Source organism: Schistocerca nitens, chromosome 9 (genome assembly GCF_023898315.1).
Source record: "Schistocerca nitens isolate TAMUIC-IGC-003100 chromosome 9, iqSchNite1.1, whole genome shotgun sequence".
Lineage (NCBI taxonomy): Eukaryota > Metazoa > Arthropoda > Insecta > Orthoptera > Acrididae > Schistocerca > Schistocerca nitens.
Window position 1 is genome coordinate 244669177 of NC_064622.1, and position 72089 is coordinate 244741265.

The following is a 72089-nucleotide window of genomic DNA, read 5'->3' on the forward strand; positions in this document are numbered from 1 at the left end:
GGGTCCGACGTATACTAACGCACCGCGGCCGATTAAAAGGCTACCACCTAGCAAGTGTGGTGTCTGGCGGTGACACCACAGTTAGTTACTTAAAGACGTTACGTAGACTAACGCATTCACAAAATGTCAATATTCTATACTAATTATTTTTTGTTGTTATAGTTTTTGTCGTCAGTATATGTCAAGCAAATTAGCAAAGTCTCGCAAGGTAGTTTTTTACACGCAAGCGCAAATTGTGAAAGTAAAGGTGTTGAACAATGTATCGTTCGTCTCGGTCTTTTTTAAAGACTATTTCAAGCATTTCCCCAAGTGCTCGATGTTCTGCGCGTGAACCGACATCTCTTCAGAAGAAGCGAATTCCACTGAATGGTTCACAAATTTGTGGTCAAATTCTTCTTTCTTCAAACTATTGTACGACTTCCAGTCGTCGGTAGTTACTTTGCTTCCAGGTAATATGAAGTGTTTAACAAAAGGTACTGAAGTTCGTTTAGCCCTCGAATACACTATGACTATGATACTCTTTCGACAATTCCTTTCTATACCACTAAGCAACCACATCTGTTCCATTTCGTTCTTCAAAAGTCGTCCTTTCCGGAATTTTCGAGTCGTAATGTGACACTCATTTATTTCAACAGTCTTGTTTTCCCCGCCTATAGGAGCACTATCATTAGTCACAATTACTTAACGTACAGTACCTCTCGGCAGAAACGGTAGTAACCGCAAATAGAATTAGTGGATAATGCAGCTAATGAAACTGTATTTTCCAGCGTATGTATCTTAACTCAGCAAGAAACCAGCGTGATACTCTGCCGAATCGTTGATTTACATGAATCGAACCACACGTTTTTGATTATCGCAGTTGTTTTGAGACGTTTGGTACAAGATAACTGGTGTGGGAATTCAACATCGCTCGATTTTTTACTGCCCGACACACGTTTCCCCAATACAATCGACGCAGTTTCTAATGTCATCTGTTGGCAGCAGATGGTATTCTCAACAGAATCATATTTTGCACAGTGCTCAATCTTGGAATTAACTCATTCCTTGTGAGAGTAGTGTAAGTCAAGACGGTATCGGCTTAAAACATCTCTATAAGATTACTGAAATTAGATGTTCAGTTGTCAACAAAAGTCTATGAAAAACAACCACACAACTTTTTTTTTTCAATGGCAATGCTGCCAAGCGGCTGGCATGTGTAAACAAATTCGATATCTGGCTGTGCGAGAATTGCGTGTTCGATATATTTCACTTGCAAGTGATCTTGGAAATTACCACATTTACAAATATAGCAAAGTACGTTTTGAACATCTACATTTTGAGGCATACACTCTTAAATCTGTCGTGAAGTTGAAATTATTTCATAAACACGAGTACTGTTATACTGCTCGATACGCGAGTGCGTGGTGAAAAGTAACGCCACTGAATTTTTTATGTGCAAATTCTTAAAGATTTTTAAATAAAACATACGTTATATATTCTTCATATCTACGTCTTTGCAGCAATGTGCCGATACAGGGGTCTTAATTATAGCGTGTAAAATGGCGAATTGTAATGTAACTATGTCGGTGTGTGCGAAACAGTGTGCTGTAATTAAGTTTCGAATTCGAAGAGTTCGTCCACGCATGAAGCACTCTCTCCTTCAGCATGACACCCCGCTTAGCCCCATCCGATTTTAATCTCTTTACAAAACTTAAAGGACACCTTCAAGGACTTAACTTCGATAGTGATGAAGCGGCGCATACAGAAGTGAGGCTGTGGCTCCGTCAACAAAATCGAACATTCTACAATGACGTCTCTCGTTGAGAAAAATGTGTTCGTCGTCAGTGTGACTATGCTGAGAAATAAATACGTACAAATGCATAATAAAGATGTAGAATGTTAATAAAGATTTTTATTTTAAAAAGTTTGAAAGTTTTCACATAAAAATTTGGAGACATTTTTCAGTACGCCCTCCTGAATCGATATAGAACTACTTGTTTGTATTAAAAGTATTTAATTCAGCTATTCTGTTAAGTTCAAATTCCAATATTTCATTTACATTTTTGTGTCTTCTTGTGCTGCGAACTTGTCTATGGGATCATATGAACGCCTGATTGAATGGCAGAGAGTTGGCACAGTGCAAACCGATAAGTAGTTATAAAGGTTCGCAGGAGAGCTTCTGTAAAGTTTGGAAGGTAGGAGACGAGATACTGGCAGAAGTAAAGCTGTGGGTACCGGGCGTGAGTCGTGCTTCGGTAGCTCAGATGGTAGAGCACTTGCCCGCGAATTGCAAAGGTCCCGAGTTCGAGTCTCGGTCGGGCACACAGTTTTAATCTGCCAGGAAGTTTCATATCAGCGCACACTCCGCTGCAGAGTGAAAATCTCATTCTAGTTATAAAGGTACATTTGCATGCCGTGCGTGAGTTTCCTCGGAAACGCGAAATCTTAATCTCTGACAAATAAATAAAGCCTATGGCACAGAACTGCAGCGCTATTCCGCTGATAAAATAAAATACAATTATGACACTCTTATGTTTCATTAAGAAGAAGCAGGTCGAGAAGAATAGCTGAGGCTGGAAGCACGTATATTTTATTAACCGGCACACCGCCATTTTTGGTGTTATATAAGAACACTGGGAGTTGCAATCTTACTAGGCACTCGATACTGTAAAGAATCTATATTTATGAAAGTAAGTTGAATTATTTAACTGTAGGCTTATTCGTTGAATATATCTGATTTAACTAACTGTGTAAACTTTTTTTATGTTTAGTAGACAGTCACCTCTGTACGACGTATTGACATGGCTGGCAAATTATTCTAATATTGAGATTTAGATTTTGAGTCCGCACCTACCGCAGCAGTCTTTGGAAAAGATTTAAATACGAAGTCCGATTATTTGAGTCTTATTTCACGGTCAACTACGAATAACATTGCATTTACGAAAATGCCATTGTCAAGCGTCTGATACCAAATAATTAAACGTCCACGTTCCAGATAAGCAAATATTAATTACAACCAATCACTATCATACATAATTAATATTTAATATTTTATTTTATTTATTTATTTATTTATTTTATATAGTGACCAAGGCTCGAGCAATCCTTTAAAAAATTGGCTCTGCTTTTTTCATAGAGCTTACACTGAAAAATGATGTGATTTACATAAACAATTGTTAAAACGGTTCAAATGGCTCTGACCACTATGGGACTTAACATCTGAGGTCATCAGTCCCTTAGAACTTAGAACTACTTAAACCTAACTAACCTAAGGACACCACACACATCCATGCCCGAGGCGGGATCGAACCTTCGACCGTAGCGGTCGCGTGGTTCCAGACTGTAGCGCCTAGAACCGCTCGGCCACACCAACCAGCTAACCAATTGTTACATCATCATGTTGACAATAGGGTGTGTGTAGTACGCCGAGATTAACCAAGAGCGTGCGGGAAGATCCACGACTGAGTCACATTCTCATAGTGGACGTTGTTATTTTTCCTGAGTTCCTGGACTTCGCAAAACATGGATGTCTTGCTACGCTGACTGATCAGAATTATCCGCGTACCTATTTACTGGCATTAATATGAAACATGTCCACCCTTCGCCTTTATAATGACTTGAACTCTGCTGGGAACACTTTCGATGAGGTGTCCATATGTCTATGGAGGAAAAGTAGCCCAATCTTCCTCAAGAGCCGAAACCAGAGAAGATGCTAGATGCTGGAGCTTGGAGCGAAGTCGACGATCTAACTCATCCAATAGGTGCTCCACTAGTTTCGACCGGAAAGATCAATACCCGAATTTTACACCGTGACAGGAGCTGCGTCTCGTTGTTCGTGCCGCGCGGGGTAGCCAAACAGTCTGAGGCGCTTGCCTCGGTTCGCAGGGCTCCCCCCGTCGGAGGTTTGAAGAGTGCTCCCTCGAGCATGGGTGTGTGTGTTGTCCTTAGCGTGAGTTAGTTTAAGTTAGATTAAGTAGTGTGTGAGCCTAGAGACCGATGACATCAGCAATTTGGTCCCACAGGAACTTACCACCACCAATTTCCAATTTTCATTGTTCGTGATCTAGCCCTACAGGATACCTGGAAGGTACGGCGCACCATCGGCCCGGGATTTACGTTTCACACGAGCTGTTCGGCTAGTAGGTTAGATTGTATTTATGTCTCCCGTAGGCTGGCTAATGCGCTGCTTGATGTAGAGCGCTGGACTTTGGTGTTCTCTGCCCACTGTGCGTACATATGTACGTTGCTCCTTCCCCGCCAGGAGGTTTGCAGGAGTCGAGCACCGTGGAAACTTAACACTCAGCATCTAGAGGATCCTGATTGTCGCCGCAGAGCACTGTTTGAAAAATCGAACTAGGGTTCCAACCGGACCTGGTGGTTTATTTGTTTTTAGATCTTTTAGTTGTTTCTTTATGCCAGGTATGCTTATTTCTACGTCGATCTTACAAGAGTCTGCCCGATTGTCTAATGAGGGTATGTTTTTGTGAATGATTTTTGGAAAGTAAAATTTAAAACTTCGACTTTCGTTTTGCTGTCTACAATTGCCACACCAGACTGGTCAACAAGAGACTGAATGGAAGCCTTAGACCCGCTTAGCGATTGTACGTACGACCAGAAGTTTCCCGGGTTCTCTGCCAGATCTTTTGATAAGTATGACGGTGGTAATTGTATGCTTCGCACATACATCTTTTCACATACGCTCGAATCCCTACTAACCTTCGCTTGTCGTCATTTGTGCTTTCTCAGCATTCCCCAAACATCGTTATTAAACCATGGTGGGTCTTTTCCATCCTTTATCCACATACTAGGAACGTTACTCTCCAGACCACGATTTACAAACTTCTTACACTTCATGTGCGCTGCACAGGTATTCTGCCACTCGAGTAGTTGTTTCCTTTGTGCAGTGCACCTCTGACCTATCAAGGGGAGCCCTACAAATGCCCAGTCGATAACGCAGGTCCAGAAATCTGCATTCAAGACCGTCGCAGAGTCGTCGAAGCCTTTGCTTGAGACCCTTCACTTAGCTTCAAACCAAAAGCCCCCGATCAACTGAGAACGATGCTGCAAATTGCGAGCTCTGCTTGCAACCTGTGCGCGAGGCCAGCAGTCTTCACCACCTCCGCCAGACGTCTGTACGAATTAAGGATCGCCACAGAACGCATGCGACAGGCGTCGTTGGTGACGACGTGAGCCACAGCTTGCAGACGTCTGCACACTGCACGTTCGATAGCCACTGGCAAGGCGGCCTCCACATCTCGGATGACCCCCACCCTCCCCTGCAGACACACCAAGTGCACATCGGCCTTTTCTCCAGCCATGAAAGCTTTCTGCTTAAGGGGTCCATAACGCGCGTAACACTGGAGCTCCCAATAACCAGTAAACCCCACCCCCCGTGTGCCTGCTCGTACCTGTTGAATGAGCGGCCACCTGTCCACTAACAGGGTGAATGGGCGAAGGCAGGCGGCCAGTCCCCACATTGGCCCTCGGCCTCGAGCGTTGCGAACGCCACACATCCTTCTGTGAGGGCTGATCCACAGCGTCAGGTGCACTAGGAGGTGCCTCGGAAGCAGAGCCCGTGGGCAAAAGAAATGACACCTGAAGTATCCCATGCGACGCGCTAGATTCGCCTTGAGCAGCCGCTGGTGAAGTATCAGTGCAGCAGCAGTGCAGTAGCGAGTCTAATATTTAGCTTTCATATTTGTTTTGTAGTTTGATTCTTAATTTCTTTCCGAGTGTTTGTGCGCTTGCTTATTTAATCACATAAAATCCTTGCGTATTCTCGTATTTCAGAGGGGTAATATTGCTTATTGATAGCTGTAGAGTATAAATTCGCGGAGTCGTTAGATATTAGCAGTAGGATGGATAGGGTGTGTGCGTGCTGTGTGCGAGCGCAGGAGGAGCTGGCTGCGGTTCGCGAGCAGCTGAGCGTGCTGTTGGCCACGGTCAGCCGCCTTCAGGCTGCTGCCTCGAGGTGCAGCGACGGCGGAGGGTCTGGCGCGTCGCTTGAGACACCCCAGGTGTCGCTTGCTGCGTCCGCTGACTCAGCCGCCGAGGCACCTTCTAGCGTAACCGGCGCGTTGGGGCCGCCCTCACCTCAGGGTGAGTGGCGGACTGCAACGCGTTCGCGTCGCTCGAGGCAGAGGGTCAATGTGGAGGCTGTTCGGCTGGCCTCGCCCGTCCGTCCTGTCAGTGGGCAGGTGGCCGCTCCTTCAGCAGGGCCCGAGCAGGCACACGGGGGCAAAGGCTTGCTGGTTATTATGAGCTCCAACGTTAGGTGGCTGATGGAGCCCCTTAGCGAAATAGTGTACAGGGCTGGAAAGAAATCCAACGTGCACTCGGTTTGTCTGCCGGGGGTCTCATCCAAGATGTGGAGGCGGCCTTGCCTGCGGATATCAAGCGTACGGGCGGGGGGGGGAGGGGGGGGGGTGCAGTCGTCTGCAAGTAGTTGCTCACCTCGGCACCAATGATGCCTGTCGCTTGGGTTCTGAGGCGATCCTCAGTTCGTACAGGCGGCTGGCGGATTTGGTGAAGACCGCTGGCCTCGCATTCGGTGTGCAAGCAGAGCTCTCTATTTTCAGCATCGTTCCCAGAGTGCATCGGGGTCCTTTGGTTTGGAGCCGAGTGGAGGGTCTCAACCAGAGGCTTCGTCGACTCTGTGACGGTCTTGGCTGCAAATTTCTTGACTTGCTCTATTGGGTGGGGAATTCTAGGACGCTCCTAGCAGAGTACTTGTGGCGTGCACATTGGGGATTTTTAGGCTAGGCAGTAGGGCGAGGTGTCCTGATGAACACTCGCCAGTCGACGTGCAGGCAGAGGAATCAGGACGCGCTCAGTGTAAAGACACTTCAGATATTAGCAGTAAATTTTCAGTGTTCGGATAAAGTTCCTGAATTTACTGCCCTCCAGGAAGCGTGTGGCGCGCAAATTATTCTCAGGACTGAGACCTGGCTGAACCCTGAGATAGGAAGTTGTGAAATATTTAGTGAGGGTTGGAACGTGTATCGGAAAGACAGATTAGACACCATAGGAGGTGGTGTCTTCATTGCAGTTGACAAAAATATTGTGTCTACTGAGGTCGAAGTGGAGTGTGATTGTGAAGTTATCTGGACACGTTTAACAGGGCAAGGGAAAATAAAGTTAATTGTGGGGTGTTATTACTGGCCATCAGGTTCCACCGTGACAGTTGTAGAATCATTCAAATGGAGTCTACATTCTGTATCACAGAAGTACCCGGATCATGCTATACTAGTCGGAGGCGACTTCAACCAACCTAGTATAGACTGGGATGTCTATGGATTCATTACTGGTGGTACAGACAAGCCGTCGTGTGAATTACTTTTGAACACATTATCCGAAAACTGTCTTGAGCAGCTAAATCGACAGCCAACGCGTAATAGAAATATTTTAGATCTGGTAGCCACGAACAGACCAGACCTCATCGACGGTGTCAGTGTTGAGACAGGGATTAGTGATCTTGATGTTGTCATTACAACTCTGGTTACGAAAGTTAAAAAGTTGGTCAAGAAGGCTAGGAGAGTATTCTTACTAGAAAGAGCAGATAAGCTGTTGTTAGCATCCCACTTAGTAAATGAATCGATTTCATTTACTTCCGGTACGATGGACGTGGAAGAATTATGGGCAAATTTTAAACACATTGTAAATCACGCATTGGACAAGTATGTGCCGAAAAAGTGGGTTACGAACGGAAAAGTCCCACCGTGGTTTAACAGCGCAATTCGGAGAATGCTCAGGAAGCAAAGGCAGTTGCACTCGCGGTACAAGGAAGATCGGGAGAATGAGGACAGGCAAAAGTTAGTAGAGATTCGTGCTGCTGTAAAAAGAGCGATGCGCGAAGCATTCAACCACTACCACCGTCATACCTTAGCAAAAGGTCTTGCTGAAAACCCAAGGAAATTCTGGTCTTACGTAAAATCGCTAAGCGGGTCGAAGGCTTCCATCCAGTCACTCACTGATCAGTCTGGCTTGGCAACGAAAGACAGCAAAACTAAAGCTCAAATTTTAAATTTAGCATTTCAGAAATCTTTCACGCAGGAGGATCGTACAAACATACCGCCGTTTGAGTCTCGTACAGATTCCCGTATGGAGGACATAGTGATAGACATCCCTGGGGTTGTGAAGCAGCTGAATGGGTTGAAAATAAATAAATCACCAGGTCCTGATGGGATTCCAATTCGGTTCTACAGAGAGTACTCTACTGCATTGGCTCCTTACTTAGCTTGCATTTATCGCGAATGTCTTGCCCAACGTAAAGTCCCCAGGGACTGGAAAAAAGCGCAGGTGACGCCTGTATATAAGAAGGGTAGAAGGACGGATCCTCAAAATTACAGACCAATATCCTTAACATCGGTTCGTTGCAGGATTCTCGAACATATTCTCAGTTCGAATATAATGAATTTCCTTGGAACAGAGAAGTTGCTGTCCATGCATCAGCACGGCTTTAGAAAGCATCTCTCCTGCGAAGCGCAACTCGCCCTTTTTTCTCATGATATCTTGCGAACCATGCATGAAGGGTATCGGACGGATGCCATATTCCTTGACTTCCGGAAAGCGTTTGACTCGATGCCCCACTGCAGACCCCTAACTAAGGTACGAGCATATGGGATTGGTTCCCAAGTATGTGAGTGGCTCGAAGACTTCTTAAGTAATAGAATCCAGTTGTCCTCGATGGTGAGTGTTCATCGGAGGTGAGGGTATCATCTGGAGTGCCCCAGGGAAGTTTGGTTGTTTCTATCTACATAAATGATTTGTTGGATAGGGTGGATAGCAAAGTGCGGCTGTTTGCTGATGATGGTGTGGTGTACGGGAAGGTGTCGTCGTTGAGTGACTGTAGGAGGATACAAGATGACTTGGACAGGATTTGTCATTGTGTAAAGAATGGCAGCTAACTCTAAATATAGATAAATTTAAATTAATGCAGATGAATAGAAAAAAGAATCCTGTAATGTTTGAATACTCCATTAGTAGTGTAGCGCTTGACACAGTCACGTCGATTAAATATTTGGGCGTAACATAGCAGAGCGATATGAAGTGGGACAAGCATGTAATGGCAGTTGTGGAGAAGGCGGATAGTCGTCTTCGGTTCATTGGTAGAATTTTGGGAAGATGTGGTTCATCTGTAAAGGAGACCGCTTATAAAACACTAATACGACATATTCTTGAGTACTGCTCGAGCGTTTGGGATCCCTATCAGGTCGGATTGAGGGAGGACATAGAAGCAATTCAGAGGCGGGCTGCTAGATTTGTTACTGGTAGGTTTGATCATCACGCGAGTGTTACGGAAATGCTTCAGGAACTCGGGTGGGAGTCTCTAGAGGAAAGGAGGCGTTCTTTTCGAGAATCGCTACTGAGTAAATTTAGAGAACCAGCATTTGAGGCTGACTGCAGTACAATTTTACTGCCGCCAACTTACATTTCGCGGAAAAACCACAAAGATAAGATAAGAGATATTAGGGCTCGTACAGAGACATATAGGCAGTCATTTTTCCCTTGTTCTGTTTGGGATTGGAAGAGGGGGAGAAGATGTTAGTTGTGGTACGAGGTACCCTCCGCCACGCACCGTATGGTGGATCGCGGAGTATGTATGTAGATGTAGATGTAGGTTCTCCGCCACCGCTACACCGCGAAGCAGCAGCCTGAAGGTGACTGCCCGTAGCCAACAGCACGTTCAGCTGTTAGCGAACTGCGGCCAGTTCCTCCTGCGTACATACACAGCATGCACTCATCCTGGTTCATCCTAGCAAAACTAACTGAAGAAGTGAACTATAAAAGTAGAAGATCCTAGATACGTCACTTGGTATCCTCCTGATGTGTCATCAGTGGACATATGCGTTAAAGAGCTGTTCAGTGAGCAACTGTTGTGCTAAAAACTGAATGAATTTACACTTACAAAAACGCGAGATTAACCCTCTTAAACAGAGAACCACGTACGAAATTTAATAGATATACTACGTGGAAAACACAGAAGAGGAGGAACATTTAACTTGCCGCTCTGCAGACGCATTCGTCTCACAGCCGAGAGCTGAGTATCTAGGAATATGGTTGAAGCTGTGACTTTGTTAAAAACCTCTCTTTTTTCTTCATTGTTCTTATGGTAGGAAACAGATAGCGCCGAGTGATGTTGTAGCAATGATTTTAGAAAGTAAACTTGGAGTTTCCTGGACACTGAACATGTGACTCCCTATAATTAAGAGAGACAAATTTGGAGGGACTTCTGATTGAGCTTAAGAACGAAACACATTGTAAATCAACGTATTGAAAGACTGATATTAACTCTGCGTTACGATGTAGAAAGTCATTCTACAAGAAGCCCAATGTGGCCGAGTATAGTGTAACAATTCTTGAGGACATTATCTGAGATTTTGAGCTCATACTTAACACACGCACACACACACACACATACACACACACACACACACAATCTGTAAGGTGTGATTACATCATCTGTATTATCTTTCCTCGATGTCATATTTCGTACATAACGACTCTCGTCAGCGTAAGTTCCAGGGACGTGTGAAGGATCTGACGCGTTAGTTGAATCCTGCTCCACCATCCATGCCATTCTGCTTGAATTTATAAGTAACGTAACTGCATGTCATGGTACAACATAATTAATACCCGCTCAACCTCCACTCAGTGCTTCGTAAAGGCACAGATACAAGGACTCTTTGTTTCGTTATTAAGACGCAGCAAATAAAATCCAAAGTAATGGCTTCACTAACTAGTAATGTTAGCGCAATTTCAGTCTTTAAGCAGTGTACATGTGCAGTACTGGTTAATGCAGTCTCCTCAGTGAAGCAATATTCGATAAATGTAGAATCTACAGAAAGACATTTAGTGGGACTTCTTGATATGTAGGTAACACGTAAAATTATTCTGACTTATTAAGCAGTACTGCACTGTTTTATTCTAATTGCCGCGTTTCATTTAGAGAGACAAAATATTCTCGGTCATTCTCTGTGAATTCGTTCATAATACAACAATACCATTCCATAAGCTTAAAAGCTTTATTGATCCACAATCTATGTGTAACGATGTCACAACAGAAAAAGAATATACCATCCCTCTCGTAGCATCTACCACAGGAGTAACACCGACTAAATGATCGTGTACACTAGATCTCTCATTAATGTAAGCTGGTAAAGATCCCACGATGACGAGCAATTCTAAAAAATCAGTCAATAAAATGCTTTGGCAGCCACTCCTTCTTTCATAGATGAATTACACTTCCACATTTAGTAATTCTTCTCCATGTCTGTCTGTCTGGATAGGCACTCCTACGTATTATATGGTCATTACTGCTTCAACCACTAGCGCAATCGAACAGTAAGGGACCTTTTCACCTACTTACGTGTGATAGCTACATTTACTTGCGTCCATGACCCTGCAGCATTTATCCATCCTACGTAATTCGCTATAACCTTCCGGCGTTGCTGTCTTCTTATGGACTGCCGCATCTACAATCTTGCACAATAAAACGATACATACTCGAAACATCAGTCTATCTGCAATGTTTCTAATGATTGTGATCTCACATAGAGGTATCATTGACTGACTGGTAAAGCTTTCCGCTGGCTCCGTGGAGAGGCACACCGCTACCTAATCCACGCTTTCACTCAGTTACGTGATGTCACGTACCTCCTATATTTCTGCATAATCTTATTTGACATAGTTTATTTGCATATTTTATTTGACCCATGCGCTATGTAGTTTGATGTATAACATCGAAATCTTTGTCTTTCCTCTATTGCAGTGTACATATGTCATATCATCTCCCTCTTATAAATAATGTATATTTTAAAGCTCCACAACCTCTGATCAGATTCCGATTACTAGGCCACCATCTATAAAGGAGAGCCAGGCAAAGTGGGTATGGGTGAGCAAAGTGACCATTGGGGTCCTCTGCTAGCATGGCGCGGGAAATGCTTTAACTTATTCTCTCTCGAGGACCCAGGCACCCCGTGAAGTCTAACCTGTTTGGTGTGCCAGTTCTCATTGTTGTAATATTTTTTGTGGATTTTAGTTATCTAGGCGTATGGTAAGTGGTCAGTTTCTGTATTTATTGTGGAGAGCGGAAGTCACTTACGTCTTTTTAATGAAATTGCGTTGAGAGTCTCATATCTTGACTCCATAATCCTATTTTAGTTATTGAAATGTCGGTCATGCTATTCAGGATATTCAGCTTTTGTGTAATGGCGTCAAAGAGGGCAAAGTGGTTATCTGGGTGGTGGCTTATAGAGATTTTGTGCAGAAGGAAAACAAAACCAGCGGCCGAAAGAAGGGCGATACTTACAGCAAGTCCTTATAACAGTGACGCAGAAGCGGCAAATATAGAAAGAGGAGAAAAAGAAAGTAAAAAGAAGGGAAAACGGAAATCAGATGAAGAGAAAATGGCACTAAAAGGAAAAGCTCTTTTTTGACGACGACGATAAAGACAGACAGTGCATGTAGGGCAAAGAAAAGTTCTCGAATCCAAGGGTAGAAGAGCACTAGATTAAGTGCCAAATGTGCTCCACGTGACTCCACGAACTCTGTACTGGAGTTGCAGAACACAGTTTGACATTTACTTGTGGAAAGCGTAAGTTAGTTTTTTGCCAAAAACAGTTTTTATCTCTTCTTTTCGCGTTTAAATCTAAGCCCACTCATACTGAACAAAGTGGCCATTTTCCCAATTTCTGAAAATTGAGTTATTTACTTAATGTGATCCTAAGGTAAATAATATATTTCAGTATAATATATTTCAGTATAATCACTCATTTCTATGCATTTCCGACTGTTGTTCCTGAAATTGGAAAATAGAATAACTTAGCCTGGTCACTTCGCCCAGCTTTCCCCTACTCGAATGTTCTGTCTTTCCTCTATTAAAGAGCACATACGTGGCGTCATCTCCCTCTTATTAATAATGTTTATTTTAAAACTCCACAGCTTATGCCCTAATTACAATTACATCCTTTGTGTACCACTCTTGCTAGTACATCTATAAATCCATGTCATACTATTAAAGTAATACAATATATGGATGTAGCCAACGGCTTATAAATGCAGTGTTGTGGATGGTAAAGGATACAAACATTTTTCCATGTAGTACGCCCTGGTGCATTCACTGCTAGCCAAACACAGTTTACGATTTGCCTCTGGGCGTGTATTCCCAACATTGCAAAGCACCCTTGTCGACGGATGACACGAAGCTGTGGTACAGGTCAGTGTTTACGAAGAGCGTGTGAACACCATCTGGAATCTAACCTTCATATTAAGAGTTGACCTGTGTTGATCTGTGCATTACTTGTCTGAATGCAGAATGTTGATGTCTCATTTTAACAAAAAATATCTGCATGCTACGAATATACACTCCTGGAAATTGAAATAAGAACACCGTGAATTCATTGTCCCAGGAAGGGGAAACTTTATTGACACATTCCTGGGGTCAGATACATCACATGATCACACTGACAGAACCACAGGCACATAGACACAGGCAACAGAGCATGCACAATGTCGGCACTAGTACAGTGTATATTCACCTTTCGCAGCAATGCAGGCTGCTATTCTCCCATGGAGACGATCGTAGAGATGCTGGATGTAGTCCTGTGGAACGGCTTACCATGCCATTTCCACCTGGCGCCTCAGTTGGACCAGCGTTCGTGCTGGACGTGCAGACCGCGTGAGACGACGCTTCATCCAGTCCCAAACATGCTCAATGGGGACAGATCCGGAGATCTTGCTGGCCAGGGTAGTTGACTTACACCTTCTAGAGCACGTTGGGTAGCACGGGATACATGCGGACGTGCATTGTCCTGTTGGAACAGCAAGTTCCCTTGCCGGTCTAGGAATGGTAGAACGATGGGTTCGATGACGGTTTGGATGTACCGTGCACTATTCAGTGTCCCCTCGACGATCACCAGTGGTGTACGGCCAGTGTAGGAGATCGCTCCTCACACCATGATGCCGGGTGTTGGCCCTGTGTGCCTCGGTCGTATGCAGTCCTGATTGTGGCGCTCACCTGCACGGCGCCAAACACGCATACGACCATCATTGGCACCAAGGCAGAAGCGACTCTCATCGCTGAAGACGACACGTCTCCATTCGTCCCTCCATTCACGCCTGTCGCGACACCACTGGAGGCGGGCTGCACGATGTTGGGGCGTGAGCGGAAGACGGCCTAACGGTGTGCGGGACCGTAGCCCAGCTTCATGGAGACGGTTGCGAATGGTCCTCGCCGATACCCCAGGAGCAACAGTGTCCCTAATTTGCTGGGAAGTGGCGGTGCGGTCCCCTACGGCACTGCGTAGGATCCTACGGTCTTGGCGTGCATCCGTGCGTCGCTGCGGTCCGGTCCCAGGTCGACGGGCACGTGCACCTTCCGCCGACCACTGGCGACAACATCGATGTACTGTGGAGACCTCACGCCCCACGTGTTGAGCAATTCGGCGGTACGTCCACCCGGCCTCCCGCATGCCCACTATACGCCCTCGCTCAAAGTCCGTCAACTGCACATACGGTTCACGTCCACGCTGTCGCGGCATGCTACCAGTGTTAAAGACTGCGATGGAGCTCCGTATGCCACGGCAAACTGGCTGACACTGACGGCGGCGGTGCACAAATGCTGCGCAGCTAGCGCCATTCGACGGCCAACACCGCGGTTCCTGGTGTGTCCGCTGTGCCGTGCGTGTGATCAGTGCTTGTACAGCCCTCTCGCAGTGTCCGGAGCAAGTATGGTGGGTCTGACACACCGGTGTCAATGTGTTCTTTTTTCCATTTCCAGGAGTGTATATATAATTATGTTGCGGTTTCCGCTAACTAAACCACAGTCGTTGTGATTATGTAATTTTCATACAGAATAGGCAAGACGGCTACTTATCTCCCAGTCTCCCATGTCCAAAGTAAAATGTAAACTGGTGTGTACTGGGATATGTCACAACAGTAAATTGTTTTATTACTAGAACACTTAGGAAAATATGTGAAAAATCTGCTAAACAGACCGCACACTCTACGCTTACCACTGAATGAATACTGACACTCATTACTCCAGTACTGGCAATATGTGTATTCCTTTAAGGGGACCCGGGTTCGATTCCCGGAAGGGGACTTGGTGTTGTGTGTCCTTCATCATCATTTTCATCATCACTAACAGTCAAGTCGCCGAAGTGGCTTCAACTAAAAAGACTTGCAATACGGCGGCCGAACCCCGAAGGGGATATCCCGGACAATAAATGCCATACGATCATTTCATTTCACTTCTGCTGCAATAACACAATGAAGTTAGAACAGTAGTGATACATATATGTTCTATACTCGAAATCTGTAATAGAAACTTGTTTAACTCTGTTCGACACATTCTTTTTCTTAAGACCTATGGCGTTTGGAAGAACCGACCCAAATTCGGTAATATCTCTATACTTGACGGTAGTGTGGCGAACAATGTCCTGTATTGAGAAATAAAATGTATCTCCTGCATTAATATAACACTTTCGTATCGAAAGCATTTAATACATTTACACAGTCCTCTACAGAGTCAAACATCAACAGTCCATTCCATACTTACAAATTGTAGCTTAAAAGTATATTTCCTCAAAATGACCAAACAGCAAATGCATAATTTGGGCCACACAAATGAGCTGCTAGGCGGACCCATAGGAAAAATGAGAGGGTGGAATCGACTGATTTAGTTAACAGTACATTGATATTAGTTTACTGATAACAAAATATTTTGAACCACACTAAATTACGCTCCTTAAGCTCAAGAAAATATTAGCCCCCCTCCCCCCGCCCTAATAAAGATAACAATGACAAAGAACATTTAATCGAAATTTTACCAGTGTGTTCAGTATTATAGTATTAAACAACAAGTTCCTGTAGTTAACTCAGGACAGCAGTTAAATTCAAGAGCTAAAAAGACACTTAAGAAAATAGTTGGTTAAAATTTCAAAATAATTAATAATTCAAGAGCTAGCAAGACATAAAAAAAGTTTAACTAGAACTGTAGCATTATGTTCAGTATTATAGCACAGGAGACAAACTGGTTTGTCATGCTCAGAACAGCACTGAGTCGAGAGCATCACTATTCATTTTGTGTATAATTAGCCAATGAGAAAGACAAGAATAATTATAATAAAGACAATAATTAGGAATGTTGCTTTCCTTGGCAAGAGCCCATTTACTTTCACTCTGAACAGGTCTCAACATAGGCCTTGGTACTAGATACTCAGTCCACCAGTAAATACACATACAAAGGGCTTATTTCAATAGTGGTACAAGTCCATTTTTGTTCATTCTGAGATACAGAGTCCTAAAGAAGTTAAAAGATCGCTGAAAAATCTGCATATATATATATATATATATATATATATATATATATATATATATATATATATATATATATATACTGCCCAGTGCTCTTTTAACTTTAGGACTCTCAGAGTGAACAAAAATGGACTTGTGCCTTCATATAAGGTAAGGTCACAGGCTGCTCTGAAACAACTGTGTGTTAACAACAGTAAACTAGAAATTATTGGCGTAGCCACACAGTATAGCACAACCAGACGGTATAGCATACTTTGAACAGGCTTAACAAGGCGAACTGCACATCAATCACATGCCGTCCTACAAGGCTACAGTTATAGAATAGATATCGATCAGTCATAAAACAACATCAAAATATCCGTCCGATTCATACACTGTATAGGTAATCATTCAACTGTCTATTATGCGATGTGTATAGCTGTATAGAACCAGAGGACAGTATGTATACTCAAATCCGTAAACACAGTTGCAATCTCTCGGAGCACAGTCTATAAATGGTAACTAGAAAATGGCGATAGACGCACACAAAGACCCCGTACTTGTTTCGGTCGGAAACATACATGGATTAATCCCGTGCATCAAACTTGAGTAGACACACTATAGCCACTGACTTACGTTCAGGCTGCGCCGCCTCCAGTCTCCACACTAATACTGGGCCGCGATCGCCCACTGTCTGTGGCCGGCCCTAAACAAACACGGCTGATGGCCTACCGAAAAGCTCTTCTCGAGTGAGCAAAACAACCACCTTTTCTCTCGTGGTTCTGACCAGCGACCGACTGACCTCTTTCGCGTTTTGACCACCGCCACATAAGCACTTCCACCACCAGAGACGGAAGAGCACAAATCACTAGGAAGTATAGCCAACCCATGTAGGCTAACACCAACCTAGACAACAGTGTCGCACACGGCAAACTGTGTACTAACATTTAACTAAAGAGGAACGAGTTCGCGCACGCACAGTGGCCGTGTGGGATGAGACGTACTCTACTCTAGTCAAAACCCGATATCATGTGAATGCCATACCATGTGGCGTATAATTAAACGTGCAGCAGTAAGACTTATTTCATCATTCCTCTGGAGGACTATTAATCTATCTTCCCCTAAACTTCCGCCATTAAAAAACTATTGTGTTCTAGATATACAGCAAATTTCGTCTTCCTGATTTTTGAACGAAAATTTGCTTCTTGTTGTCAGTACTTCTATTTGTGAAACCTGTTTTACATCATAATTTGGCAGTCATCCAACTTCGTACCCATCCCGCACGTGTCAGAGGTACCCCTCAACTCCACACAGCATTCCTGCAGTCGTAATATCCCAGTAACTGCATCACCAGTCACACCTGAGGATTGAACCGGAAGCTGCAACATTTGTGAATTGCAGGAATATAAGGAAAGGAAATACACCAGCTAAGTTATTGCAAACAACTACAAGAAGCCCTCTTAGTGGATTGGATGGGATCTGTGTTACACATTCTATCTCACTTGGTACTCGGCTGACATGGATAAATCATTAGTGTGGTACGCTTTATAATGCCTCTGTTAATACAGTTTGATTAAACGATCGCTGAACGAGACTAATTTGTGAGTGCTCTATCAAATAAGTAACACTTTATCTATGATTGCTGCTTTAGTAGAACTTAAAAGACGGTGAAGCATTATACAATGGGACTAACCGGAACTTGCATTTATCTGTATGTAGAGTCACGTGCGTCAGCCTTGAATCACACATCTATTGTTAGTGCAACATCTGCGCATAGGAGTTACAGATTGCTCAGTACTTTCTGTGGCCCTACTACTGTAGCCACTGCATCATCCATATCGACTCCTGCTTCTTCCACCAGACAGTTTCTTCTTCTCTCAGAGGGCCTTCTCTTTCACCTTTCCACCAGTGGAATTCCTCTTGTAGCCTTAATATTGACACCCCCTCACTTTTAAGTTAACCGAAGGTTGTTTTGATTTTTTAATATGCTGAATCAGTCCTTGCGACAACTATTTCTGTTTCAGTTTCCTGGGAATCTTCCTGCAGCTGTTTCGCCTTGGCTTCCCTGCACTTTCTATTTATTTCATTATCAAGTCAGTTATATTGCTGTATTCCTATCTTTCCCTGAACATTTTTGTACATACTTGTTAGTCGAACAATTGAAGTATTTCTTCTGTTATTCAAGACTTTATCACAGTTACCTTCCTTGTACCTGTGTCTGTCTTCCCAATTTCTGTAACTGTCCTTTCTAGAGACGCCTCTTCAGTTGACCTGAACTATTGTGGTGTTCATAATCAAAGTATCCACAGCTTTGGAGAATTTGAAACGCATCGCATCATTCCTCAGTATTTCAGTATCTTCCTTCCTTACACATTGTTTCTTCCTGACGATTCTCCTATAGTTCAGCCTTCTCTCCATCACCGGTAAATTGTGATCTGAGTGTATATCTTCTCCTGTGTACGCCTTGGAATCCAATATATGATTTCGGAGTCTATGACCATGATGTAACCCAACTGAAATCTTCCCGTGTTTCCGGGTATTTTCCATCTCTTGTGATTTTTGTACAGTATATTCGCTGTAATTTATTACAGAATCCAGTTGGTCTTTCTCTTCTCTCATTCGCATTTGAAGGCCATACTCTCCCCTAGGCCTCTGTTTTCTATTCCTTTCCCTACTCCACAATTAGATTCACCCTTGATTATTATACTTGTATCTCGTTTTTCATACAGAACTATTGATGTTGGCGTTGGTTTGCTGTAGAGCCTGTTAAGAACATCAGTCACCGAATGTTCACAGTAACTCACTTTTTGATGTGCCTTCCTATTAATGATAAATCTTAACCCTGTTACACGACTTTCTGCTGCTGTTGATATTACCGTATAATCGTCTGACTAGACATACTTATCTCTCAAACAAAGGCATAGAAATGAACCTACACAATGTGATCAAAAGAATCCGGACACCCCCAAAAACATACGTTTTTCATATTATGTGCATTGTGCTGCCCCATACCGCCAGGTACTCCATATCAGCGATCTCAGTAATCATTAGGCATCGTGAGAGAGCACAATCGGGCGCTCCGCGGAACTTACGGACTTCGAACGTCGTCTGGTGACTGGGTGTCACTTGTGTCATACGTCTGTACGCGAGATTTCCACACTCCTACACATCTCTAGATCCACTGTTTCCGATGTGATAGTGGTGTAGGGGCAGTCTGCCTTCGGCAGTGACACAGTGCGGACCGTGTTGCCAGCCGGCCGCGCTGTGGTGCGCGCGCCTGTTTGTTTACGCCGGAGCAGCTTCGCGTGTGCGGTGTTGTGAGTCTAGAACGAGATGGGACACTCGTACAGAAAAACGACCTTGAAGTTCAGTTTTGCGAACGACTATACACGACCAAAGGCACACGAGATCGAACGTTTCTTAAGAGAAGAGGTAAAATTCGATCCACAGGAAATCGTGGGAATCAATTCATCGATCGTTTCAAGCGTCGTCTATGTCAAGCTTGTTGACGAGGCTGCTTGCGAAAGACTTCTACAACGATCATCGAACGGGTATCGTTTCTGTCCTGCCGACGGGAATGTTGGTGTGGTTACGGTCGATCACGCGGGAATGGGGATCCGCACTATACGAGTCTTCGAACTTCCGTTTGAGGTCCCGTCCGAACTTGTTACCGACGCCTTTCGACCATACGGTACAGTTCTATCCCATGTGGCCGAAAAATGGACGAGTTTTACCACGTACCCCGTTTTAAATGGGGTGAGACAAATACGGATAGAACTGCGAAAGCACGTCCTCTCTTATTTGTACATAGGAGGTTGTCGAGCGATTATAATCTATGATGGGCAACCTCGCACTTGCTCGGGGTGCGGGAAAGAAGGTCACGTCCGCTCGGAATGCCTCCAGCGACGTTTAGTGCAAACCCCACGGGATGACGTTCAGACACCACAACAGATGACTGTCTTAGCGTTGACCTTTCTGGAAGCCCTGAGAGGCGACGTGAGGGAGATTTCCGATGGGCACCAGCAGCTGCCCCCTATAGAGAACATGGACACCAACGGACTGGAACTCAGACCACCGGTTCCACCACAGCAGACACAGGACACCACACACGAGACGCAGCTGACGGCCGCTCCAGGCTCATCCGTGGTGGCTTCCAGTGCTTCCACCGAGAGCGTGATAGACCAGGCCCAAGACGGAGGATACGCCAACCAAACAGCCGATGCGGACGCAAGGCAACGGAAAGAGCGTTCGCCGAAGAGAAGAAAGAAGCGTCGACTGACTTCTGCTGACGATAGCCATAGTCCCGAGGGGACAGTGGACGACAACGATAGTACCGACCTGAGACCAGTGGATTCAACAGATACCGAGATGACGGTGCAGGAATTACACAGCGACGATAACTTGAATTCTCCTTCTGGTGACCGGAAGGCAGAAGTGGAGATGACAATTGTCCAACATCAGAGCGGTGACAACGTTGCCTCCCATCCTTCGACCAGTTCCGGAAATATGTTGGGCGACTGGGCGCAAGAAATGGACCAACAGGAACAGAATGAAAATAAGAACGCGACGATTGAGGATAGTCCCGGCCAGAGGCCGGGAGGGGTCGGGAAGTGTTGAACAACTTAGTGTGGTGAGGAGCGCCGGGGGTGCAGATAGACGATTAATGACACCGCCCTCCAACTGATGAACACACGCCAGGCGTACCGCATTTCAACGATAAACATTAATGGCATTCGGACACCGCTTAAAATTCAAATGCTGAAAGATATGTTGCGCGCTGCGGACGTGGATACTGTACTCCTACAAGAAGTGTGTTTCACATCGCCGCCAGAGTTCTACGGCTACGAGGCACATTATTCAGTGCACGATGAAAGTGGATGCGGCGTGGCGATTCTCACCAGGGAAGGAATGGGACTGGAGGACGCCATGTCTCTCCCTTCGGCACGTGGCATAGCGATCACTGTCGACGGCGTTCGTTTCATCAATTTATACGCGCCATCTGGCTCCACAAAACGAAGAGAAAGGGCGACATTTTACACCGAAGAGATAGCACCGTTGTTCGCTGGACACTATGATAACTATATAGTGGGCGGCGACTTTAATTGTGTCGTCGACAAAAAGGACCAAGAGCCTCATTACGTGCCATGCATGAAACTGCGTGCGTTGATTACCGAAATGGCGCTTCTGGATACCTGGGAACTGCAGCATGGCGACAGACCGGGTTACACGTTTGTAACGAGACACTCGGCGGGTAGACTTGATAGAGTGAATGTTACACGAGCTCTACGGACGGCGATACTGGATGCAGAAATCTGGTCAGCGGCTTTTACGAATCATATGGCGTACGTCTGTACCATTTCCCTAACGCGTCAGAAGATATGGCGGACTAAGGGTCCCTGGAAAATGAATTGTACACTTTTACGTGACGCTGCATCTCGCCGGTCGATAGAGGCGGCATGGGAGACCTGCGTTCGCCGCCAACGAGCATACACCTCAGTTCTCCAGTGGTGGATCAAATGCGCAAAACCAACGTTACGGAGAACGTTGATACGATACGGGCAGGACAAATCACAGTAGAACCGCACGACGGCTGACTTTTATTTTACAGCCCTGAGGGAGCTGATGACCCAACAACCATCGCCGGCAAGGCACACGGCCATGCCCAGGATAAAATCCAAGTTATTACAGGTGACGCGACTAAGAATGCAAGGGATAATGGTCCGGGCGAGATTGGCGGACACAGTCTAAACATTCTGCGTGGTGTCTGTTTGTTCTATATCGTGTCTCCCTACCACTTCCGCGCAAAGACGCTCTGAGCGTGTTTTTTAGGGAATTGACTAGTTTGAACCTGGGACCTGTTGCTGGTAAGGAGACGCCAGACCACACATGACATGTAGAATTCAGAAGAGTTCAGTGAGACTAGCGATGATATAACCAAATACTTAATGATTTCAGCGTCAGCTCCACTGCACTCCCTGTAAAAGAATCTTAATACTAACTAAATTTAGTGGAAGAGGTTCAAGGCTTTCCTATTTTTAGTTAGCTGGTAAAATAACGTCGAAAAAGCAGTTAAGTTTACCATCCGGAAATTTTATTCTATTCAAAAAACATCGTTTATAAAACGCACAATTGATAAAAGGAAATGTTTTAATACAGGATGGTAAAAACCAACTGCGTTCAACAAAAATGTGAACGAATATTCCCTGAATGGGTTTCCAAGTTCTACAATGGATCGAAGGATGACCTATGCCATATCACATCTATAATCTAGGTTTAAATTAAGTTTCACAAAAGAGAAAACTATCAAAATGGTCTACAGTGACCCTCAATTATCTTTAATTACTTATCTAACTTGTCGTAAATTACAGTGGTTGATGTGGCTTCTCAATAACTATATATCAGAAAAATCATCGCTTTTCAGATTTTTTTACTTCAAGTGGCAAATGTGAACACCATGAGCTTTAATTGACGATCGACACTAGTATTACGCAAAAAGGGGGTGTAACAGATGAGACTTCTGCAGTTCTGAGTGAAGCTTTATGCGCTGTTATGCGGCATCGCGTGCGTTCATTACCTTGTCGGTGTTCGTCAGGGGGCGGCGGGCAGCACAGCTCCGCTCACCTCGCTGTCTCGGAAGGAACTCTCCAGCAACTCTCTCCTAACTTCTCCTTACTACAATTTACCGAAATTGGTTTAAAAAAACTATCTGGCTGTGTTTTCATCTGACCAATCAGGGTCTCAATGTTAACCTTAAGCTCCGCCTACAAAAATTCTGTCTATCCAATGAGAAACGTTATACTTTTCGTGGTGGGGCAATGTTTTTAAAGTTTGCAACGTAACAGAGAAGCGAAAAAGTCTCACGCTAAAACTTGCAGCTGGTGTGGTCCTTTTAGCGTTATCGTAAGATCTATACAGTTCTTCTGGAAGTCTCTATCTTTTAACATGGGCTGGGGGGGTGGTCCTAACGTATCAGAGACCCAAAACAGGTATGAAGTGCATTTAGGCATTCTTGTGTTACTCTGTGGTATTCCATTTGCTCACTCGTTACTCGTATTACTTTGGTTAATTTAATGTCACGATTTATTCGGAGCTATGTGACATACTACTGGATTTGCTTATCATGTCAGGGTTTCCATGGAAGGTGTTGGATTTGCCTGACACCTTGCATATCACCACCCTTCGAACTTAATGTTTGCACCGAAGTTAGGCAATGATTGAATCGTTGTCTAAGTCAGTCAAAAATTATCTAAATTTTGCTGCCTACTGTTCAGCCACGTTATTCTGTTCTATGCTAGTTTGTATTACTAATTTATATTTTTATATTCTTCCTCATTATAATTAAAAATGACAAGAGAAGAATATTTTATGCTATTATTAATTTTTAATTATTTTCTTTCTTTATTTAAGTGTGAAGTTTGTTTTCTTAAGAAGTTTGTTATCGAAAGTGAGGAGTCGTTCACATCGATTTTCTTAGAAATATTGTTTTTATAAATGTAGTACTTAAATAAAATCTATTCCTAACACATTTTCTAAATATCATGTACAAGTAAAATGTTTTTGTTTCTAGACACTCATTTCAACATTGTTACACTAACAAATAAGAATTATTTCCAAGAATTGCTTTGACAAAGAAATATACATACACACGTATTGAGATATTATCCTAACAAATGTTAAAAAGAGGGGAAAACATCCAACAAGATAATTTTTTGTTCTTTGTTTTTATAGGGATAAAATAAGTAAAATATAGTTATTCTTTTTATTTTTATGAGGAGAAAATAAGTGGCATATAGTTTTAGTGTTTATTATGCCTTACTTTTGTTCTTTATATACTGTCCATTTCAGAACTAATGACTTATTTTTATCGATAGTCTATTTTTTATTTAAGTCCATAGTCAATGACTGTTATTTTGTAGTTTATTAGCTGTCTGGTGTGCTTAACTTATTTAGTTTTTCACACGTTTTTTTTGCACAATTCCTACATCACACAATTTGATTTCACACATTCACACAATCTTATGAATGTTTAAGCATGAGGTTGGCGAATGTTTTTGCACGGAGGTGATGGACTTGAGCGAGATGGATGAGGGCAAGTATTTGATGTACAGCTTCGTTCGTCATTCCTTGTTGGCTTTGCAACTGTGTGTTGCTGTTGTGGAGGTCCCATAATGGAATGGAGCTGTGAGTGCAGAATCTCGTGGTTTACTGGCTTTGTATGCGTAAAAGTCATCGTTATGTGTCGCTGAAAGCGGTCGTTTTTCGTTGTAATACTTCGCAGACGACTAGTTTACAATAGGATAGGGATTTGGGAAGGTATGTCATCCATTCTTCACCCATCTTCTTTCTTGGTCTCAGTCTTGCGAATCTTCAACTTCTGTTCTTCCTGCTTTTTCTCTGCTTCTTACTTGATTCTTGGTCCTTCTCTGGGCAGGATATGGAAATATTTATTGATAACTAGTCGCTTTGAAGTTCTCCTCCTAGTAACAGTTTGATAAATGGATTGGACATGTCATTTCTACTTTGTGGACGTTTTCTTCAGTTTCGTGCATCAGCGTGCTGTTTAATAGCGGTAGTGTGACTTTTACACATATTTTTTGCCAATGGTGGCTTGCCCAAGCGGTCTTCTCGTCGGGCCGTTTTTTGCTCGTTCCGCTGAGTGGGGGCGCTCGGAGACCATTCCGGCGTTCGGCGCCCCCTTCCGTCTCTGCAGCGTTCTGTCACTGTGCGGCTCCGTGTTCCATCCCAGCAGCAGGGTTCCGCCTAGCGGTCAAATTTATTGCCCACTTCAGTTACAAGGGCCTTCTGTTGGTCTCGCTGTCCTTTCCCTTCTCTCAACGCTTCTGCCTTGTAGGAATCGTGTCTTGCTAATTTCGTCCTTTTCTTTCTTGATACTTCTCATGTTGCAACTTCTGGGTCGTTGCATCTCGTCCTTGCTGGAGTTTTTACAATGGTTCTTACAAAAAGTTTTACTTACAATCATCTAACATACGTCTAGCACCTGCATTATTTTGCGCCTTTTTAAAAGCTTTACAAATTTCAGCGCCCTTTCCATGATACAATTCTAAGATATTTTGAATCTTAACTTCTACAAAAATCCTCAAATTCGTTTTTGTTCAATGGGCGTTTCATAGGACGTGGAGGACGCATAAATTGGCCAGTCCGTTCTCCTGATCTTACACCTCTGGACTTCTTTCTGTGGGGTACGTTAAAGGAGAATGTGTACCGTGATGTGCCTACAACCCCAGAGGATATGAAACAACGTATTGTGGAAGCCTGCGGCGACATTACACCAGATGTACTGCGGCGTGTACGGCATTCATTACGCCAGAGATTGCAATTGTGTGCAGCAAATAATGGCCACCACATTGAACATCTATTGGCCTGACATGTCGGGACACACTCCATTCCACTCCGTAATTGAAAACGGAAACAATGTGTGTACGTGTACCTCACCCCTCATGGTAATGTACATGTGCGTCAGTGAATAAGACCAATAAAAAGGTGTTAGCATGTGGACGTAATGTGCTGTTCCAGTCACTTCTGTACCTAAGGTCCATCACCGTTCCCTTTGGATCCCTATGTAATTCGGTGCTCTCCGATACACACGATCGAACAGAGGAGGAGTGGTACTCAAGCGTCAACTTTAGGTTACAATATCTCCGGATGTAATTAACATTTTACAATGCAACAAACGGCACTGATTACGTATTTGTTTATATGTTCAGATGTGCTAACAAAACTAATGGGGTTCCATTTAAAAAACGTAGGTTTGTGTTAAAAAACATACTTCCGTGCATTTTTTTATGGTTTTATTAACCAATTACACTAGCCCCTCTCCTCACGTTCGGTCTGTGAAATCGATTCGTCAGTATTTGATGTGGTTTACGAAATATATCCAGCGGTAACGTTAGGTGACTCACCCTGTATACGTTGGGTTGTGTGCCCACTCGTAACTTCTGTCGACTGCGCATTATCCTCACTGAATTCGCTTTCCCTGGTTTCCATCTCAAATAGCTTTGCAATGCTCATTACTTCGTCCTTTCCTCCTACATTCGTTGTGCATGCCTCTGGTAATTCATCTTCCTCGTCAGTATTCTCCCAATTAATTTCGTCCCAACACGATATTGTTATTTTCTTGTCTTCGTTTTCATCTGGTCCCTGCGGATTTATTTCTTCCTTCTTCTCTTCTCGTTATAAGATTTTTACTTCTCTGTTCAAGGTGCTGCAATTGTCCTGGGTCGGTGCGTCATTCTCTTTGGCATTGGCGCTTAGCTGTCAATTCGAACGTTTATCGGGGTTTGGTGGTCTTACCTCCACCCCTTCTATGTGTATTCTCTTTTCTTGTTCAGCTTGTTGATAGTGGTTTCTTTATTGATAATTTGTCGGTCTATTGGTTCTCCAGTACCCGTTCCGGTTGTCGTTATTCCCTCTAATAGTTGTTGCCGTTCCTGGGTGAATTATAGTTATTGCCATGTTCTCTTCTAAATCCATAACCGGTTCTTTTTTGAAATCTATTGACGTTTCTGGGTGCGAAGTTATCACGTGGTTCGTAATTATTGTTTCTTCGTACTGTGTCTTGTGGATTCCACTGCTTTTTGCTTTCGTTTTCATGTGCGCTTCGTCTTTTTCTTGCCTCATCTTCTGAAAATATGAACTCTAGTTCCCTTAGAATACCTTTAAATGCTTTGACGTCATTGTCTCCGCGACCTACTAATGATTGCTGGTATTTCAATGGTAACTTCATCGCGCATAACTTAATCAACTCTCCGTCGCTGTATGGTACATCTAAGCATTGATTTTTCTTTGCCATTAATTCGAAAAATTTCACGGGACTCTTCTCTCCTGAATTTTCAAAATATGGGTTCTGTAGTAATTCGTACTTCACTCTGTTCTGTGCTCTGCTGGACCAATATCGTGAGAGAAACTTCTCTCTGAAATCTTCGTACGATCGGCATGTCGCTGCAACATTCTGCATGGTTTCTGCGACTGTTCCTGACATGTGTGCACATATAAAGTCTAATTTGTGTGCTAGCGTCCAGTGTTCTGGTAATCCTACTCGGAATTGAACAATAAAAGTTCGTGGACGTAATGAGTTTCCTTCTCGAAAGTGCTGAAATTTTCTGACTGTGAGGAAATGATCGTTGTCGTACTTCGTCATAGTTCCATATGAAATTCGCGATTCTTCGCCACTTTTGTTTCTGATCATTTCTCCCGTCGTTCTTTCCGGTTGTGGTAGATCCCTTGTATATTGTCCACTGTAACTTTCGCCTACCCTTGCGTAGTATCGTTGGAGTGGTACGCAATAATTTTCTTCCATCGGTTGTGAACGTGTAGCTGAATGCATTGCACTGTACTCTTCGCGACCTGGCTTTCCATTGTCACGTATGTTACTTTCCGCCTGTGATTGGAATCGCAAATGCGTGATATCTTCGTTAATTGCTTGTTTTTCCGGTGCTGTTACAGATACGGATGTGGTTGCAGACTCTGTGCTTGTTCGATCCTGTTCACTACGCTCTTCAATGGTTTGCAACAACTCTGTTCGCAATTTCTGAAACTGTCGTTTCGTTTGCGCTTCTATTTTGACTATGCGGTTATCATATCTTTTCAGCGCTGCTTTTGTGATACGTTTGTGTAACACACTGTTTTCAACAATTTCACGCGCTGTACCTGCTGCTTGTCTAGTAATTACGTTTATCTGTTTCTCTAGTTTCTTGACTTCTCCCTGGGTGTTATTACGTAATGTTTTGATCTCGTCCTGAATGTCATTACGCAATGTTTGTACGTCCACTTTTACCTTGTCAATGTCTGTTCTCAATTGATTGTGACCTGTTATTAAGTTTCCTATCACTTCTCGAGATTATTTTGCCTCGTCTTCAATATGACTTAGGTGTAACTGATTTTTTTTTGTTTTGTTCTTTAATCTCACGCATTTGTCTCGTGGTTTCAGCAATTTGAATTTGAATTTGGTTCGCTATGTCTTTATTTTGCCTTGTCATGGTTTCCGTAATTTGTTTTAATAATTCTGCCAGATTGGTGGGTCCTATTGCGTTTTCTTCCGACGTCCTACACTCTGTGTTTTCACCCAAGTGTTGGATCGCAACCGATTGCATTGAACTGTGCTGTGACACGTTTCTGCTCGCATTCCTTGCACTCTGTGGTGAGGCAGCTCTGATTACTTGTACTAGGGGTTCTACGTTTTCAAGACGCAAGTTAGAATCCTCATCGACTGTCTACTTTCCTGTTCCTCTGTCGTATGCTGACTTACGTTTTCTTTGCCTTGACGTACATTATCCTCGTTATGGTGCGTTATATGTCCTATTTCTCGCGATAGTGCATCGTCTGTTGTACTGTCCTCTATTCTCTGTCCATTTTCATGCTGGGTCTCTACCTCAATTCGGTCAAGGTCTCGATCTGCCATTGCTAATCTTTCCGAATCCCTTATTTCTGTTTTAAAAGCAATTCACACGCCCTACTTCGCGTCAACATGCGCTCATACGATCTCACGCGTTTCATAAACTTTTTACACACACGACTTGCCACTACCACGACTGACAACCATTCACTTACTTGTTGGGTCAGAACCAACTTGTCAACGATGTATCCGCCACCTGTGCGCTTGCATTGGAGAGAAAACTTAATTCTAACAATTTTTAAAATTCATAACTTAATTATGCTATTGTCTCTGCTAGAATGTCTATCTATTGAATACTTTATTACTATCTATCGCTGTAGCTACTGTTTTCGACTATTTATGGTGGTGTCACTGCCAGACACCACACTTGCTAGGTGGTAGCTTAAATCGGCCGCGGTCCATTAGTACATGTCGGTCCCGCGTGTCGCCACTGTGTGATCACAGACCGAGCGCCACCACACGGCAGGTCTCGAGAGACGTACGAGAACTCGCCCCAGTTGTACGGCGACGTTGCTAGCGACTATACTAACGAAGCCTTTGCTGTCATTTGCCGAGAGACAGTTAGAATAGCCTTCAGCTAAGTTAATGGCTACGACTTAGCAAGGCGCCAATTGTCACAGTGCATGTATCTTACGAGTCTCATTTGTATAGTCAAGAGAGATGTATCACAAGGATTGATTAAAAGTTAAGTATATTCCAAAGATACGTATTTTCTTTATAGTATTCAATACGTATCCTGTTCCATACTTGACGCCAGTCGGCGTGTGTGTACGCGTGCCTTTCGGCTTCCTCCTCAGTGTGGCATGACTAGCTTGTTACGCCACAACAGATTGACGACGAGGATTCAAGGATCGTGTTCTTTCTCCTTGCTTTGCTCTGAATTATTTGTGTCACGGCTTCGCCACATTCTCCAGATGTACTGTCCGAATTTTATCGCTTGCAGAATCAGCAGACGCAGGCGTTATTGGATGCCCTTGGACAGCTCGTCCAGGGTCAACGTGCGCTGCAAAACGATGCGGCCGCCGCCGCTTCATCGCTACCGTAGCCACGACCCGCCGTTGCACCTCCGTTTCGTAGCTTCGACGCAGCCCACGAGTCTTGGACTGAGTGGTCCCGACAATTCGGCTTCCATCTAGCCGCCTACAGAATTCAAGGTAATGAGCGGCAGCCGTTTTTGCTTTCTTGTGTCGGTGTGTCCACCTACCATGTGATAGTGAAATTGTTTCCCCGACGCGACATAGCAACTCTGTCCTACGAAGAAATTTTGTCTGCTTTAGATGCCTATTTCAAAGAAACTGTTAATGTAGTTGCAAAAAGGTATACGTTCTTTCGTACCAAACGTACGGCCGGTCAGACTAATAGGGAGTGGGTTGCAACATTGCAAGGACTTACTAGGGATTGTGATTTTGCATGTGAATGTGGACTTCCGTATTCAGATACTATGGTGCGTGATGCAATAGCGCAGAACGTTTCTGATGTTCGCATACGGGAACAGATTTTGAAACTTGTTAATCCCTCCCTTCAACAAGTGATAGACATATTGGATAGGCAAGACACACTTGACTTTGCTCAGGAATCATTTGAAACTTCGCCAGCAGTGTGTCGCATTGACCGGCCCGCCGGGCGCGCAGCACGGGACGTTAAACTGCCCTCGCGCACGTCCGAGCAGCTGCAGCCTAGCTCGCAAACACGTGTGCCGCGTAAGCAGGCCAATGCCGTGCTCAAATCATGCCCGCGGTGTGCAACTAGACATTCGCGTGACAATTGCCCGTCACGCCAAGCTATTTGCTTTTACTGTCATAAGAAAGGACATGTTCAAAGTGTTTGCCAGAAAAAGCTAAGATCAGACAATCAAAACCATTCCAGGCCCTTTGCTTCGCGCTGGAATCAAACCATGGACAATCAGGCTCGTGGACCTTCACCCATGGACATTCATGTCGTTAATTCCACCCCGTCCAGTGCCACTTTATCTAACAGTGTCTGTGTTCGTCCCACAAAAAGTGTGCGTCGACGTCGCCGCAACTCCCGTAAAGTCGCAAGTGCTTCTGTACCTGTATCAGTTCAAATTGCACGTGCAACTCGCTCTTGTCGTCAGCAGGACAATAAACTTTTTGTAGACTTAGACTTTGGAGGCAAAGTGATACCATTCCAGCTCAATACCGGAGCTACAGTTTCATTGCTCAATCGAGACACGTACAAACAACTGGGCAAACCTCCGTTGCGTGCCGCAAATGTTCAGCTCAATAGTTATTTAGGACAGCAGATACCTGTGTTCGGACAGTGCAGCCTTCTTGCCACATACAAGGGACAAACAAAACTTGTGTCATTTTACGTTCTTCGTTCTTCTACTGCAGTGAACTTGTGTGGTTTAGATTTATTTCAGTTGTTTAACTTGTCTATAGTCAATCAGGTCCTATCCGTGAATCAGACTGTGCCTTCCGCCAGTGTTTCTCGTCTTTGTGAAGAATTTGCAGACATTTTTGCACTGGGCCTTGGTTGCGCTAAGAACTATGAAGCACATTTGGAACTCAAAGTGGACGCGCAACCAAAATTTTTCAGAGCGCGCAATGTTCCCCACGCATTGCATGATGAGGTCGCTAGTACATTACACGGTTTAGAATCTCAAGGTGTAATTGAACGTGTGCAGGCTTCTCTCTGGGCCTTAGTAATTTTGCCAAAACCTTCCGGAAAATTGAGACTTTGTGTGGACTTCAAGGCAACTGTGAATCCACAACTTGTGACTGCAACTTTTCCTTTGCCCCGCCCGGAAGATCTTTTTGATAAACTGTGCCCGGGTAAATACTTTTCGAAATTGGACCTAGCAGATGCGTACTTGCAAATACCAGTGGACGAAGAATCCCAGCGCGTCTTGGTGGTTAACACGCATCTTGGATTGTACCGATTCAAAAGACTGCCATTCGGGTGTGCATCCGCCCCTGCATTGTTTCAGCAATATTTACAAACTGTTTGTGCGTCGGTCCCTACTGCTGCGAACTATCTGGACGATATTGTGATCTCCGGAAAGACAGAAGCCGAACATTTAGCCAACCTACGAACGTTATTTCAGGTCTTGCGACAAGATGGTCTTCGCTTGAGGAAGGACAAATGTGTGTTTTTTGCTCGTGACTTACCATATCTGGGCCATGTCATAAATGCCCAAGGCATACATCCGAGTCCAGAGCACCTCCGTGCCATACAGGAGTTGCCTTCGCCACAGAACTTGAAACAGCTCCAGGGTGTGTTGGGAAAAATTAACTCCTATGCCAGGTTTGTGCCGCGCACTTCTTCCATTTCAGCTCCGCTTCATCGCTTACGCCGTAAAGGTGTTCCGTTCGTCTGGACGACGGAATGCGAACGCGCCTTTCGCCGGTTGAAATCGGCGTTGCTTTCGAATACTTGCCTTACGCCATTCGATCCCCAGAAACCCCTTTTGTTGATGGTCGATGCATCGGAATTCGGGATCGGTGCTGTGCTTGCGCACAAAGATGGATCGCATGATCGTCCTATTGCCTTTGCTTCACAATTGCTCTCGTCTGCGCAACGCAATTATTCCCAGATAGAGAAAGAAGCTTTGGCTCTCGTATTTGGTGTTACTAAGTTCCATGATTTCTTGTATGGTCGTCACTTTACCATCATCACAGACCACAAACCTTTGACATCGCTTTTTCATCCGAACAAGCCTGTACCTCCATGTACAGCGCAGAAATTCATTCGCTGGTCTCTTTTCCTCTCGCAGTACCGCTACGATATCTTGTATCGGTCCACTGATAAGCACGGAAACGCTGATGCGTTGTCCCGTTTGCCTGTTGCTGAGGATAAAGCATTCGATTCTTCCGAACTTGCTTGCATGTTCATTGATTCGGAAACCGATGACGTGGTCGAATCGTTTCCGATTGATTTTCGTCGTGTCGCTACAGCCACAGCTGCTGACCCTGTCCTTGCTACTGTTTTGCGTTTTGTTGCTACGCAATGGCCCTTGTCAAAGTCACGGATCGAGGATCCGTTAGTTCGCCGATTTTTTGCTCACAAGGAGAGACTTTTTGTACGACATGGTGTTTTGTTGTTGCGTTCGGATAATGATCAATCCAGAGTCGTGGTCCCACGTTCGTTACAGTCCTCTGTCTTACGACTTCTTCACCAAGGACATTGGGGTATAGTGCGAACGAAACAACTTGCTCGTCAGCACTGTACTTGGTTCGGAATCGATGCTGCGATTACGAATATGTGCTCTTCTTGCATGGCGTGTGCCGAATAACAATCCGCCCCGCCGCGGAAATTCTTTGCATGGCCGACAGCCACTTCCCCTTGGCAACGCTTGCACATCGATTTTGCTGGTCCATTCTGGAATGCTCGATGGTTGGTTGTGGTGGATTCCTTCAGTAATTTTCCTTTTGTTGTCCGGATGTCTTCCATGACGTCATCTGCCACCATCCGAGCGTTGTCCGCTATATTTTGCATTGAAGGTCTTCCCCAGACTATTGTTGCCGACAATGGCCCACAATTCATGTCCGCAGAATTTCGGTCATTCTGCAAGGCCAATGGTATTCAACATCTGACATCCACGCCGTTTTCGCCTCAGTCAAACGGTGCCACTGAACGGTTGGTCCGGACTTTCAAGTCACAGATGTTGAAGTTGAAAGAGTCGCATTCTCAGGAGGACGCGTTGTTGCTCTTTTTGTCCTCGTATCGCTCTCAGCCCCGCGATGGTCGCTCGCCGGCTGAGTTGCTCCATGGTCGTCCTCATCGAACCTTGATGTCTTTGCTGCATCCGCCGCATCGGGTTCCTGTGCAGCGGCAGACTACTGCTTTTGCTCCTGGCGACGTTGTTTTCTAACGCACCAATCGCGGTTCACGGCGTTGGCTCGCAGGGCGCATTCTTCGCTGCCTCGGCCGCGCGATGTATTTGGTTTTGGGGGCCTCTGGTGAGGTGCGTCGGCATCTCAATCAGCTGCGCCTCTGTCGTCGCCTGGGTTCTGCCGCTCCCCGTCTGCTTTCAGCGACGGTGCCGTCCTGTCAGCGCCCTGGGGACCCATCTACTGGCTCGCCTCATCCCCAGGTGTTACCGACGCTGCCTTCCATTTTGCCTCATGGCGACGCGCCGCCGCCGCCGCCTGTTCTGCCGCCGGCGCCGCCCACAGTGGACGCGTCGCTGCAACCGCCTGGCGCCTCCCTGGGTCACGCGCCGCCGCTCGCTTCCCGTGACCGGCTGTCCTCCGCCATGGAACTCTTGCCCTCTTCGGACCAGATGTCGTCTTCGCCCGTCGGGTGCCCCGACCACATGGAGGTCGACCCTTCGGCCCCTCCTGTCTCTCTACGGGCGCATACACCGCATGTTGACGTGCACCCTGGACTAGGTTTTCAGGCGTTTCCTAGCTCCCCTCGGACCGAATGGCCGGATGCGGGTGGCACAGCCTCGCCTGTTGTTAGGCTCCCCCCCTCATCACATACGTCAACATGGGGTCCTCCCCACGGCGGGCGGAAGCCTTATAACACGACCGTTCGCCGATTTGCGGGGGAGGAATGTGGTGTCACTGCCAGACACCACACTTGCTAGGTGGTAGCTTAAATCAGCCGCGGTCCATTAGTACATGTCGGACCCGCGTGTCACCACGGTGTGATCGCAGACCAAGCGCCACCACGCGGCAGGTCTCGAGAGACGTACGAGAACTCGCCCCAGTTGTACGGCTTGGTTGCTAGCGACTATACTAACGAAGCCTTTGCTGTCATTTGCCGAGAGACAGTTAGAATAGCCTTCAGCTAAGTTAATGGCTACGACTTAGCAAGGCGCCAATTGTCACAGTGCATGTATCTTACGAGTCTCATTTGTATAGTCAAGAGAGATGTATCACAAGGATTGATTAAAAGTTAAGTATATTCAAAAGATACGTATTTTCTTTATAGTATTCAATACGTATCCTGTTCCAGACTTGACGCCAGTCTGCGTGTGTGTACGCGTGCCTTTCGGCTTCCTCCTCAGTGTGGCGTGACTAGCTTGTTACGCCACAACATTTATAACGTTCAAAAAAAATTTTTTTTATTACGAAAATTTTTCAACAGGATATTTTTCTGACCTAGTTAGGCATGTTGTCGACCTTCAATCATGGTATTTTACCATCCTGGCAGGGTCGCCATTTTCTAAACATTCTGCTTGGTGACTGTTTTTTCTATATCGTGTCTCCATACCACTTTCGCGCAAAGACGCTCTGAGCGTGTTTTTTAGGGAATTGACTAGTTTGAACCTGGGACCTGTTGCTGGTAAGGAGACGCCAGACCACACATGACATGTAGAATTCAGAAGAGTTCAGTGAGACTAGCGATGATATAACCAAATACTTAATGATTTCAGCGTCAGCTCCACTGCACTCCCTGTAAAAGAATCTTAATACTAACTAAATTTAGTGGAAGAGGTTCAAGGCTTTCCTATTTTTTGTTAGCTGGTAAAATAACGTCGAAAAAGCAGTTAAGTTTACCATCGGAAATTTTATTCTATTCACAAAACATCGTTTATAAATCGCACAATTGATAAAACGAAATGTTTTAATACAGGATGGTAAAAACCAACTGCGTTCAACAAAAATGTGAACAAATATTCCCTGAATGGGTTTCCAAGTTCTACAATGGATCGAAGGATGACCTATGCCATATCACATCTATAATCTAGGTTTAAATTAAGTTTCACAAAAGAGAAAACTATCAAAATGGTCTACAGTGACCCTCAATTATCTTTAATTACTTATCTAACTTGTCGTAAATTACAGTGGTTGATGTGGCTTCTCAATAACTATATATCAGAAAAATCATCGCTTTTCAGATTTTTTTACTTCAAGTGGCAAATGTGAACACCATGAGCTTTAATTGACGATCGACACTAGTATTACGCAAAAAGGGGGTGTAACAGATGAGACTTCTGCAGTTCTGAGTGAAGTTTTATGCGCTGTTATGCGGCACCGCGTGCGTTCATTACCTTGTCGGTGTTCGTCAGGGGGCGGCGAACAGCACAGCTCTGCTCACCTCGCTGTCTCGGAAGGAACTCTCCAGCAACTCTCTCCTAACTTCTCCTTACTACAATTTACCGAAATTGGTTTAAAAAAACTATCTGGCTGTGTTTTCATCTGACCAATCAGGGTCTCAATGTTAACCTTAAGCTCCGCCTACAAAAATTCTGTCTATCCAATGAGAAACGTTATACTTTTCGTGGTGGGGCAATGTTTTTAAAGTTTGCAACGTAACAGAGAAGCGAAAAAGTCTCACGCTAAAACTTGCAGCTGGTGTGGTCCTTTTAGCGTTATCGTAAGATCTATACAGTTCTTCTGGAAGGCTCTATCTTTTAACATGAGCTGGGGGGTGGTCCTAATGTACGAGGGCAGTTCAATAAGTAATGCAACACATTTTTTTTCTCGGCCAATTTTGGTTGAAAAAACCGGAAATTTCTTGTGGAATATTTTCAAACATTCCCGCTTCGTCTCGTATAGTTTCATTGACTTCCGACAGGTGGCAGCGCTGTACGGGGCTGTTAAAATGGCGTCTGTAATGGATGTGCGTTGCAAACAACGGGCAGTGAACGAGTATGTTTTGGCGGAAAACCAGGGCATCTCAGATATTCATAGGCGCTTGCAGAATGTCTCCGGTGATCTGGCAGTGGACAAAAGCACGGTGAGTCGTTGGGCAAAGCGTGTGTCATCATCGCCGCAAGGTCAAGCAAGACTGTCTGATCTCCCGCGTGCGGGCCGGCCGTGCACAGCTGTGACTCCTGCAATGGCGGAGCGTGCGAACACACTCGTTCGAGATGATCGACGGATCACCATCAAACAACTCAGTGCTCAACTTGACATCTCTGTTGGTAGTGCTGTCACAATTGTTCACCAGTTGGGATATTCAAAGGTTTGTTCCCGCTGGGTCCCTCGTTGTCTAACCGAACACCATAAAGAGCAAAGGAGAACCATCTGTGCGGAATTGCTTGCTCGTCATGTGGCTGAGGGTGACAATTTCTTGTCAAAGATTGTTACAGGCGATGAAACATGGGTTCATCACTTCGAACCTGAAACAAAACGGCAATCAATGGAGTGGCGCCACACCCACTCGCCTACCAAGAAAAAGTTTAAAGCCATACCCTCAGCCGGTAAAGTCATGGTTACAGTCTTCTGGGACGCTGAAGGGGTTATTCTGTTCGATGTCCTTCCCCATGGTCAAACGATCAACTCTGAAGTGTATTGTGCTACTCTTCAGAAATTGAAGAAACGACTTCAGCGTGTTCGTAGGCACAAAAATCAGATCGAACTTCTCCTTCTTCATGATAACGCAAGACCTCACACAAGTCTTCGCACCCGAGAGGAGCTTACAAAACTTCAGTGGACTGTTCTTCCTCATGCACCCTACAGCCCCGATCTCGCACCGTCGGATTTCCATATGTTTGGCCCAATGAAGGACGCAATCCGTGGGACGCACTACGCGGATGATGAAGAAGTTATTGATGCAGTACGACGTTGGCTCCGACATCGACCAGTGGAATGGTACCGTGCAGGCATACAGGCCCTCATTTCAAGGTGGCGTAAGGCCGTAGCATTGAATGGAGATTACGTTGAAAAATAGTGTTGTGTAGCTAAAAGATTGGGGAATAACCTGGTGTATTTCAACGCTGAATAAAACAACCCCTGTTTCAGAAAAAAAATGTGTTGCATTACTTATTGAACTGCCCTCGTAACAGAGACGCGAAAAAGTCTCACGCTAAAACTTGCGGGTGGTGTGGCCCTTTTTGTGTTATCGTAAGATCTATACTGTTCTTCTGGAGAGCTCTAGCTTTTAACATGGGCGGGGGGGGGGGGGGGGGGGGGGGTTGGTCTTGACGTGACAGAGACGCGAAAAAGTCTCACGCTAAAAACTTGCGAGTGGTGTCCTAGCGGTTAGCTGACGACGTGGGTGTCCGTCCGTCTCTTATCGTAGGCCTTCCAGCTTGACACGGTTCTGCTCTCGGCTTCTGTTCTCGTTTCTCCCCTCGGAACTGCGTCTGTCTCACGGTGGGAAGGTAGGACATGCATTTAGGCATTCTTGTGTTAGTCTGTGGTATTCCATTTGCTCACTCGTTACTCGTATTACTTTGGTTAATTTAATGTCGCGATTTATTCGGAGCTATGTGACATACTACTGGATTTGCTTATCATGTCAGGGTTTTCATGGAAGGTGTTGGATTTGCCTGACACCTTACAACAGTTACTGCCGAAACCCCCTCCATGCACCACGTAGTACGTGAACGCCAACGATGACGCAGGACATTGATCAGGGAACTAACCTCTGAAACTGGCCAGCAAGTTGTGAACCAGCGTGATATTGCTCATGTGTTTACTGACTATTTCCGCCAGTTATATGGACCTGTACAAGTGAACCACGAGACACTACATGATGTCATCTCGGAAATGCCAGATAGAGGACCACCACTGGGTGCAGAGACTTTCATCACAGCGATAACAGAGGACGAGCTGACAGATGCAATTGCCAGGGGGGCCCCGAACAAGTCCCCAGAACAGGATGGCTTCCCAATTGAATTTTACCGCGCCTTTGCATACCTCATGGGACGGACCTGGATTCAGATGTACAACGAACTCCTGTTACCACAGACTGAGATACCTGCCGAGTTCACGGAGGGTATCATCATCCTAATACCCAAACCACACGGTGGCAGAAGGCCAGGAGATTATAGACCACTCACTCTCTTGAACTACGACTATAAGATTTTCGCGCGCATCCTTGGGGCCCGCCTACGGTCTTCAATTTCTGATAGACTCCTCATAGATCAAACTTGCCTCGGCGGTAAGAGTAACGTACATACGGCACTCGGTGACTACCGAGATATCATCGCATTAGCAGCGGCATGCCGAGTGCGTGGAGCACTCGTCGCTATTGACTTCGATCATGCATTCGACAGAGTGGATCATACCTTTTTGCATGCGGTGATGGGCAGATTGGGAATCCCACAGGTCTTCATTCTAGTGATCATGCGACTGTTACACGACGTGCGATCAAAGGTCTCGGTGAATGGACGGGGCATTGACTACATTGTTATTTCAAGGTCAGTTCGTCAAGGTTGCCCCCTTTCGATATTTTTGTATGCAGTGGCTTTGGAACCCTGTCTATATGGTCTCCGAAGACGGTTGGAGGGAGCGCCGTTGCCACAACTGACCTTTCATTGCCCCGCTTATGCTGACGATGTGATGCTGGTGGCAAGGACAGGCGACGATGTACGTACGGCGTTGGCATGGATACAGCGATACGGGATGGCGGCAGGAAGCGTGCTTAATCTACAGAAATCGCTCTGCATGAATGTCGGTCGAGGATTACAACCGGGAAAGGAAGGCCCGCTCATGTTAGTTAAGACCATAAAATGTCTAGGTGTTACATTCCACACGGATGTGCAGCGGACAGCAGCGGATAACTACCGACGCATATTGAAGCTGATGCGGACAATGGTGATGTTGCAGAAATTAAGAGCGTTGGATATGATTCAGAGGGTGACCTATGTTAGCGCATACCTAGCACCGAGACTCACTCACGTAGCGCATGTCCTGCCTTTAACGCGCACAATGGCATCACGGATACAAGCAACTTTCGGAACCTACGTGAGTGTGGGACACCTGTTTAAGATCCAATACACAACGCTTACGCTACCACCTGGAGAGGGTGGACTTGGCCTAGTGAACGTATATGAAAAGGCACGGGCGTTATTCGTCAGTACGATTTTCCGACAGTGGCGCGGTCAATTTTGCAATATCTCGGGTGCGTTGGCCGATGTACTAGCGCCCACTTCAATGTCGCCCCCAGTCAATGTGGGACATATTTCACCGCAGCTGTCACATTCCACGTTTTTTTTTTTTTTTTTTTTTTTTTTTTTTTTTTTTTTTAACTTAGCTATGTCAGAGATTCCTTCCCAACAACACGACTACCGACGACGCGAGATGTATACCAACTCTTACTGCGCCGGTGCCCCAGGAATACCCTGGAAAAGAAGTACCCAGACAAGAACTGGCGACAGATATTGCGCGTTATACGGAACGTTTACCTCCCAACGTCGGTACGCTCAACATGGTATGTGGTGGTAAATAGGAAGTTCGCAACGAATCAACGGCGGCACGCGATTCATTTGGCAAACACTCCACTATGTTTAGGCTGCGCAACAGTGGACACTGATGAACATCGTTTAGCATGTAGTGGGACGGCTCCAGTGTGGCACTTAGCACAACAGATTTTGGCGTTCCTGTTACGCTCCGCCCCTCACACAGTTTCGTCAGACACACTTTTTTTCCCCCAAGAATCTTATTTTCCGGTCCAAAAAACCAATGCCGTGACGTGGTACGGGGAATGGTAGTGGGCTACGTGTATAACGAATCGGAAAAGGATAAAATTGATTTTTGGCATTTTCTCCTGGATGGACACACGAAGTTGCAACAGCATAAGAGATATGGGCAAGACTTCGCTAATTACTTGCAACTTACATTTACCGACCCGCCGGCCAGATGGGGTGTGACGGGTGAGAGATGAAATAGACGAAGAAGCCTAGATAGACATCGATCACACTTACGGACCCTTAGTTAATTGCGAGAAGACGACCCAGTCTTACACCAACGTCTGGGGAACGAGTCGATAGATGGCTCTCTTCCTCTATCGAACGTCGGGTCGTGATCAGGTGTCGCCCCCGACACGAATTTCATTTCATTGCTACAGGAGCATGTTTCTTTTGTATCTGTACTATCCGCAATGTCTTCCTGTCTTTCATTTGGGCATTTTCAGTTTTCTTCATTTCCTTAATTAATTAATTTTCTACTTAGCCACTATTTGTCCACATATGGATATTGTAGACACAATTTATGCGGTAGTACAACAACATGTATGTCAGCAAAGGTGGTAAGCCTGACATTGAAAAAAAAGCGTGTTCGGTCAGAGAGTTAGCTGCCCTTTTAATTAATTTAAAAAAAAAGATGGATAAAAAAACAAAAAAAGGGGTAGCGTCTTTGATTCATAATCAAAAACGTCTTCGGTCCCGGGTTCGATCCCCGCCATTGCCTAAATTTTGATAAATGATCAGCATTGGCTGCCGAAGACTTCCGGCACAAGAAGTCAGCCTCATTCTGCCAACGGCCTTGTCAAAGAGGGCGGAGGAGCGGATAGAGGTTCAGGGCACTGTCTTATCCTAGGGCTGGGAAATTGCCCCTAAAGGCGGAAGAATCAGCAATGATCAACGACATGAGGATGCAGAAGGCAATGGAAACCACTGCATTAAAGACACGTAACGTGTATCCACAGGACATGTGGCCTGTAATTGAAGAAGTGTCATGATGATCTCTCCATTGGCAAAAGATTCCGGAATAGTCCCCCATTCGGATCTCCGGGAGAGGTCTGCCAAGGGGGAGGTTACCATGAGAAAAAGATTGAATAATCAACGAAAGGATAACGTTCTACGAGTCGGGGCGTGGAATGTCAGAAGCTTGAACGTAGTAGGGAAACTGGAAAATCTTAAAAGGGAAATGCAAAGGCTCAATCTAGATATAGTAGGGGTCAGTGAAGTGAAGTGGAAAGAAGACAAGGATTTCTGGTCAGATGAGTATCGGGTAATATCAACAGCAGCAGAAAATGGTATAACAGGTGTAGGATTCGTTATGAATAGGAAGGTAGGGCAGAGGGTGTGTTACTGTGAACAGTTCAGTGACCGGGTTGTTCTAATCAGAATCGACAGCAGACCAACACCGACAACGATAGTTCAGGTATACATGCCGACGTCGCAAGCTGAAGATGAACAGATAGAGAAAGTGTATGAGGATATTGAAAGGGTAATGCAGTATGTAAAGGGGGACGAAAATCTAATAGTCATGGGCGACTGGAATGCAGTTGTAGGGGAAGGAGTAGAATAAAAGGTTACAGGAGAATATGGGCTTGGGACAAGGAATGAAAGAGGAGAAAGACTAATTGAGTTCTGTAACAAGTTTCAGCTAGTAATAGCGAATCACAAGAGGAGGAGGTATACTTGGAAAAGGCCGGGAGATACGGGAAGATTTCAATTAGATTACATCATGGTCAGACAGAGATTCCGAAATCAGATACTGGATTGTAAGCCGTACCCAGGAGCAGATATAGATTCAAATCACAATATAGTAGTGATGAAGAGTAGGCTGAAGTTCAAGACATTAGTCAGGAAGAATCAATACGCAAAGAAGTAGAAGTACTAAGGAATGACGAGATACGTCTCAAGTTCTCTAGCACTATAGATACAGCAATAAGGAATAGCGCAGTAGGCAGTACAGTTGAAGAGGAATGGACATCTCTAAAAAGGGCCATCACAGAAGTTGGGAAGGAAAACATAGGTACAAAGAAGGTAGCTACGAAGAAACCATGGGTAACAGAAGAAATACTTCAGTTGATTGATGAAAGGAGGAAGTACAAACATGTTCCGGGAAAATCAGGAATACAGAAATACAAGTCGCTGAGGAATGAAATAAATAGGAAGTGCAGGGAAGCTAAGACGAAATGGCTGTAGGAAAAATGTGAAGACATCGAAAAAGATATGATTGTCGGAAGGACAGACTCAGCATACAGGAAAGTCAAAACAACCTTTGGTCACATTAAAAGCAACGGTGGTAACATTAAGAGTGCAACCAGAATTCCACTGTTAAATGCAGAGGAGAGAGCAGATAGCTGGAAAGAATATATTGAAAGCCTCTATGAGGGTGAAGATTTGTCTGATGTGATAGAAGAAGAAACAGGAGTCGATTTAGAAGAGATAGGGGATCCAGTATTAGAATCGGAATTTAAAAGAGCTTTGGAGGACTTACGGTCAAATAAGGCAGAAGGGATAGATAACATTCCATCAGAATTTCTAAAATCATTGGGGGAAATGGCAACAAACGACTATTCACGTTGGTGTGTAGAATATATGAGTCTGGCGACATACCATCTGACTTTCGGAAAAGCATCATCCACACAATTCCGAAGACGGTAAGTGCTGACAAGTGCGAGAATTATCGCACAATCAGCTTAACAGCTCATGCATCGAAGCTGCTTACAAGAATAATATACAGAAGAATGGAAAAGAAAATTAAAAATGCGCTAGGTGACGATCAGTTTGGCTTTAGGAAAAGTAAAGGGACGAGAGAGGCAATTCTGACGTTACGGCTAATAATGGAAGCAAGGCTAAAGAAAAATCAAGACACTTTCATAGGATTTGTCGACCTGGAAAAAGCGTTCGACAATATAAAATGGTGCAAGCTGTTCGAGATTCTGAAAAAAGTAGGGGTAAGCTATAGGGAGAGACGGGTCATATACAATATGTCCAACAACCAAGAGGGAATAATAAGAGTGGACGATCAAGAACGAAGTGCTCGTATTAAGAAGGGTGTAAGACAAGGCTGTAGCCTTTCGCCCCTACTCTTCAATCTGTACATCGAGGAAGCAATGATGGAAATAAAGTAAGGTTCAGGAGTGGAATTAAAATACAAGGTGAAAGGATATCAATGATACGATTCGCTGATGACATTGCTATCCTGAGTGAAAGTGAAGAAGAATTAAATGATCTGCTGAACGGAATGAACAGTCTAATGAGTACACAGTATGGTTTGAGAGTAAATCGGAGAAAGACGAAGGTAATGAGAAGTAGTAGAAATGAGAACAGCGAGAAACTTAACATCAGGATTGATGGTCACGAAGTCAATGAAGTTAAGGAATTCTGCTACCTAGGCAGTAAAATAACCAATGACGGACGGAGCAAGGAGGACATCAAAAGCAGACTCGCTATGGCAAAAAAGGCATTTCTGGCCAAGAGAAGTCTACTAATATCAAATACCGGCCTTAATTTGAGGAAGAAATTTCTGAGGATGTACGTCTGGAGTACAGCATTGTATGGTAGTGAAAAATGGACTGTGGAAAACCGGAACAGAAGAGAATCGAAGCATTTGAGATGTGGTGCTATAGACGAATGTTGAAAATTAGGTGGGCTGATAAAGTAAGGAATGAGGAGGTTCTACGCAGAATCGGAGAGGAAAGGAATATGTGGAAAACACTGATAAGGAGAAGGGACAGGATGATAGGACATCTGCTAAGACATGAGGGAATGACTTCCATGGTACTAGAGGGAGCTGTAGAGGGCAAAAACTGTAGAGGAAGACAGAGATTGGAATACGTCAAGCAATTAATTGAGGACGTAGGTTGCATGTGCTACTCTGAGATGAAGAGGTTAGCACAGGAAAGGAATTCGTGGCGGGCCGCATCAAACCAGTCAGTAGACTGATGACCAAAAAAAAAAAAAGTGAAGTAGAAACGTGAAGCGACACGTACAGCACAAAACCGTGAAGGCCGACCTCGTCTCTTGACAGACAGAGCCCGCCGACAATTGAAGAGGGTCGTAATGTGTAATAGGCAGACATCTATTCAGACCAACACACAGGAATTCGAAACTGCATCAGGATTCACTTCAAGTACTATGATAGTTAGGGAGGAGATGAGAAAACTTGGATTTCATTGTCGGGCGGCTGCTCACAAGGCACACATCACGCCGGTAAATGCCGAACGGCGCCTCGCTTGGTGTAAGGAGTGTAACCATTGGACGATTGAACAGTGGAAAAACGTTGTGTGGAGAGTCGAATCAAGGTACACAATGAGGCGATCCGATGGCAGGGTGTGGGTATGGCGAATGCCAGGTGAACGTCATCTGCCAGCGTGTGTAGTGCCAACAGTAAAACTCGGAGGCGGTGGTGTTATGGTGTGGTCGTGTTTTTCATGGAGGGGGCTTGCAGCCCTTGCTGTTTTGCGTGGCACTCTCACAGCACGGGCCTATACTGATGTTTTAAGGACCTTCTTGCTTCCCACTGTTGAAGAGCAATTCGGGAATGGCGATTGCATCTTTCAACACGATCGAGCACCTGTTCATAATGTACGGCCTGTGGCGGAGTGGTTACACGGCAATAGCATCCTGTTAATGGACTGGCCTACACAGAGTCCTGACTTCAATCCTAATGAACACGTTTGGGATTTTTTGGAACGCCGGCTTAGTGCCAGGCCTCACCGACCGACACCGATACCACTCCTCAGTGCAGCACTCTGTGAAGAATGGGCTGCTATCCCCAAGAAACCTTCCAGCACCTGATGGAACGTATGCCTGCGATAGTGGAAGCTGTCATTAAGGCTTAGGATGGGCCAGCACCATTCTGAATTCCAGCATTACCGATGAAAGGCGCCACGACTTGTAAGTCATTTTCAGCCAGGCGTCCGGATACTTTTGATCACGTAGTGCATCTGAAATTTTGACCTTAGTCTGGCTCATGATTTAGCATGACGTACACTGCCTGCCAGGAAAAGTGGAGAATCTGGAAGGGGAGGAAGAAACGAAATGAAAGTTCACAGGCTGAGAAGGTATGTGACGTTATTTTGCTAATTAGAAAATCGAGTCAAATAAAGCAGTTGAGCCGACTCAGACCTGGATGTAGGAACTGATTCGGTTGGGGAATATGTCATAAAGCCATTGCATCATCTCCCGAGGTAAGCTGGCCCACACCTGTTCAAACTAATCTTTGATATCTTGGATGGTGGCACTGGGGTGGAGTTGGCGTACGACCTGCTCCCACACATGTTCTAACGGGGACAAATGTGTGGGTCCTTCTGGCCGTAGAAGTACATCAGCATCATGCAGGCAATTTTTGTAGACATGTGCCATCAGCGGACGAGCGTTGTCCTGTTGATAAATGCCACCACTATACTGCTGCATGAGAGGTAACACATGAAGGCGCACGATGTCTGTGACCATTGTGCCGTCAGAGTTCCCTCAACCACTTCCAGCCGTGACCTGAAGCCATACCCGATGGCTGCCCACACCATGACACCAGGAGTAACGCAGCTGTGTCTCTCCAAAACATTTGTCAGGTCGCCGCCATACTCAGCCACGATGGTCTTCCGGTGTAGCGCAGAACCGCGATTCATCGCTGAAAACCATGCTGCTAAGCCTTCATCGACAGTCCATGCTTCCCGGTCACGACACCACTCCAACCCAGCCGTTTGAGATGTCGCGCTAAAGACTGGCCACGCGTGGGACGATAATTCCCTAGTCCAGCTGCTGCTGGCTTCCAACCAGTGATGTGGGATGACATTAAACCCAAGTTTTCTCATCTCCCACCTAGCTATCATGGTACTTGCAGTGGATCCTGATGCAGTTTGGAATTTCTGTTCAAAATGGTTCAAATGGCTCTGAGCACTATGGGACTCAACTGCTGAGGTCATTAGTCCCATAGAACTTAGAACTAGTTAAACCTAACTAACCTAAGGACATCACAAACATCCATACCCGAGGCAGGATTCGAACCTGCGACCGTAGCGGTCTTGCGGTTCCAGACTGCAGCGCCTTTAACCGCACGGCCACTTCGGCCGGCTGGAATTTCTGTGTGTTGGTCTGAATAGATGTCTGCCTATTACACATTACGACCCTCTTTAACTGTCGGCGGGCTCTGTCAGTCAAGAGACGAGGTCTGCCTTTACGCTTTTGTGCTGTACGTGTCGCTTCACGTTTCCACTTCACTATCACATCGGGAACAGTGGATCTAGAGATGTTTAGGAGTGTGGAAATCACGGGTACTGACGTACGACACGGGAGGGTGCAGGGAGTCCGCTATTTGCTTTCGGATGGCAGCTGAAAATTTGAAGGGGCTACGACGTGGTCGCCCGCAGCCTTGACGACGAGTTGAAATAGGTGCATATAATGAAAATTGTCAATTTTAACGTGTTGTCCAAGAACATAAGCGATGAATCGATTACAAAGATGTACGTGAGAAAGAACGCCGCGAGGCAGCTAACAAAAATGGTTCAAATGGCTCTGAGCACTATGGGACTCAACTGCTGAGGTCATTAGTCCCCTAGAACTTAGAACTAGTTAAACCTAACTAACCTAAGGACATCACAAACATCCATGCCCGAGGTAGGATTCGAACCTGCGACCGTAGCGGTCTTGCGGTTCCAGACTGCAGCGCCTTTAACCGCACGGCCACTGCGGCCGGCGAGGCAGCTATCGCTGAGGCAGAGCATGTGTAACAAAGATCTTATGTTAGGTCGTGCAGTAGTAGGCAGTTTTTGCTCTGGACTAGGAGGGGTGGCGCGCCATAGGCCGGCAGTCTCTCCTGCAATATAGCAAGATTTTCCAGTAAGATACACTCCTGGAAATTGAAATAAGAACACCGTGAATTCATTGTCCCAGGAAGGGGAAACTTTATTGACACATTCCTGGGGTCAGATACATCACATGATCACACTGACAGAACCACAGGCACATAGACACAGGCAACAGAGTATGCACAATGTCGGCACTAGTACAGTGTATATCCACCTTTCGCAGCAATGCAGGCTGCTATTCTCCCATGGAGACGATCGTAGAGATGCTGGATGTAGTCCTGTGGAACGGCTTGCCATGCCATTTCCACCTGGCGCCTCAGTTGGACCAGCGTTCGTGCCGGACGTGCAGACCGCGTGAGACGACGCTTCATCCAGTCCCAAACATGCTCAATGGGGGACAGATCCGGAGATCTTGCTGGCCAGGGTAGTTGACTTACACCTTCTAGAGCACGTTGGGTGGCACGGGATACATGCGGACGTGCATTGTCCTGTTGGAACAGCAAGTTCCCTTGCCGGTCTAGCAATGGTAGAACGATGGGTTTGATGACGGTTTGGATGTACCGTGCACTATTCAGTGTCCCCTCGACGATCACCAGTGGTGTACGGCCAGTGTAGGAGATCGCTCCCCACACCATGATGCCGGGTGTTGGCCCTGTGTGCCTCGGTCGTATGCAGTCCTGATTGTGGCGCTCACCTGCACGGCGCCAAACACGCATACGACCATCATTGGCACCAAGGCAGAAGCGACTCTCATCGCTGAAGACGACACGTCTGCATTCGTGCCTCCATTCACGCCTGTCGCGACACCACTGGAGGCGGGCTGCACGATGTTGGGGCGTGAGCGGAAGACGGCCTAACGGTGTGCGGGACCGTAGCCCAGCTTCATGGAGACGGTTGCGAATGGTCCTCGCCGATACCCCAGGAGCAACAGTGTCCCTAATTTGCTGGGAAGTGGCGGTGCGGTCCCCTACGGCACTGAGTAGGATCCTACGGTCTTGGCGTGCATCCGTGCGTCGCTGCGGTCCGGTCCCAGGTCGACGGGCACGTGCACCTTCCGCCGACCACTGGCGACAACATCGATGTACTGTGGAGACCTCACGCCCCACGTGTTGAGCAATTCGGCGGTACGTCCACCCGGCCTCCCGCATGCCCACTATACGCCCTCGCTCAAAGTCCGTCAACTGCACATACGGTTCACGTCCACGCTGTCGCGGCATGCTACCAGTGTTAAAGACTGCGATGGAGCTCCGTATGCCACGGCAAACTGGCTGACACTGACGGCGGCGGTGCACAAATGCTGCGCAGCTAGCGCCATTCGACGGCCAACACCGCGGTTCCTGGTGTGTCCGCTGTGCCGTGCGTGTGATCATTGCTTGTACAGCCCTCTCGCAGTGTCCGGAACAAGTATGGTGGCTCTGACACACCGGTGTCAATGTGTTCTTTTTTCCATTTCCAGGAGTGTATTACAGTCATTCTCCTCAGTCATGTTCCGCCTCCCAATTCCAAGTCGTTTTCGTTTGAACAAATTCTAAATGTCTCTCAGTCAAATATCTTGCATTTTGGCTTTTGCAACTGTAGTTAGTTTAGTAGTGCTGAGAGCAGAACAACGCGTTATCCAAGACGATACCAATACGAGGTAAGAAATTTACTTCAGACAATTTAGGGATTTTCGCACAGGGACCACTTTTGTACTTATTCAGATTTACAGGCCGTAGTAATATCGACTAGATCTGAATGTACTTACCTCTTATTTGTTATACACAAAGATCACATCTTACTTCAGGCATAAACGTTGCAGAGTATGCCTATCCTCTCATTCCAATGTAGCTCAATACTGAGCCCCTATGCCATTTGAAAGTCCTAAAAATCTGAATATTGGACAATTCGACCAATCGGCCAAATGGAGACCCATAACGAAGTCTGTCAGCTGCAGATAACGCTGTCTCACGCGAAATCGTGGCATATCCCTGTCCTTCACACATCTCACGCTGTTTACTTCCCTTACCATACAAGGCCTAGCAGCGACACACTAATGCACTGAGGCGGCCATTTTAGGTGTCACAGCGAATTGTCGCACAAATCATTCACATACCCGCCGATGGTGTGTACGTGTACGAAGTTACACTGACACCCGATCATCTCTTCTGGGTGCTTCACTATTTCATCCCGTCAGCCTAAAAAGTTTCGAGACTGGATTAATAAAAACTAGACAAAAGTTAAGGGGAGGTTCACTATCTTTTGGTTCAAAAAATCGATTTTTAATTGCATTTTTGGACCCATAAAAGTATTTAGAATCCAACCCTCAAACGGTTTTTCCGAATACCGAACGGAAATGTTGGTTATTCGCGGTTGAACAAAAAACTGCACCTGCCTGAAACCGGCCTTTTTCACGCCACAGTTTTTTTTTCTTTCGGAGAACGAGTTATTGTACCGGTGCTTGGGAGGAAACACAAAATTCAAATGAAAGTTTGAACGCTTGTGTTTGGAAGTTAGCCCCCAACATTTGCACTCTGGTGTGAAGACTGTGGAGATTGCGATTTTCCTGGCCAGTGAGCAGCTTCAACGAAGGGTACTCAGCAATTCTGAAGACCATGACAATGATAGACGTCACCATGGGACTCTATTCGACGCAGTTCGCCAAGCATTCGGACGACCACCGGATTCAAGCGGCCGAAAACCGCTTGTCACCGTCCGTACGAGCGGCTCTGGAGCAGCGCAGGATGACCCAGATGGAGCAGAACGCCCTCTATTAGGAAGAGGAAGGGCTAGTTTATGGACCCGGAATAGCAGATTGAAGGTAAGTTACATAATATTGCATTTATTTGTAGTCAAAACTTCAAACGCGTTTTTCTCGAAATGACTTTTATTATCGCGCGGTATGGTAACTTTAAATCTACTGAACGGATTGGCATGATTCTTTGTTTCTGACGAAGCTAACTAAATTGTCTAGGAGTTGTACCACTTTTATTCCGATCCATCAACTATAAATATTTTTACCCCGCCGACGAAGTCGAAAAATCGATGAAAAAACCGTTTCTTCAAATGGCCGCCATTTTGTTTCCCATGGTTCAAATAACTTAAGCGAGGTACAAATCCTAAACAATCTTATATACTTCGCTAACATCAACTCAATCTTGATTTCAGACGATCCGGCTGGCCTGTGACATACCGCGCGTGGAGATCTACATCGAAATTTTGTTTCGTTCCGACGGCACTTCCATCTTTGCTCTTCGACATTTCCGGTCGAAAAAGTTCCAGTTTGTAGAGGAAATATCAATAAACATTTTGACCAAATTTGACATTGATATCTATAAAACATCCCGAGATAAAAACTCTCAAAGAACATGCTTTTTTCGGGCCAAAGATAGTAAACCTTTCCTTAAGATGGTGGGTTTAATGCTTCAGGTGTTCTACATAGATTTGCGCCCATTTTGATACAAGGAACAGAACGTTTAAATAACCATGTGAGACTCTTAGAAAAGTCCTTCTTTGGGATGTTGTTCAACTCGCACGGCACACTGGCTTCGATGACGGTTATGGATAAGCAGATCGTTGACTTTCCATATCATTTCCTGCACTCCGTCGTTTTTTAGTAGGTTAGTCTTGTTAAAAAAGACTCGTCAACCGTAGCTTTTGGTTCAAGAATTGTTCGCGTTGTGCATTTCAGTCAAGTCGTGACAGGAGTCACACGTCGTTGTTTCTGTTCAAGAATGTCTTGAACATTTGATTTAGAGGTCTTGCTCCTTTGCGATTTGTGACATAACTACGGACCCACGTCCGCTCCCTCGCACGTTTTGCTCATAACTGACTGGTGGAATGCAGATCTGTTGTTTAGAGTTGTTAGGTCAAGCTGCCACTGTAGTTACTGCGCTGATGTAGCTCACATGGCAGGAATAAAATCAGTCTTAAACCTTTTCGGATGGACGTGTATGTTTTAATGTACAAAAACAAATATTTTCGATTTGTACCAGATATCCTCGCTGCTTTCTAACTATTGGCTAAGACCAGATAGTAGTGAGATAAATTATTCACCAAAATGAGGGACTGTAGGGTGTCCCACACAAAACTGGTACGTCTCACGCCAGATATTCAAGTAACAATGAACTAATTGGAAAGGAGCAGATAATAGTAACGTTAAAAAACATGTAGTTACCTGTTTTTCAGAGATGCTGGAAATGGTGGATGTGGCATCTAGGCATATCACTGCCCTTGTCTGATGACGTTACCAGCAACACGTAGTAATTCTGTAAGTGCGATGTTGTTGGTTTCTCTACTAATGGTCCGTTTAAGACAGTCTATTGTGCGAGGATTGTGAGCATACACTTTGGTTTTTGTTTTACTCTGTAAATAAAAATCACACGATGTTAAGTCCGGAGACCTTGGGGACCCAAAGGCCTCAACTGAAAAGTCTGTCTTCAAGACACACGTTAGTGATGTTGGGAATACTTTGATTGGTTGTTTGAGAGGTTGCTCCAACTTGTTGTAATACTGCATACAGCTACTCTGAATCTGTTAACTGCGTATAGAAAGAGTCAAAGATCTCTAAATATTTGACACTGTTTAAGGTGTGATGGAAAAAATGGGGCCAATAATGCGCATCTCGGACAACTCCCACCAAACACCTATCTTCTCTGAGTCAAGAGGCTCTTCACGCGGAATATGTGGATTGTCCTGCGACCAGTGCCTGCAATTTTAGGAGTTTACGTAACCTGAAAAAAGAAACCAGGACTCATCTGAGATGAAGTAAGGAAAGAGGTCTGAGAACCGTTAGCAATAGATGTTAACAGCCAGTTACAACAATAAACTCTTCTTCCCTGATCCTCAAATTTCAACTGTTGCGTCACACTCGCACGATAGCCTTTGAATTTCATATCATTTAGTTCACGATGTACGAGCTAAACCAACCTGCTGCAATTACCTCCTTACGGACTTGCGGGGGCTTCTCGTAATGCCCATGCGAATTCTGTCTACGCTTTCAGGGGTCCTCACTGTCGATTGCCTATTCCTCTGCACATTTTAAGCGTATCCAACAGCCCTCGATTTCTTGTACAGATCTTGAAAGTGCTGGTCGTGGTGAGTTTCCTACCAGGATATTTCGCTTGAAACATTTATTTACATTCTTTGATGGAGCCTGTCCTTATGTAACACTCTGCAGTATCAGTTCACTGCTCTAATGCAAACTGCCCCATTTCTGTAACAGCTCGGCAACACAAGCTTCTTACAACTGACGCAAGAACACACAGCTGCACTCAGTAATGCAGCGTAGCCAACTTCTGAGACAGTCTGCCACTTCACAAGCAATTCTGTTAGAGACTATTAAACGGTAAGTGAGGCGTACCGTTTTTATGTGGGAAAACCCTGCATTACATCATACAAATAACGATTGTTAAATTCTTTTAATTCGTTGACAGAAGTGTCCCACCACCGTTTGACTGTATTTTCATCATAAAATCATGTTTTACAGTTGTTTTATGCAAGCATATAAAAATATCTAACTGAGTTGGATAACGGAATATTAAAAAGCCGTAACTTTCCTTCAAGACCAGAGTTTCGTTACCAAAACTACGGTTAGGTAGCTTACCGATAGTATTGGTAGAATTGGTAGGAAAAGGAACGTTAATGAATGTGTAAGAGAGAAAATGGGAGCCTGTGACTTCCCTTTCTTTTTTGTTTATTTTGCACATGAGCCGCATACAATTCAGTGTTAGTCGTTTTATATCCTTACAAAATATAAATTGCATTTCATAGCTAACAAAAATTAGTTGATCGTGTAAATTTTGAGCTTCATGTAACCAAAGCAATTACTTCAATGCAAGTTCAGTTTATGCGCGCAAGCATTATACTCAATAGAATGTTCTTCATCATGATCAAAGGCAAGAGTTCCGTGTTATCGAAAAATGCGAGAGCTGTTGCTGAATTACAAAAATGGTTCAAATAGCTCTGAGCACTATGGGACTCAACTGCTGTGGTCATTAGTCCCCTAGAACTTAGAATTACTTAAACCTAACTAACCTAAGGACATCACACACATCCATGCCCGAGGCAGGATTCGAACCTGCGACCGTTGCTGAATTACAGAAACGTGTTTTATACAGGACGAAAAAAAATTCGCGCACTCGGACTTGGCAGCGCGATTCCTCACATACTGGCAATACTAAAATGTCTGTCACAAAACATCGTCTTTCGCATATTTCGGGCAGTAAATGGACGTTAAAGATTGGGGCTGGCAACACTGTAATCACATGTACGGTAGCTAACCCTAGCAGCGATGTGCAGTTGGTGTAGCGGCTACTGTTATGGATTGCCAAGCAGGAAATCGAGGTTTCGATTTTGGGCTGAGGCACATTTGTCTTTACTTGCTAAAAGTAATCTGCGTTGTACGCTATATGGCGTCTCAGTCGTCATACAGCGATTACAGTGGGCTTTCTACAAAACATTTGCAATTACCTACAATGAACACAGAAATGGAAGTACAATAGTTTTCATTGGTCGGCTTTTAAAGTAGCGTTTTGCGCGTCGTGCACGCGAATTTTCTCGCGCCACGGCGTCTACTAGATTCCAAAGCTGTTTTCTGTGTACTCTCTCCCAATACTCCCTTCAAAATTACACTCCTGGAAATGGAAAAAAGAACACATTGACACCGGTGTGTCAGACCCACCATACTTGCTCCGGACACTGCGAGAGGGCTGTACAAGCAATGATCACACGCACGGCACAGCGGACACACCAGGAACCGCGGTGTTGGCCGTCGAATGGCGCTAGCTGCGCAGCATTTGTGCACCGCCGCCGTCAGTGTCAGCCAGTTTGCCGTGGCATACGGAGCTCCATCGCAGTCTTTAACACTGGTAGCATGCCGCGACAGCGTGGACGTGAACCGTATGTGCAGTTGACGGACTTTGAGCGAGGGCGTATAGTGGGCATGCGGGAGGCCGGGTGGACGTACCGCCGAATTGCTCAACACGTGGGGCGTGAGGTCTCCACAGTACATCGATGTTGTCGCCAGTGGTCGGCGGAAGGTGCACGTGCCCGTCGACCTGGGACCGGACCGCAGCGACGCACGGATGCACGCCAAGACCGTAGGATCCTACGCAGTGCCGTAGGGGACCGCACCGCCACTTCCCAGCAAATTAGGGACACTGTTGCTCCTGGGGTATCGGCGAGGACCATTCGCAACCGTCTCCATGAAGCTGGGCTACGGTCCCGCACACCGTTAGGCCGTCTTCCGCTCACGCCCCAACATCGTGCAGCCCGCCTCCAGTGGTGTCGCGACAGGCGTGAATGGAGGGACGAATGGAGACGTGTCGTCTTCAGCGATGAGAGTCGCTTCTGCCTTGGTGCCAATGATGGTCGTATGCGTGTTTGGCGCCGTGCAGGTGAGCGCCACAATCAGGACTGCATACGACCGAGGCACACAGGGCCAACACCCGGCATCATGGTGTGGGGAGCGATCTCCTACACTGGCCGTACACCACTGGTGATCGTCGAGGGGACACTGAATAGTGCACGGTACATCCAAACCGTCATCGAACCCATCGTTCTACCATTGCTAGACCGGCAAGGGAACTTGCTGTTCCAACAGGACAATGCACGTCCGCATGTATCCCGTGCCACCCAACGTGCTCTAGAAGGTGTGAGTCAACTACCCTGGCCAGCAAGATCTCCGGATCTGTCCCCCATTGAGCATGTTTGGGACTGGATGAAGCGTCGTCTGACGCGGTCTGCACGTCCAGCACGAACGCTGGTCCAACTGAGGCGCCAGGTGGAAATGGCATGGCAAGCCGTTCCACAGGACTACATCCAGCATCTCTACGATCGTCTCCATGGGAGAATAGCAGCCTGCATTGCTGCGAAAGGTGGATATACACTGTACTAGTGCCGACATTGTGCATGCTCTGTTGCCTGTGTCTATGTGCCTGTGGCTCTGTCAGTGTGATCATGTGATGTATCTGACCCCAGGAATGTGTCAATGAAGTTTCCCCTTCCTGGGACAATGAATTCACGGTGTTCTTATTTCAATTTCCAGGAGTGTATTTGATTAAGCACGTTGCTAGTCCTACTGCTGACATAAGGTCCTAACGGACTGTAATTGACCTGGACATAGCAATAATAATAGTATTAATCGATGGGACCATTGGGAGAGAGTACACAGAAAATAGATTTAGAATCTGGTAGATGCAGTGGTGTAAAACAGTTCGCATCCACGACGTAAAAAAGGTTTCTTTAAAAGCTGGAAACGATTGCATTTCCATTTTTGTGCTCGTAGAATGTAACTGTAAATGTTTTGTAGGAGTCCCACTGTAAAGGCTGTATGACGATTTAGACGCCAGATACCGTACCACGCAGACTACTTTTAGAAAATGAAAACAAACAATGCACGTCCAGAATCGTACCCCTCGAACTCCTGCATGCTAACCCAAAACGCTATCCACTGCACCAACTGCATAGCACTACCGCTGTATTCTGCCAGAAGTAATTAACCTACACCTGATTACAGTGTTGCCAGATTGCTGCTCTATAACGTCCATTTAGTGCCCGCAGTCACATCTCTAGGCTGTATCCAGCACAGATGTAGGTCATAAAGTTATTTTCTGTGTGCGCCAGTAAACTATTTTTAGTATGTGTCCTCTTTTGAGGCACTTGTGTAATCTTGCAAAACAGTAAACAAATTTTTTCTGTTACTAATTTGTCGCCAGGTCATCTGAAGATGAACGGAGTCTGAAACACACAATGAATAATAAGTGGATCTAGAAACATCCCATGACAATTATTTTGCATCCAGTCAGCTACTTTAAAGTCATTTTCATCGTTTTGATTAAAATTGTAGCACTCCTTTAGCACGACTTTTAATCATGTCTACGGTGTGCAGTTTGTACGAGATATCCTTGGTGCTGTCTGACAGCTAACGCTGCAGACTAGTGAAATAAATGAGTCACTAAAAGGGGGGCTTACACGCCAGGAATAAAATCAGTCTCGAAATTTTTCGAAAGGACAATGTATGTTGTAATGTATAAAGACAAATATGTACAGTTTGTTTTAGCACTGCTGACATTGGCGAAGGGCAGGAATCAGTGAAATAAATCATTCACCAAAAGGTGGGACAAATAGCATGTTTCTTAATGCGTAGTACGTACGTAATTAATCGATATATTACATCGTACAAACAACGATTCTTAGGTCCTCGTAATTCACTGACAGAATCGTTAACTATATTATGATCACCACCATCATAAGTTCAAGATTCAGGTCTTTTTTTCGTTTTACCTAATACGGTACACATCACTTCCTTAGTCTTCCTTGCATTCTTCTCCTAACTGGCTTTAGTCAAATGGTTCAAATGGCTTTGAGCACTATGGGACTTAACATCTATGGTCATCAGTCCCCTAGAACTTAGAATTACTTAAACCTAACTAACCTAAGGACATCACAACACCCAGTCATCACGAGGCAGAGAAAATCCCTGACCCCGCCGGGAATCGAACCCGGGAACCCGGGCGCGGGAAGCGAGAACGCTACCGCACGACCACGAGCTGCGGACTAACTGGCTTTAGTCTCTTTATCTGGAGAGGTAATCTTTCTCCACTCATTCTTTCGAGATGTTCGTTCCACTTACTTCTATTTCCTTGTGTTTTACTGCAAATGTCAAATATTTTCAGCTCTTCCCTAATTTCCGAATTTCAAAATCTGTCGGCACTTGTGCATCCCTTTACTGCTCTTAGAAACCTCAACTCCGTTGCTTGTACGCGACTTTCATGACGTTTACTTATAACCACTATTCACTTCTGCAAATGAGCAGCCCGCATCTCGTGGTCGTGCGGTAGCGTTCTCGCTTCCCACGCCCGGGTTCCCGGGTTCGATTCCCGGCGGGGTCAGGGATTTTCTCTGCCTCGTGATGGCTGGGTGTTGTGTGCTGTCCTTAGGTTAGTTAGGTTTAAGTAGTTCTAAGTTCTAGGGGACTTATGACCACAGCAGTTGAGTCCCATAGTGCTCAGAGCCATTGCAAATGAGCATTGGAAGTGCCGCCGTCGTACAAAATTTCATTCTTGTTTCGTTTCTCATAAATGGCTCTGAGCACTATGGGACTTAACTTCTGTGGTCATCAGTCCCCTAGAACTTAGAACTACGTAAACCTAACTAACCTAAGGACATCACACACATCCATACCCGAGGCAGGATTCGAACCTGCGACCGCACCGGTCGCGCGGTTCCAGACTGTAGCGCCTAGAACCGCTCGGTCACCACGGCCGGCTTTCGTTTCTCGTTTTTTTTTTTTTTTAGAAAATTTGAAAAATTGTGGTAAGGTCTTATGGGACCTAACTGCTGAAGTCATCGGTCCCTAAGCTGATAAGCTGACACACTACTTAATCTAAATTAAACTAACTTACACTAAGGACAACACACCCACCCATGCCCGAGAGAGGACTCGAACCTCCGACGTATTTTTAAGACATCTGTTAATTGTTCCTAATAGATTCGCAGACTTTGTTAATTTCTTCTCTATGTCTTCTTCATACTCATATGTGACGTCACACCCAGAAATAGTTACAACGTTGACCTGTTCTATTGTTCCGTTTTTGATCACAATTTTTGTCCACACAGCATAATTCCCTTTGAAAGCCACAAATTTTCTCTTCTTTTCTGAAATCGTCAAATGGTACTCTTCACAACCCTTACCTAATAAATGTGTTCCCCTTTGTAGGTCATCTTCATTCTCCGCCGGCAGTGTGGCTGCGTTTACAGGCGAGTTTTGCAAGCATATAAAAACGTTTTTACTGAGTTAGGTATGAGGATATTAAAGCTCAAAAAAAACTTCCCTTCGAAACATTGTTTTTAGTAGGAGGGCGGTTGCCGAGAGTATTATGGCTCGGCGTGCAATAAGCGAAACAGGCGTGTGGGGTGAGGTGGTGTCGGTCCACCCCTCGTCTGCAAACAATAACCGGCGCTGTCTCGGCGGCTCTCTTTCTGAGCTCGCGCCGGTATCGACTTAGGGGCGGCCGTGCCGGTGACGGCGGCTGCACTGAGAGACGCCGTAAGTCGATATGGCGCGAGAGCCGCCTCGCCGCCGGAATGCTTGTTAGGCGGAGAGCGGCGTGGGCGCGCGCAACCAATTTCCAAGCGGCTTTGCCTTCTGGCGGCTGCCGGCTTCCGGTGACGAGGTCGCGTTGTACAGACCGCGAGGCAAGCGCCGCTGTGTATACATAACGCCGCTGGAGGCATTGCCGTCTGTAAATTATACCAATGTTTGTGAAAATTAATGCACCGACGAGAACACATTGCAAGACTGCGACCGAGCTCCGAGCCACAGTTCGATAAAAAATATCCGTTCCACCTGGATCTACACGAAACAGACAGCTCACATTAATCCAAGCACTTATTAAAATTGTTACACAGCGGAAATGCTAACTACGCCGACGAAAATAAAAATAGCAACGTTCAAAAATAAAGTAGAGTAATGACATTTCTGGAATGCATTTGTCAAGGTAACATATTTAAGTGAATAACATTGCAAGATCACGGGTTGTTGATGTAATATTAGTATCTGTTTCGATAGCTTAAATAAACTTACATTTGATAATCTAACCATGCAGGCTCATAAAAGCCATACAATTGGTGTAAAAATTTCTTAGATCGTCGCTGAGCAGCGACCACCTGATATTTCAAAGAATATCTTACGCGCCACGGCACAGAATACGAATTGTTCATAAATTGTATCGATAGAGATCTTGTGTGTTTCTTATTTTTTGACAGCTGAAGAATTGTAATCCTCTTCTGTTACCACAGTCGTGATATATTTTTTAAAGACGGCAGGTGCGTATATGGCGTGGTCCGCAATCACTAATTAGTTATTATAAAATATTACTATTGTGCAGTGCTATGTAACAATTTATGTGTGCAGCTAAGATGAAATGTCGAAAATGTTAAAAGACTTTATTTAAAGAACAGCCAGCAAGATATAAAATGGAAATATGCGGAGCCCATTGTTCGCAATAGTGAGTAAAGTAATTAAATTGGTTATTGTGCTCTCAAATGCTGTAGTGCCTCCTTATTACTTAAAGTATTTCTATTTCCTATCCATCTCCTATTAATGGCAACAGAAATAACGGTGTTTTTATAGTTTTCATACAGTTGCCAAACGTCGTAGTTAAGGCATAAGGCGCATCGCTATTTACCTTGTTTGTGATTTAAATCCAATGTCTTTTAACGTGTGGTGTAGTATAGCAAAGAAAATTTCCAACTCTGTCTGGTCCCACAGGTTTCTCTGTTCGTAGTTGCCATGTCTCATATCCGGTTGTGATCGAACATGATCACGACACAAATAAATTAAGTGGCAGTGCGAACGCTGTTCTTAATCTAGAGAACGCTACGCCTTCTGCAAACGATTTCAGGTTACATATAATCTATCACATACAGTACTTAGGTTTTTGAAAAGTCTTTGCTCTTCCCGCCAAGAAGTGGTGCAAAACTCACAACAGATTTCGGAATCTTCACAAGAGAATAATAATTTAATCAAAATATAAATATTTAAAAAAAACACCACAATGTACGTGCGAGACAAGCCATTGCAAATGTGAATTGCTGATACATTACTAACTGGTGTAAGTGCCATAATGTTTCATGCAACTATGCAGACATGCAATCATTGTGTTGGACAGGTGGAGGATGCCAGTTTGTGGGCTGTAGTTCCATACCTGTTGCACTTTTGTCAGTCAACACATTCACGGTTAATGCTGGTTGTGGAGACCCTGGCGGATGTGGCTGCCAAAGATGCGTGTTCCCTCCCTCACGTCGTGAATGTGCCGTCCCCCTCCATGCTGTTACCTCCCTTTTGCATTTTCATGTTATGCGTCAATGGGAAGAGGAGTGGCTGGCAGTCGGTGAAAATAATCTGCGTATGGTCAAGGCCACCACGCGGCCATGGCGTACGTCCTACCAGTCCTGCAGGCGGGATGAGGTTCTCCTCGCTCGCCTCCGCATCGGGCACACTCCCTTAACGCATGATTTTTTACTCCGGCGGGAGGACCCCCCAATCTGCAGTGCTTGTAGCGTCCAGATTACTGTCCGCCACATTTTACTTGACTGTCAAAAAAAAAATGGTTCAAATGGCTCTGAGCACTATGGGACTCAACTGCTGTGGTTATCAGTCCCCTAGAACTTAAAACTACTTAAACCTAACTAACCTAAGGACATCACACACATCCATGCCCGAGGCAGGATTCGAACCTGCGACCGTAGCAGTCGCACGGTTCCGGACTGCGCGCCTAGAACCGCGAGACCACCGCGGCCGGCTACTTGACTGTCTTTTATTCTCTGACCAGAGGGTGGTGGTTTCCTTGCCACCGGATTTGCCCTCTATTTTGCAAGACGACGCAACGACTGTGGTTAAGGTCTTACGGTTTTGTGTCCTGTCCAATTTGTTGCCTCGGATTTTAGGGAGAGGATTTTAATGTGCTGCTGGGTGACTGGCTAACCCAGGTTTTAGGTAAGAGGTCCGCCAGTCACGATTACCTACTTGTTTCACTTTCGATTTCTGTTCTCTTTTCCTTGGGTTTCCTTTCCTTTTTAGTGCGTTTCTTCTCCTCTTGTTTTGCCTCTGTATGTGACGATTTGAAACTGCGTCAGGTCTGTCTTTTAGCCGTTCTCCTTGTTCACTGTCCGTCTTCGTCCCTTCACTGCATGTGTTCCTGTTTCTATGCGTTTGGGCGCTGATGACCACGCTGTTTAGCGCCCGAAAACCTCAAACCACACACAAACACACACACACACACACACACACTGGAGTTGTCTTCCATTGACGTCCCATATGCGCTCGACTGGAAATAGATTTGTTTATCGAGCAGGACAAAGCAACACGTCGACACTCTCTAGAGCGTGTTGGGTTACAACAGTGATAAGTGGACGATCGTTGTCCTGTTGGAAAACACCCCCTGAAATGCTGTTCAGGAATTGCAACTCAGCAGGACTAATCACCAGACTGACAAATAAATTTACAATCAGGTTGCGGCGATGACCAAGAAAGTGCTCCTCCTGTCATACGAAATCGCACCCCAGACTATAGCTCGAGGTTTTGGTCCAGTGTAGCTGGGACGCGGACAGATCGGTTGCAGGCCATCAACTGGCCTCCTAATCAACACATGACCATCAATGGCTCCTAGGCAGAACCAGCTTCCATCAGAAAACTCAGTGGACCTCCACCCTGTCCTACGGTGACCTCTCGCTTGATACTACTGAAGTAGCAACTGGCGGTGGTTTGGAGTGTGTAAGGCACGCTACAGGGCGTCTATTTCGGAGCTGTCCTTGAAGTAACCGATTTGTAACAGTTCGTCATATCACTGTGGTGCCAACTGCTGTTGCATATGCAGTATGATGCGCCAGTGCCATACGCCGAGCACGATGGCCTTCGCTCACAGAAGCGCCACGTGGCCGCCGGGTCTGCTTGCGACCGTACGTACTTGTGACCACCGCTGCCAGCAACCACGTACAGTGGCTACATTCCTGCCAAGTCTTCCTGCTTCTCGAAGCCCTATTACACGACCCCATTCTCACTCAGTGAGATACTGATAACAGCTTCTTTGTCGCCTTAAAGGTATTATAGACCAAACTCAACTCACCACGTCCAATCCCATAGTTAAGTAACGCTCACGACCGTTACAGCGTGTATTTAAAGCGATCTGATTTGCATTTTCATAGTGGCGCTACTAACACCACTCTTCGGCGACCAGCATGAAATTTTAATAGACATCATCTTTCAGATGTAGAGACACGTCTACCAACTTTCATTTATGTCGTAAAATTCATTATTCGTGTTGCTGTTTTTTGCGTCGGTGTATTTTATCGCAAATTCTTTAAATGATGCAAAAATTGGCCCAAGTAACTGGGTTATGGTGATGGTACCTTTACATTTACAAAACTTAGCATGAAAATTTTTAAATCAAATTCAAGACCCAGAGGAATTACAATATTTATTCCCTCTATATTAGTTCACGTTGGACCAATAAGGTACAATAATTCGATATCACGAAGTCTGCTGCAATAATGAGATCAAAACACACTCAAACATTGATACAGTAGTGCAATTTATGGCTGGCAGGTACTGGTAACGGGTGAGCAAATAGATAAACACAAAATTTACCATCAGGAGCTAGTTGCATGAGTGGTTACACAAATCTGACAGCAATGTTATACAAGGTGCAGTCACATTAATGGCACTAACCACTCACAGACGCCAGCTGGCAACACTAGCAGTGGGGGATATATAAAGCGCTTCATGGGATGCGCAGTGCAGTCTTGTCGTAACAGAGAAATGGAGTGATTTATCTAACGTCCAAAAGGACATTAGCTTTTTTACCAGCGGTTGAAGCGTTTACGAAATGACAGACGTTGTAAACTGTTGGCGTGCCGCGACGGTTAAAGTATATCGTGCGTGGAAAGATGGTGCTATCCACAATCGACGCCGAGGGAACTGTAAAACAAAAATGGTTCAAATGGCTCTGAGCACTATGAGACTTTAACATCTGAGGTCATCAGTCCCCTAGAACTTAGAACTACTTAAACCTAACTAACCTATAGACATCACACACATCCATGCCCGAGGCAGGATTCGCACCAGCGACCGTAGCAGTCTCGCGGTTCCGACTGAAGCACCTAGAACCACTCGGCCACAGCGGCCGGCAACTGTAAAGCACCACGGGCCATAGATGACAAGGATGAACGACGGCTGTGGAGATGTGTAAGAGCAAATATACGTGCAACTGTTGAGCAACTGACTGCCCAGACAAGTGGTCGTTGACGTGTATGGCGTGAACTTCTAAAAGCAAATGGAGTAGGAAGCGATATGATCTGGGGAATGTTTTTGTGGCATTCTCTGGGCGATCTCGTCTTTATGGAAGGCACAACGGATCAACACGAGTATTCATCCATCGTTGTGCACCACGTCCACACCTACATTTGGTTTGTTTTTTCTCGGCAGGATAGCATGGTGGATAATGCAAAGTGTCACACAGCTTGTCGTCTACTGTATTCCCCTGGCCACCCAATACAGAACCTGTGACACGTGAAGTGTGCGTATGCGGAGAAACTAGGACACCAGAACATGTCACACTGCTGTGCAACACACGAGCACAAGTGAGGCCTATAAAGAACGACAATGACATCGCCAGAATAATACGTATCCCGATGACTGGAACACAGTAAATAGCGTAGCCGATATTGTATCGAATACTCTACACGAAGAATACAAGCGCCAAAACCCATATGGAAGGAGGCGTAGACAAGCCCAAACAACACATAAAACCACATGGGAGGACAGAAACACGACCACAGATTCCAAAACCTAGTAAGGTACACTAAGTGAACATGACTCAGAAGGGATCAACATGTAAGGGACCAAAACCAACAATGCATGACACTGCATGCCACAATACAGTCACAAACAACACAACAATCATAAAGCAAACACCGGCACCACATACTAAGACTGTAGTAATAAGGTAATGTCGCTTGGGAGGAAAAGGCTCGAAAAACTTTTATTCAGAGGCTCCTCTTCCCCAGTGACATACTGCATAGAGTTTAAAGTATACTGCGCATAAGCAGTAATGTACTGCTCGTCTTTTTGTGTGCAGACAGAAGTATATTCTCTTCTCTATTTAAAGCTACAAACAATGAATTTTATGTATCAGAAATGTACTAAGTTATTTAAGGAATAATGCATTCAAGTAGCAATGAACTATATTCTATTTCTACTAACAAGTTACAAACATAAGTGTATTTCTCATGTAAAGCTAAAATTCATGTATTCCATGTATGAAGTACTCAATCAGCATTTAATCTGTATAATCTGTGTAAACATACATTAGTACAAACCATTTCAGATGAGAATAGCTCGAGGTTGTACCGAGACCTTCTCATCTGAAATAGGTAGAAATAGGCCATTATTAACCAACATGCTACCTAGACTGTGTTACACATCCAAATACAGCATATCACTTCCCTCAACATACTGCAAATTATTTTCACCACGCTCATTGTGTTACAGTTTCTTTTTTTTTTATTTTTCTTTCACATTTGCATTACATAAATTATATTGTCATAACTAGGTAGTAACAAATTATATGGAACCATTTTAACAATTGTTAAGCATTCAATTCGCTGTAACCTCAGAGAAATCTTTATATATTATGTTCTTTATATTATTAAAAAAAGCATTACCAACTGAATACCAATAAGATTGTAACAATGAGAAGTCTTTGCTGTTAGATTGAGAAGCATCCAAACCACGTTACGTTTCAAGGCAGTGGGCTACTCTGTACTGTTAATGAAATAAATAAAATAAAATAATACTACATCGATAGGGTTTCTCGCGCCTTGGATCGTCCACCGAGGAACCTAGCTCAACTGGCCACAGCACTGGAGTTAGCATGGCTCCACATCCCGGTTGGTACCTTCAAGTACCTAATTTGCTCGTTTCTTGAACATCTCGCAGCGGTCCATGCTGCAAAACGTGATTATTCAGACTTTCGACAGATGGGCATATTAATGTAACTGGACAGTTTTTATAGTGCCGGACACCATTCTTTGCCCAATATGTCACTAGTGAGCCACGTGAACATTTACATGTTTGTAATAATGATTACAGATTGAATACTGTAGTATTCTCGTCACCACTGTAGAGTGTGGTACTGTAAGGAAGCAAGGGAGAGGTTGTTGTTATGGGTGGCCGGTATCCTCTTTCTACAACACAAATGCACCATTGATTAATGTGGTTCACTATTTACATGAACTTGAAGTATTTACTTATCTTGACTAACGTCCATGTGTTGTGGTACAAGCTCATCAGTAACAGTCCTCTTGCAGACAATATCGGTAACCTTGCTATAGTCACAATTCTGGTCACTATGTGTAAGGTGTCAGGCAAATCCAACACCTTCCATGAAAACCCTGACATGATAAGCAAATCCAGTAGTATGTCACATAGCTCCGAATAAATCGTGACATTAAATTAACCACAGTAATACGAGTGACGAGTGAGCAAATGGAATACCACAGACTAACACAAGAATGCCTAAATGCATGTCATACCTTCCCATCGTGAGACAGACGCAGTTCTGAGGGGAGAAACGAGAACAGAAGCCGAGAGCAGAACCGTGTTAACCTGGAAGGCCCTACGATAAGGGACGGACACCCACGTCGCCAGCTAACCGCTAGGACCACACTCCAGCCCATGTTAAAAGCTAGAGCCCTCCAGAAGAACAGTATAGATCTTACGATAACACTAAAAGGACCACACCAGCTGCAAGTTTTAGCGTGAGACTTTTTCGCGTCTCTGTTACGTTGCAAACTTTAAAAACATTGCCCCACCACGAAAAGATTAACGTTTCTCATTGGATGGACAGAATTTTTGTAGGCGGAGCTTAAGGTTAACATTGAGACCCAGATTGGTCAGATGAAAACACAGCCAGATAGTTTTTTTTTTAAACCAACTTCGATAAATTGTAGTAAGGAGAAGTTAGGAGAGAGTTGCTTCCGAGACGGCGAGGTGAGCGGAGCTGTGCTGCCCGCCGCCCCCTGACAAACACCGACAAGGTAATGAACGCACGCGATGCCGCATAAAAGCGCAAAAAGCTTCACTCAGAACTGCAGAAGTCTCATCTGTTACACCCCCTTTTTGCGTAATACTAGTGTCGATCGTCAATTAAAGCTCATGGTGTTCACATTTGCCACTTGAAGTAAAAATCTGAAACGCGATAATTTTTCTGTTATATAGTTATTGAGAAGCCACATCAGCCACTGTAATTTACGACAAGTTAGATAAGTAATTAAAGATAATTGAGGGTCACTGTAGACCATTTTGATAGTTTTCTCTTTTGTGAAACTTAATTTAAACCTAGATTATAGATGTGATATGGCATAGGTCATCCTTCGATCCATTGTAGAACTTGGACACCCGTTCAGGGAATATTCGTTCACATTTTTGTTGAACGCAGTTGGTTTTTACCATCCTGTATTAAAACATTTCCTTTTATCAATAGTGCAATTTATAAACAATGTTTTGTGAGTAGAATAAAATTTCCAATGGTAAACTTAACTGCTTTTTCGACGTTATTTTACCAGCTAACTAAAAATAGGAAAACCTTGAACCCCTTCCACTAAATTTAGTTAGTATTAAGATTCTTTTACAGGGAGTGCAGTGGAGCTGACGCTGAAATCATTAAGTTTTTGGTTATATCATCGCTAGTCTCACTGAACTCGTCTGAACTCTACATGTCACGTGTGGTCCGGCGTCTCCTTACCAGCAACAAGTCCCAAGTTCAAACTAGTCAATTCCCTAAAAAACACGCTCAGAGCGTCGTTGCGCGAAAGTGGTAGGGAGACACGATATAGAACAAACAGACACCACGCAGAATGTTTAGAAAACGGCGACCCTGCCAGGATGGTAAAATACCATGATTGAAGATCGACCACATGCCTAACTAGGTCAGAAAAATATCCTGTTAAAAAATTTTCGTAATAAAAAAAAACTTTTTTGAAAGGCATAAATAGTTGAAAACAGTAACTGCAGTGATAGATAGTAATAAAGTATTCAATAGATAGACATTCTAGCAGAGACAATAGCATAATTAAGTTATGAATTTTAAAAATTGTTAGAATTAAGTTTTCTCTCCATTGCAAGCGCACAGGTGGCGGACACATCGTTGACAAGTTGGTTCTGACCCAACAAGTAAGTGAATTGATTGTCAAGTCGTGTGTGCAAAAATTTTATGAAACGCGTGAGATCGTATGAGCGCATGTTGACTCGAAGTAGGGCGCGTGAATTGCTTTTAAAACAGAAAATAAGGGATTCGGAAAGATTAGCAATGGCAGATCGAGACCTTGACCGAATTGAGGTAGAGACCCAGCATGAAAATGGTCAGAGAATAGAGGACAGTACAACAGACGATGCAGTATCGCGAGAAATAGGACATATAACGCACCATAACGAGGATAATGTACGTCAAGGCATAGAAAACATAAGTCAGCATACGACAGAGGAGCAGGAAAGTAGAGAGACAGTCGATGAGGATTCTAACTTGCGTCTTGAATACGTAGAACCCATAGTACAAGTAATCAGAGCTCCCTGACCACAGAGTACAAGGAATGCGAGCAGAAACGTGTCACAGCACAGTTCAATGCAATCGGTTGCGAACCAACTCTTGCGCGAAAACACAGAGCGTAGGACGTCGGGAGAAAACGCATTAGGACCCACCAATCTGGCAGAATCATTACAACAAATTACGGAAACCATGACAAGGCAAAATAAAGACATAGTGAACCAAATTCAAATTCAGAATGTAGAAACCACGAGACATATGCGTGAGATTAAAGAACAAAACAAAAAAATTTTGTTACACCTAAGTCATATTGAAGACGAGGCAAAATAATCTCGAGAAGTGATAGGAAACTTAACAACAGGTCACAATCAATTGAGAACAGACATTGACAAGGTACAAGCGGACTTACAAACATTGCGTAATGACATTCAGGACGAGATCAAAACATTACGTAACAACACCCAGGGAGAAGTCAAGAAACTAGAGAAACAGATAAACGAAATTACTAGACAAGCAGCCGGTACACCGCGTGAAATTGTTGAAAACAGTGTGTTACACAAACGTATCACAAAAGCAGCGCTGAAAAGATATGATAACCGCATAGTCAAAATAGAAGCGCAAACAAAGCGACAATTTCAGAAATTGCAAACAGAGTTGTTGCAAACCAATGAAGAGCGTAGTGAACAGGATCGAACAAGCACAGAGTCTGCAACCACATCCGTATCTGTAACAGCACCGGAAAAACAAACAATTAACGAAGATATTACGCATTTGCGATTCCAATCACAGGCGGAAAGTAACATACGTGAAATCAGACAGCCTGCACAGCAACAAACACGTTTCGAAATTCTTGATGAACAAACGTCATCACAAACACATGCGGAATCACAAATGTATGTTTCAAGACAGTTTGGATCGTGCAATGAAGCAGCAAGGTTAGCCAGACAAGATACCGAACCAATACCTGACAATGGAAAGCCAGATCGCGAAGAGTACAGTGCAATGCATTCAGCTACACGTTCACAACCGATGGAAGAAAATTATTGCGTATCACTCCAACGATACTACGCAAGGGTAGGCGAAAGTTACAGTGGACAATATCCAATGGATCTACCACAACCGGAAAGAACGACGGGAGAAATGATCAGAAACAAAAGTGGAGAAGAATCGCGAATTTCATATGGAACTATGACGAAGTACGACAACGATCATTTCCTCACAGTCAGAAAATTTCAACACTTTCGAGAAGGAAACTCATTACATCCACGAACTTTTATTGATCAATTCCGAGTAGGATTACCAGAACACTGGACGCTAGCACACAAATTAGACTTTATATGTGCACACATGTCAGGAACAGTCGCAGAAACCATGAAGAATGTTGCAGCGACATGCCGATCGTACGAAGATTTCAGAGAGAAGTTTCTCTCACGATATTGGTACAGCGAAGCATAGAACAGAGTGAAGTACGAATTATTACAGAACCCATATTTTGAAAATTCAGGAGAGAAGAGTCCCGTGAAATTTTTCGAATTAATGGCAAAGAAAAATCAATGCTTAGATGTACCATACAGTGACGGAGAGTTGATTAAGTTATGCGCGATGAAGCTACCATTGAAATACCAGCAATCATTAGTAGTTCGCGGAGACAATGACGTCAAAGCATTTAAAGGTATTCTAAGGGAACTAGAGTTCATATTTTCAGAAGATGAGGCAAGAAAAAGACGAAGCGCACATGAAAACGAAAGCAAAAAGCAGTGGAATCCACAAGACACAGTACGAAGAAACAATAATTACGAACCATGTGATAACTTCGCACCAAGAAACGACAATAGATTTCAAAAAAGAACCGGTTATGGATTTAGAAGAGAATATGGAAATAACTATAATTCACCCAGGAACGGCAACATCTATTACAGAGGGAATAACGACAACCGGAACAGGTACTGGAGAACCAAGAGACCGACAAATTATCAACAAAGAAACCACTATCAACAAGCTGAACAAGAAAAGAGAATACACATAGAAGAGGTGGAGGTAAGACCACCAAACCCCGATAAACGTTCGAATTGACAGCTAAGCGCCCATGCCAAAGAGAATGACGCACCGACCCAGGACAATTGCAGCACCTTGAACAGAGAAGTAAAAATCTTATCGCGAGAAGAGAAGAAGGAAGAAATAAATCCGCAGGGACCAGATGAAAACGAAGACAAGAAAATAACAATATCATGTTGGGACGAAATTAATTGGGAGAATACTGACGAGGAAGATGAATTACCAGAGGCATGCACAACGAATGTAGGAGGAAAGGACGAAGTAATGAGTATTGCAGAGCTATTTGAGATGGAAACCAGGAGGAGGAGGAGGAGATTAGTGGTTAACGTCCCGTCGACAACGAGGTCATTAGAGACGGAGCGCAAGCTCGGGTGAGGGAAGGATGGGGAAGGAAATCGGCCGTGCCCTTTCAAAGGAACCATCCCGGCATTTGCCTGAAGCGATTTAGGGAAATCACGGAAAACCTAAATCAGGATGGCCGGAGACGGGATTGAACCGTCGTCCTCCCGAATGCGAGTCCAGTGTGCTAACCACTGCGCCACCTCGCTCGGTGGAAACCAGGGAAAGCGAATTCAATGAGGATAATGCGCAGTCGACAGAAGATGAAAATAAGTTACGAGTGGGCACACAACCCAACGTATATAATGAAGGAAGTTATGGAAGTTATGATGCGATAATTAGAGCATTTAGATGCGATTATGTGGAAGTAGCGACGAAGAAGGAGAAGATAGACGAGTATGAGGAAAAAGTAAAGGGTGTTGAAGAAAGCGTAAATGAAGGAAGAAATAGGGAAGAGGAAATAAAAGAGAGAGAAGTAGCAGTCGAAGCTTATCCTACAGAAAGATCAAATTCACTAGGGAAATTTCTAAAAAGACTCATGTATGATTCAGTGGAGGATTCGTTGATGCAAGAAAAAGAAGAACAGAACCAACCCTTTCAAATTCAACCAATTGTGAAGGCCATGGTAAAGCATATCGCAGTCAATATTGTAATTGATAGCGGAAGTGAACTGACTGTGATCTCAGAAAATTTATTCATGCAGTGTAATGCCAATGGGGAATTGCCAGTTCTGAAAACACGTAAGATTATAGTAAGAGGTCCTATTAGAAACAATGCTGCGGAAGTTACGAGACAAACAAGGTTAACTCTTTCGTGTCAAGGTCAAAAGATCGAAGCCAACTTCGTGATTATACGTAAACTAACTGTAGATTTTATTATAGGTGCAGAGTTTTTAAATGAGAGACGAGCGATAATAGATATGGGGAAAGGTAGCGTAACATTCGGGAATGTCACACTTCTCTTTGAGCAAAAGCTAAAATTAGAAGAAATACCAGTTATAAAAAAACAATTAAGAATGATGCGAGATAAAGAGGATGAAGAATTAGAATGGTATGAACGAAAGGGGGAATCGCCTCAACTCATGTTAGAAGTCCATAAAGAAATCGACGAAAAATTGCAAGAAGTTCAAGGTATTTCGGAACACAGTAAAAGAGAATTAGAGGGTATTTTACGAGATAAAGCAGAGGTATTTTTACCTAAGACTGGCAGTATTAAACACTTTCAGTACAAACCAAGAGTCGAACTCGGGACCTTTGCCTTTCGCGGGCAAGTGCTCTACCAACTGAGCTACCGAAGCACGACTCACGCCCGGTACTCACAGCTTTACTTCTGCCAGTACCTTGTCTCCTTCCTTCCAAACTTTACAGAAGCTCTCCTGCGAACCTGCAGTTCTGCAAGGTTCGCAGGAGAGCTTCTGTAAAGTTTGGAAGGTAGGAGACGAGGTACTGGCAGAAGTAAAGCTGTGAGTCCCGGGCGTGAGTCGTGCTTCGGTAGCTCAGTTGGTAGAGCACTTGCCCGCGAAAGGCAAAGGTCCCGAGTTCGAGTCTCGGTCGGGCTCACAGTTTTAATCTGCCAGGAAGTTTCATATCAGCGCACACTCCACTGCAGAGTGAAAATCTCATTCTGGACTTTCAGTACAAGTTTGGAGATTAATTTTATTACTGGTAAATAATCAGCACAATATTTCAAGATTATGTTGCAGATAAGATCGTCAGGAGAAAGAAGAATGAAGAGAGAGGAAGGTGGGAAAAAGAAAGTAGTTTCAATAAAAACAAAAACAAAAATAACACCAATACTACCATAGATTAAGGTGAAGGGATAAAACGTAGATAGTCTAACAGCATGAAATACTAAAATGCTATACACCACGACACTACACAAATATAAAAAAACGAATTTGAGGATTTTTGTAGAAGTTAAGACTCAAAATATCTTAGAATTGTAACATGGAAAGGGCGCCGAAATTTGTAAAGCTTTTAAAAAGGCGTAAAATAATGCAGGTACTAGACGTATGTTAGATGATTATAAGTAAAACTTTTTGTAAGAACCATTGTAAAAACTCCAACAAAGACCAGATGCGATGACTCACAAGTTGCAACGCGAGAAGTATCAAGAAAGAAAAGGACGTAATTAGCAAGACACGATTCCTACAAGGCAGAAGCGTCGAGAGAAGGGAAAGGACAGCGAGACCAACAGAAGGCCCTTGTAGCTGAAGTGGGCTGTATATCTGCTGAACCACAGGGTGGCGGAACACGGAAGGGACTGATGCAGGGACTGACAAGCAAACATCGGACTTCCACCGCTCGTAAACCCCGGGACGGCCCGACTCAGCGGAGCAAGCAAAAAACGGCCTGACAAGAAGACGGCTTGGGCAAGCCACCACTGGCAAAAAATATGTGTAAAAGTCACATTACCGCTATTAAACAGCACGCTGATGCACGAAACTGAAGGTAGGGAGACACGATATAGAACAAACAGACACCACGCAGAATGCTAGATATGTACTGTCATAACCTGTGGTGTAAACTGAACCCACTCTGCGACTAACTGACAGACACCAAACTGGAATGAGTGAGTGAGTCTGACCCTCCAGTCAGCGGCGGCGGCCTAAATACATACGAGTAGTGTTGAGACAGCGTTGGCGGCCTGTTGCTTGTAGGTGTGTCTCTGGCCTCTCTTGTGATAGGCGCACTTGATCCAGCGCCAACTATCGATCTCTCCGCTTCATCATTGCCGAACGTTGTACTGACATCTTTCACCAGCACAAACACAAAGCACGGAGTGATCGCACCTAAACT